The sequence below is a fragment of the Caloenas nicobarica genome, chromosome 2 (assembly GCF_036013445.1).
Source record: "Caloenas nicobarica isolate bCalNic1 chromosome 2, bCalNic1.hap1, whole genome shotgun sequence".
NCBI classification, from domain to species: Eukaryota; Metazoa; Chordata; class Aves; order Columbiformes; family Columbidae; genus Caloenas; species Caloenas nicobarica.
This window is the reverse complement of record NC_088246.1, coordinates 134,162,792-134,223,739: the sequence shown is the minus strand read 5'-3', so window position 1 is coordinate 134,223,739 and position 60,948 is coordinate 134,162,792. Positions and strand designations below refer to the sequence as shown.

At 38.4% G+C, this 60,948-nt stretch overlaps 1 protein-coding gene across 1 annotated transcript; it reads right to left on the bottom strand.

The window, feature by feature from the left end:
• Positions 1-10,653: 10,653 nt before the first annotated feature.
• On the bottom strand, positions 10,654-52,639 carry PKIA (cAMP-dependent protein kinase inhibitor alpha). The gene is made up of 3 exons (XM_065629961.1): positions 52,443-52,639; positions 17,978-18,155; positions 10,654-13,180 (listed from the first exon to the last, which is right to left on the bottom strand). Exons 2-3 carry the CDS (start codon positions 18,126-18,128, stop codon positions 13,101-13,103), a joined length of 231 nt encoding a protein of 76 aa, XP_065486033.1. The 5' UTR covers positions 18,129-18,155; positions 52,443-52,639; the 3' UTR covers positions 10,654-13,100.
• Between the last annotated feature and the right edge of the window lie 8,309 nt (positions 52,640-60,948).

The following is a 60,948-nucleotide window of genomic DNA, read 5'->3' as shown; positions in this document are numbered from 1 at the left end:
GACTGTTGTGGAAATAGGCACTGTTGCTACAACCTTCGATAAAGTGGTGTCCCAGGAAGACTGAATGCTAGACTGCGACACAGTGTACTGTCATGATCATCTGGCCCTTGTCCCATTCCACATTTGCTTGAGATACTTCAAAGAATAAAATGCCCCAAGGTTTCTGTGTCTTTCAACAGGAAAGGGGAAGAGATCTCAACTTCAAGCACAAAGGGACAGAGCATCTAGACCTTGAGCTATATTTAGGTCCCTTATTTAAGGTTTTGAGTTTTGACTCTAAAAGATCAGATGGCAAAAGTGATGAATAGCTGTCTAAAAGAGAAGCAACACAACTTTCTGGAAGAATGAAGATTTTAGGAGGCAGTTCTGGCCTTGGTATTCTCATACTCGGTGGCTGCCGTACACACTAAATGAGCTTAGACAAAAACAATTTCTGCAAGAAAACCCTTCCCCCAAATATTCATTTGGGTTTCTGATGAGGATGTGTGAGTATATCAACTCATGGCTGAAAGATGATAACTGAAAGGGCTAACCTTTTTCATGTGTGACGCTTCAAGGTTATATGCTGCACCTTCACTTCATGTGCAGGGCATTTGTACTTCTTCGTGATGCAGACTGACAGACTGGGTCAGAGAAATCACAGATTTCAAAGCCCAAGCTGTCAAACAACAGCATGAAAGATTTTAAGATAAAATCGCTTACTTTTCCTGTAATGTATCTGCAGAAGGCTTGGTGTCCTATCTTTACTGGAATATAAATGCTAACTTGCCATTACATCTCTACAATGTTCATATGATCAAGCATACAGCTTTGAATTAAATAGTTCATCTATTTGAAAAAAGTCAAAAATAATCTAGAGTAGTTAGATATTATAATAATAGAATCATAGAATCGTTTTGGTTGGAAAAGACCTTTAAGACCATAGAGTCCAACTGTTAACCTAACACTGTCAAGTCCACCTCTAAACTATGTCCCTAAGAAATAATGCTCATGAAAAATGTGTTCTGCTTTTCCTGTTGCTGAAACTGAAAAAATGACTGAATTGCCATATGACTATAGTTGGTAAGTCAAGGGATTTTTGTGCTTGGGGAAATTGTACCATTCTACTCATTATAGATTACAGAGAAATGTAATATATATCTGTATTATCTATATATATCTATATTATTATATCTGTATAAATGTAGTTAGTATATCTCCATATAGCTAATCCATACGATTAGATGCAGATATAGACGTAGATATAAATAAAGATATATAGGTGTAGATAGAGATATTTTATGGATGAACCACATGGTTCAAGAAACAACTAGTAAGAAAGGGAGCTTTCCACTGGTCTGAACTCATTCAGATCTTAAGTTGGAAAGACCTGTTACTCCTGGTTGAGTAGTGGAATAGATTGATTTTCTTGGTGGATATGACTCCATATCATGAAAAAAGCTCATCAGGATCTTTCTGAAACCCTTCCTAAATGTCCTCTGGGATGTAGACAAAACAGTAGAATAACAAAACATGAATTTTAACCTCAAAGTTGTTAACTACACAGTTCATATGTTTCCCTGAAGCTGGATGTTTCCTGTGTAAAAGTGTTTGAAAAGCCTTTTTATTTTATTCAAAAAGGCCAAAATGGGGTGATCTTCAAAGCATTAAAAGTAGACATCTCAGGCTCAAACAAGCAATGTATTCAGTCTTCAGAAAGAGACAAATGTCAGTGTATGTTACATAAACAGCAAAAAAAGGAGATCGGTTTACTAATATGTATGAAACATATTGGTAAATAAGTAATAGATTATATGTAATTATATTGAATTCTATTAAATGTCATGTTCAAGTCCAGACATCACCACTGGTCTAAGTTGTTATGATAGTTCCTCTGTTATATTCACTTCACAGCACTATTCAAATCTTGAAATAGAAAAGAACATGGTAATAAATGGAAAGGAAATAAATTCCAAGGTGACACATACCTCTCTTTTCCTTTTACCACTTAAGTGCAAAGAAATATGATACTATGAAATACAGTAGTGTCATCATGTCCCTTTAAAATAAAATCATTGGCACAACTCCATCCACAGATTTTTCATATATGAAAAAGTTTTCAAGTTTTCATGTAAGAACAATTTTCAAATTCATATCAAAGATCATTGAAGGTTTAAAAGCAGAGACTTGTAGCTGTCTGTTACCACTGAAGGCACTTATTTGTCAGCTCACTTGCATACTTTTATATCCAATAAAAACATAAAAACAGCAGGGAAAAAAAACCCAATTCTAATAAGGAAGATAACAGTAATAAGTTCTAAATGTCTTCTGACTTCACAACACATGAATATCAATCACTTGCAGCAATTGAGAATGGCGCGCACGGAGACACAGACAGAGATGCAGACAGCGAGAGCAGAGCCAGGCAGAGCTGAGCCGAGCTGAGCCGAGCTGAGCTGAGCCTTCTTTAATTAACAGTTCTCAATTTATAGGTTTACAGTTACAAGGCCTGGACCAAGAGGTTAGCCAGGATGTTTTTTTCAATAATTGTTATTAGAAACACACCACACTCATCTTGTGACTGTTTTTAGTCACATTCCCATGCATATCTTGTGGGCAGTTTTCCGACCCACTCATTCACATGCCCAGGCCCAACATTTATATGTCATACATAGTGGGGGCGGTTTTCCAGCCTGAGATATCATTCTTACTGGCCTCACTCCTTACACTCATTAAAAACATACTCCTGTATAACCTGTCCAAGGCCCTTTATATTTTGACTAATTGCTGTAATTTAATCATGTTAGTATTATTTGTCCAGATGATCATGTTAGTATTGATCTTCCTTTATCCTCCAGGTGGCTGGAGCTGCATGTCCTGCCATTCCCACAATCACTGAAGTATTTTAGAGAAATAGAATAACGCTTCAGAGAACAGAGCCTGAATATTTCATGGGAGACAGCAGGGAGGGACCAGAAAGAGGTTGAGAGCTCTTAGGAAGATGTTGACTGGCCTTGCAGGTAGCTGATATGAAAGCAGGTCTGCTGCAGGTCAAACACTGATAAAAATATGATGTGGATGCATTTTGTTACAAGCTTTGCATCAACATAATTGATGGCAAAATCACCATGGTAGAATAAATAGAGTACTTCATCCTTTGAAAGAACAGTGTCTCCAGGGCAATACAGTGACAATACAGTGAGCTGACATTAACATCAGATATTTTACGGCCAAAATTTGGTAGAAGAATGCTATTTAGTAAAGGGTGTGGATTTTTCTGTGAATTAAATATGGCAACGTGTTTTGCTTTGACTTTCATAGGCCAGCAACAAACAAAGGAAGGGAAGTCTGCCTATTTTTTCCAGTCTTTGAATATTCACACATATATATATATATCAGGAAAGTACATAGTTTTCATCAGGGAGATTTATCATTTTTAGCTTTTGAAAACAAGGAAGATTTAGGAAAGACTGTGTTCCTAGACAAAAGTAAAAAAATCCACAATTGATAAGGTTCACAGACGGCTACATACATTTAGTTATACCAGTAACTCCATTGGAGAAAGCTGTGTACATGGCAGAACTGTGTTTGGAAGAGTTAAACAGAAATTTTCATTTTTTTTGAGTGATACAAGCATAACATTTTTGCTATGTTTGGTTGTACCATCTCAAAAGAACTTACCATCACTGCCATAATTCATAATATTAAAATATACTGTGGACCCTGAATTTCGAAAGGATAGATAGGCTACTTTAAAGGGAATGTAATTTCTCTGTTTGGCTTTGCCTCATGCAAAACTGTTTTACAATCTTAAAAAGATTGGTCAAAAAGACTTCATTTTGAAGAAGGAACGTATCATAGATAGTTTAATAAGAAATTTTTTGGTATAAAATGGAACTAGCTGCAGCATTAGGTCACTTTTCAGACATTGAGAAAGAAGGTAGAAACTAGGTTTACTCACAAGAGTTGTGACAGTATTGATTGGGTGTTATCATAAGCAAACATTATGTTGTCAAGGTGAATTGACAGTCCTTTATTTTGGCAAGTATTGCCTTTAGAAAGGCAAGTATTTTAGATTGTGGTCTTTTCCAGAGCTTCTAACACCTGCCAACACTTCTTGAAATGTGGTGGAATTAACACTGCAACAAAGACAGAAACAGTAACATACCATCATGGGTTAAGAGTGATCCCCTAGAGAGCTATTTTGGACTGGAGACAGTAGGCGGCTTCCATCTTCTCAGCTGTATGTATATAAACAGGCACCAGTGTTGGTGAAGGAGGTTCCCTCTGAGACTTTTTGTGTCTGCTCTGGTTTAAGTATTCAAGATTGACATCCTATTTCAGGACTCTTCTGGTCTTTTGTAAAAACATGTTGAAAAGTTGTATTACTTTGAAGAAAGGAAAAACTAAAGCCTAAAGTCAACAACAGGACACAATTTGGCAGGTGAGGTGGAAGACATGGTAGGACTCCAGCTGCTGCATGGTATTGTTAATCTTCAGAAAAGAAGCTTTCTGAGACTTCTGCACTTGTATAGCATAGTAACACATAAGTTTTACCAGCTTTTCCTGGTGTCATGCCTGGGATAAACGATATAGTTTAGGAGCACATTGTGTCCATTTGTATGCTCCAACAAGAAGCCTTTCTGTGAGGAAACGGCAGACAAGCTTGTAAAAAAGATTACCAAATTTAAGTGGTTTCTCATCCACCTTTCTATCTGACCTCTTCCTTTCTGCACGAAGAAGCTGATCTCATGTGTTCCTTGTCTCTTTGAAACATCTTGGGCTACTTATGGTAACAGCCACCAAATCACTTCCTTATTGGTCTCTTAGACATTTAGTTGCTTGGCCCTGATCACGGGATCAGCACCAGGAAACAGAGGTCTGCTTTTTGTTCTTCTGAATTTGCCTTGATGACATTTTTTTTTTATTTTCAGAAATACCAGTTAGTACAAACTTCCCACCAATATCAGGGGAGTATTCTTTGGTTTTGCTATGATGACTTAATTTAAAGCCTATTTGATACACTCAAGGTTCTTAATTTCCTGATAGAAAAGGTCACCGGGAAGGTACAGCGTTCTGACTGTGCTGTCAGAGTGGTGAATCCAGGCTGGAATTCTGTGGGCTGTCCTCTTAGCAATATGAGTTTGTATGAAGACAAGGGAATAATGTCTTCTCCATCTCAGTTCAGCTACTGGAATCAGTTGCACAGCCTATTTTAAAACCCTCATTTTATTTCTAGCTGTTACAGAGACCATATTAATAGGGTATGGATGCAGATCCTGGGAAAGCTCTGAAAAATAACAGGTGTTTTAAGGGATTAAGGACAAAAACCAAGCCTGTAACTCAAGCATGTAGGAGATGCATTTAAAATACTTTGCTCTCATGATTTCTAAAGAATTTCTCAACACCTTAATCATCCCAGATCCACTGTGGCTATTTGGGTCTTCGTTTATATACATCTGCTTAATTTCTGATCCTTCTATTTAAAATACTACCCAGTGCCACCAGGAGGTGTCCGTGTGCCATTTATCCATTACTTTGCGGGGTGTTTGCATTTTTTTGGGGGGGGTGGAGGGAGCCCTCCATAACAACAGCACGATGGTAGCAATTTTTGTAGGATCATCATTATATAGAATTGGTGTTTGCACATCCAAACAAATTAGGATGTTGTGTTTGTGTCCGGAGAGAGTTCTTAATTCTTTCCCCGGATGAGAGGAATTATAGATGAGAAAGACCTGTTAAGTCATCCATCATCTTCCCTTACGGCATGCCCTGTTCTCTGAAGTGTGCTGTATAATATCTTAAGGATATCAGTCTGTTGCTAGGGAAATGATGACTATAATGAGATGTTACACATTCTACATTTTGACTGCATTGCAGGATCAAAGATGAGGCTGTGGAAATGAAGATTTTTTACTGAAACACGTAACTTGTCTGCTATTTGCACTTGTGTATAACTTCGAGGATTAGTAAAAATAGATGAGCGTATACTACAAAAAGCTAAATATCACACAGTATTTTTATATTGCTTATTCCCATTTGGTCTGTGATATTTAATTGGAAAATACCTACTGTATTTTCAGTGTAAATATAGGCAAAATTATGGTACAGATCCATAGTGATCCATAAGACATTACAAATTACGACATCATATTGCACTAAAGCCTAAAGTAGTGCGGTATTTATTACCACATGGATATTCAGAAGCATACATTAGAGTAAATAGTAAATCTGATTTCATTTTAACATCAGATAGGAAGAAGTAATTAATTCACAAAATATGATCAGCCCTGCCTGGCGATACGATGTATGGTTTAGATGTATTCCACAGGGTCTCTTGAAAATCCTGTTCCAATCGAATTAAAATCCAGTGTGTTGCAGCAGTCACAAGTACTATCTGAAGAAGCTGTATTTGAGGGAGGGCAACGTGCAGCAGTGACTCTTTTTTCATAGCTGTACAGTCAGACTGACTATTTCTGTTTTCTATTGCATCTTGCTATCAACGTGTGTTTTGATAAAGTGCATGCCATCCTTGTCAAGGTCAGTAGCCTGAAAAAGATTTCCAAATACAGTGATGTGTTATATGGGTTATGACCCAATTTCTTAGAATGTTGAGTTATAAGTTTGCCCAATCTAACTTAGTAGTCACATTTCGCTGAGGATATGGTTTTCAGGCTACCTGTGTAAAACTGCAATCTTAATCTTCCCCCTCAAATTTACCTGTAGTCTCAGTCTTTATTATAATTTGTCTGTAACTATAACACTATTTCACCAAAAAGCTGGCAAGGTCTCTTCCAAGAGTAGTTATTGGATTTGCACCAGTGACAGCAGTCCCAGGATGTTTCTGATTAGTTCCTGACCCCAATGTCCTGTTCTATTGATAAAGAGAAATATTAAAGCAGCAGATAGATATCATTACTGTACATGAGTTTTTGACTTACACAGTACACAGGCCTACATTTATAGCCAGCTAAATCACTGAACTGAAAAGAATGTGGACAGTAGAAATCATTTTACAGGGAAGTAAGTCAAAAGAACTAGCAGGAAACAGTGAAATACCACTGATAATGAACAATAAAACATTTCCACATCAAAGATATGGCTCATACACTGTCTATAGATACTTGCCATTTGAGATCCCAGGTGATAACAGAACTCTATTAAAGCACGTTTTGCTGACGTGCATATTGCAATACTGAGTTTCTTTGCACAATCACATCTGTGGGGTTTTTTTTAGTGAGAAAAGTGACATACAAATAGAAGCATACTAGTAGCAAAATGGATCCATCACCATGCTACATGGTAAAAAAAAAAAAAAAAATTTCATTTTGCTGCCTTGGGAGCCACCATTTATGTGTTAATACTTAACTGCTTCTGTGTAGCTGTTTGCAATATTCATGTTTGATGAACATAATGAGACTTAATTTACATGCTAATGCAACAAAACGCATGCAGAATAGATCAGCTCACCTGCTAACAAATGCATTATTTCAGCCACACTAGTACTGACTAATGACAGATAGTTTTAATACCCCAACAGTGGTTTGCAGAGCTGCTCGAGGTTTGATCTCCCTACAAATAACTCCCATTCAGCTCTCAGATGATATGTCACTATTTCCTATAAATTACTGCCGAGTTACTTTTAAAAATGTCATCTCTCATCCTTTTGTATGTTAAAAACTAATTTTTCAAGATCAAAAGGTGTTTTTTTTCATGGAAGTAGATTTAAGCATTAACTGGTTAACCATTGATAGGTTTATTACTTAACAAATACAAAACATCATTATCATATGTCTTTGCCAGTTCAAGAAGGCAGTGTGGATTTTTTTTAAACATTTTTGTCTCAGGACATTTTGGGAGCACTCAAGAGGATCTGCCTTGGTCAAGCCTGTGTCAGGCTATCACCTGTTAAACTACACTCATGGATCAGCACCACAGAATTTCTTAATAGCAAATGGGATTAAAAATGTATATTGTTGGCTAACATGCTAAAAGCTTACTAAGCCCTAAACAAACCATCACTAGCATTGGTCTTTTTATAAACACTTGGTTTCAGGGTACTGAAGCATAATGTGTTGCCTGAAAACACTGAGAAATCACTTGTACACACGTGCCATGAGTTGACAACCTGTCCTGTCCTCCATCCTAGAACATCAGCAACTCCAGGCCACAATGTAAGAATCAATGTAAGAGGGTAGAGTGTGAAGTCCTGCTGCTTTCAGAAGACGGGGATGCTTCTTGTCAGCCAGAGTGCACTCTATTTGTGGTTAGCTTTACTCTCTGCTTTTAAGATGTGTTCACAGTTTGCTAACTCACAATTAGATTTATTAGTCACACACAACAATAGGAAATGATTCTGTACTCTGTTATCCTAATTTGACCATTATTTTCTCTCAGATATTGGCAGTACATACATAAATAATAAAATAGCGGAAATGTACCAAACATCCATATTGACCACCTCTGTCCTTATTCTCTCACGTTCAGTACAGTATCCCTGATCATGAGAAAAAAAGCAGGAAAGAACAGAGTTCACCCTGGGTCTGCAGAGAACAGTGAGAACATCACTGCTACTACATTGACTTCTATCATTTTCCTTGACGTTAAAAGTTTTTGCTTTCCAGAGAGTATCCTGTATTCTAAGTTATCTAAGAAATCTCTCATTCACTTTTGTTAAAACCGGGTGATTCTCATTCGTCTCAAGGGTAAGTGCCACAGACTTTTATGCACACTTCTGTTCTAGAGCACTGTTGAAAACGAGAAGTTGGTTCTGAAGTCAAAGTATCACCCAAGTTGAACAATTTCTCTTCTTTTTAGCTAAGACCAATACATCTTGACTGTTCATTAGGTGATGGAGGAAGCTATTTTCTGCATTGGGCTCCACTTGCCTTACTATTAAGAAAATACATCCTCCTTATATTGCTGGCCTATCTTATTGAATTCATGTTTCCTTCCTGGCTCTATTTCTTCTCTCACGCTGAGAACTTTGAAGCAGACGCCTCTCTGTGCATTGATGAAAAAGATGAAGAGATACAACCTTTCCACTGCAAGACTTTAGTCAGTTAAATATACATAAAATCCAATACAGCACTCCATATCCATATATTTCTAGGGTATTAGATTACAGGAGGGAAGCACAGGACAGAAAATAAACCAGCCAGGAAGAGAAGAGCAAAACAAAGAAACCTGTCAGGGCAAAAATGCAGCAAATTAACATAGGAATACTGCTGAGGTAAGGCAGACTTTGTCAAAGCTGAGGTTACATTACTTGTGCTCAGTCTCAACAGAAGCTCTCAGTCTTTTTTTGTAAAAAATTGATGTTTCTGAAACATAAAATATAACCATTAAGCACATCTGGCATTCTTCACTGTTTAGCTGAGGAAGGCATTCATACTATAGAAGTTCTAGCTTAACCACTTTGGTAGTTGCTCCCTCCTGGACACCAGATAATTTCATCATCCATTTGCATGAAATCTAACTCCACAGGATCTGTCACTCATACCACGATACACTTTTTCCTACTTTAAAATTGTGGAAAAAACATGGCAAGGGAAATAGCAGAGATGAGCACGAGGTATACTGACTTTTTTCATATTGAGCTAATAATTGTTGTGTGGAAGGTCGTAATGAGCTTTTGGCTTTAAATGATAGTTTGATGAAATAATGGTATGTGCATGCTTGCTGCTGTCTTTTAATATAAGCTTTTTCAAGCACATGGACAACATTAATGGAAACAAGCAGAAGAAATGCCAATACCTCTGTCCAATTCTAGTTCTGTATTATTTGTGTTTCAAGTAGATGGAGAATCTAAACCTTGCAAGTGCAATGCTTGCGGACATAGACTTTGTTATGGGCAATAAGAACATGAGTACAGTCTAATTTTTAAAGTGACAGGGCTGGCAGGGTGAAGGAAGCACTAAAAACATACAACTAAAGAGACAGTGTAAAAAAAACCCAACCAGCCAAGCAACCAACCCCAAACAAACAAACAAAACCCCCTACAAAACAAACAAAAAACCCCAACCAACCAAACACAAACAAACAAAAAAAACCCCACCACCAAAAAACCCCACCAAACCCAAAACTTAAGGAGTATTCTGTTAAGCCGATAGTCCAGACCTGACTTTGTTGAGTTTATGTAGCTTTTGGGGAGATTTTTCTAAGAAACATTGAAACATTTTACCCATCATGAGCACAATAAAATATGAAGAAGATACTGGAACAGAAGCCAGCGTGGCAGGCTTACAGAAAACAATAACTAGCAAAGGAAAAAATAACTCCAAGTCCAACTCTGCCATCAGTATCCCTGTTATATGATGCAATTATACAGAAATAAAGGTGTGGCTATCCTTGAACTAGCTCTTTTGCAATTGCTTAAATAGCACTCAAAATAATTTAGCACAGACTAACTACACATTTACAGAAAGTGAGGCCTGCTTATAGATGCTACAGAAACACCCCAAATAAAGAGAACGAGCAGAGTTCAAGTGATAAAGCAAGCACTTGTACACTTTTAGGGGATGAGGAACACAAACAGCCTTTTATCCTACTAAAATTAACAGCGCTATTTTCCATCACAAAGAGATATGTTTCAAAAACCAGCAAAGGCCTCCATAATTTTTTTAAAAGCTAAAGAAAACAAGAGGAGAAACAGAATAACAAGCACAAATTAGAGGAAAGGCTGAAATGAATTTTATTTCACAACACAAAAATTAAGAAGGAAAGTGTATTGAAATAAAGGAAAAACACTGAAGGAAAATAAGGAAAACCAACGCTTTACTGTAATTACTTATTCCACTATTACCTTTTCTCATGACATTTTATTCATGTTGTTTCATGGATCATCAATAAAGTAACATTATAAAAAGCCCTAGAATCTTATTTCCTTCTGGTGTTTGTGCTAGATTGACAGTAACTAGTCCATTACAAAGGAGGAACCAGTTCAGCTTGAAGACCTGATGCAAGAGCAAGGAGGGGAAAAATAATTAAAAAAAAAAAAAAAAAATGTGTTAACTTCAAAAGGAACACCAAGTGAAACAGATTAATAAATAATTAGTTTAAGGGTAACAGTATTTTCAAAGCAAATGGACTGTTTCTGTTACCAAGAAGATAGGGTGTTTGACAGCTAGTAAGACAGAGAGGCATTCAGCTTTCAAACCATAGAAGGTGAGAGTTAATATTACACTAATGAGCCACAAGCAGACTGCTGGCCTGTTTTTTATTAACACTAATAAATGAGCTCATAATACTGATCAGAAGTGTTTCGTTTTGTTTTTTCTCCACACATCTCACAAAAGAATTTCAGGTGACAAGTACTATGATACATATAGTAGAAACAAACAGCTGTGGCCACAAAAATGTTTTGTTAACTCATGATTAATATATTTAGGAAGCAATCACACTATTCATTAGTAAAAGTTTACAAACATTAGAAAGTGCATAACATTTGAAACCAACAACAACACAAAAATATATATAATATATATACTATTTATAAAGAAAGTGACATCACCCCCTGTTAATAAAAGAAAACAAACCTTCTGAATTTGTGATTGGTGCTTGTGTGATTGCCATGGTTTACTTGTCAGTCACTCTTTACCTTAGTCACACAGCAGCATGACTGCCCCATTTTGCAGGATTCGGCCTTGTCTGTTGGGGCAGGACAGGGGGAAGGAAATCAGTCAGCATAGCTACTGCAGAATAGGTTATTAATTTGTAGCTGTTTTAAGTAAACCTGTAGATGGACAAGTTATCCTGGTATTTCAATGAAGGTCCAGTTTGGGCTGTCATTTTGGAATAGCTGAAATGGGAAAAGTAAAGTCTTTTGGGTGCTAGATGCCAAGTCTCTCAGTCCCTTCTCCACATCTCAGGGAAAATGCTGCTGTAGCAGCTTCTAGCACTTGGCTGTACCTGGTGCATCAGTAACAGGCTACTGGCTGTGCGAACTCAACAGCCTGATCAACTGAGGCAAAAGTAGGGGACAGAAAAAACAGTCCCCCTGGCTGGATCCAGCCCATGATCCACTAGTTGGACTACCCTGCAATCTAAAACTCATTCCAGAATACGTAATTGGCAATAACCTATGCCAGTTAATCTCCCGTGTGTAAACAAAGGCCTAGCTTCAACAACAGGAACCAGGAAAATCTCTAGCACCACGGAATTTGTTTGAATTTTTACCCATATAAGCTTATAGATGTATTCTTAAAACTACCATAACAATAAAATACTTGGACTAACATTTTAAAAAAATATCTCAGAGAAAGATAAGAAATCGGGAGTAAAATTAGAAAAATAGGGAAGAATAACATAAAAGATTCAATTTGAGTCTCTGATATGCAACTAGCTACAGGCAAGTGGCAAAACTGTACCAAGGACACAAAACACGCCTAAGTATTCACATTAACAAATCGTTTTGAAGGCTCATCTAGTAACAAATTAGAGTGTTGTTGAGTCATTTAGGTTTAGGCATAATCAATTTAGCAGTTGACGTTTTAAATCTATCATGTGCACATCACCACATTATGCAAAAAACCAGCCCTTTCAAAACGCGTGGTAGAAAAATTCACAGTAACAGAAATATTCTTCATAAAGCAGTTGAGAAGGGGCAGTGTGGAGCATCTAAGTCATACAATACAAAAACCATGGTAAATAACAGAGCTGTAAAACAGATGCAAAGTCCTAAAAACAGTGCTTTCTTTACAGTTCTTTTAATGGGTGAACACTTTGGCCAGAGAATTTTAAACTCTGAGGACCACACAAGCCTTTTTTTAAAGATACGCAATTAGATCCTCTGACGTTTCAAAGGCCATTTGCTACAAGATTTACCTGTTCTACTTTCTTAAAGTGTTCCCATCAAGTAGTCGTTATGAAGGGATCCATCTGATGACACTAACCCAAAAAATCAATACAAGTTCAACCATTGCTAATGACAGAGGTAGAGAAAATTCTGTCTTCTGCCACAGCTTGTACCCCCATTTTTAGCATTGTGTTGAGTGGGTTCCAGCAGTGAAGACACATGCACTTTCTTTTCCACCAGCTTGCTCATGGAAACAAATTTGTTCCAGCATGCTCTTGCAGTCTGAAAACATCCAGCAGCTGCTCCAGTCGGTCAAAGTCGGATGTCAGCTTTCTTGCTTTGCTGCCTCCCCTTGGGCCTCCCCAGTTTGCTCACTTGAATTTCGTTGTGCATCTCCTTCTCCTTCTGTAACATACAAGAAAAGGACAAGTGATCCACCATGAAACAAAGAGGTCTTGCTCCCAGAACCCCAACTCTTCATTCACCATGGCCCACAGCGTTCAGTCCACCTGTTTCATTGCAAAGCACAGAACAATCTGAGGAACAGAAACCATCTTACAGTGGCACAATGAGCAGACAACTCATAAAGCCTGTCTAAAGAAGGCTAAGTAGTGCATTGACAATGGCCTATTAGTACCTATATGGAAAGTATTTTATTTCACCTAATGATTAAAGACCTAACAGGTTCAGACAGCTGGAAGCTAAGTGCAAGACAGACAAGTCCCTGAACACTGGACTAATTAGCTATAGGTACAGAATAAGGAATAACTTTAGGCAAGGAATAATGTTAACACGTAAGTTGTCTTGTATTTTGCAAGGATTATGAGTAATTTGCATTGAACTAGTAGTTAAGAGAAGAAAACTCCATGGACTAAGTTGTAAAGAGGTCTAAGTAGGGATAGTAGTGCCTCTCAACTTTAGTCTATAGATCTTTAGAATAAAGACAGGGCTCTCAGTAAAGATAGTTATTGTTTCTCCATTTCAAATCACACTGTACATCCGCAGCTTTATTTCTGCTTATAGAAATTAGCACCATAAACACCCAAGAAATGACATTGCTAATGGGGGAAAAATTATTTGCATTGCAAAGAATATTGCAAAAAGCTCAGACGTGATAGCTGTGTTTTGTGATTCACTGAGTATTTAGGTTGCAAAATGCCTTAGAGGGTATTGGTAATTATCACATTCAACCTGATGAAAAGTTGTATGGAAGGTTGATGACACTATAAAACAATGAAGTTTGTTCTGTTCATTATGGGTTAAGTAATAAATAAAAATCTCTTTTGCAAGGCACTTTCTCAGAAAACTCTTTATTTCTCAGTTTTATCTCCCACATTACAAAGGATTCCATCAGGATGGATCTACATGCAATTATTTCTTATTTGACAGAAATCCCTTTTGCTCAAGTTGTCCAAACACTTTCTAGAAAGCCTCCTACATTTGTTCTGATACTGCAAGAGTCCAGATGAGTGGAATCGTGATTTTTTTATTCCCTTTTTTGCCTGCTTATTACTCCATTTATTTTGACTACAAGGAAGTCTTTAATATTCCCCATACTATCTGGGCAAATTAAGCTTTTCTGAAACAATTCTTATTTAGGAAAAAAAAAAAGAAGAGGAAAAAAACTTTGAAAGGTATTTGTGTTTAAAAGAAAAATAATCTTTGGCACAAAGTCCAAACATTTCACTACCTAGATGTCAAACATAGTGCACCAAGATTCAGAGAAAGAGCGCTAAGGCTCTAATATACCACTTATAAGATTTTCTCAACTCATTGAAAAAACTCACTAGCCTAAATCCATTTAACCTATAATACATTGTCTTGGTACTACAGACTTTCTGCTGGCAGAGCTCTCCTACCAAAGGCCTTAAAATACATTTACGGAAATAATTTTGCTTCTGTGTTCTGAGAATGCAAAAATTACCTGAGCACACTCTTCAACTATTCTTCCTTAAAAACTTGATGGCTATAACCTCCTAAGAGTAAGAATTGTGAATCTTACACAGCATTTTGAAACCAACCAGCAGTATTAAAAAATCCCAACCCGAATAATATGATACCATAAGCCATAATACAGTTGTGTAAGTTGTAAGCTAGTAACAGTTACTAGTTCTGCTAATGTGCAGCTTTTAACTAATTTTTCTTCCTGTAACATTACTGACTCTTTGGTATCTATTAGTGTCCCCAATACTTACATCTAAAACATTTCTACCATGAACTAAAATCACTTTTAATCACAAATTCCTACAATTGGTCTTTCATTCCAGTTCGGTATGGCTTTAATAGCTCATCTATCTCCCTTTTTTGTAGATTATTGGACCATTACAACTTTTACAAGGAAGTTTTCTTTCCACTTTTCTGCACTGAATCTGCATTCTGTGGCATATCCGCAGACGCCTCAAAAAACAGCAGTTTGTTTTAGAGATCAGAGCTGCAGAGACTGGTCCTTGTTCTTCTTTGTACTTTCTCCTTACTACTTTATTTAGCTACAATCACCTGTAAGAAAAAGTGAATATCAAGTTTATTGGAACTGCATTCTTCATCTTGAGAGAGATTTGAGCAGGTGAGCTACCTGCTGATTTCCCTAATAAAGTTTTTCTTTTGCCTTCTGTCTTAAGATTTCTGTTGCAGTTTTCTACTTCTCAGATGTACAGAGTGCTGCTTTTGCTAAATTTAGATAAAATGTGTTGCCAGAGTACTTCGAACTTATACTTTGAAGTCTGGTAAATATGTCCATTCCATAGATACTAGCATGTTGTTAGTTTATTATGGACAAATAACACTGGAACTGTTGTTTTGGAGAGAGAGAGAGACAGAGTATTATAAAGTAATTATATGTATTACACATACTTATGCAGTAAACTCTTGATTATCTGTCATTGGCTCATCAATGAGGGGATTAACCAGCACTCACTTCCAATATCAAATAGTGAATAACAGAAAATAGGTGCTCTTTGAACAAGGTGCCCCTGTCTAGTGCTGTTCAAAGCTGTTCCTGTTCTTTACAGGAAATGTATCTGTAGGCTTTTCAAAGTGAAATATGCTTGGGTAGTTTAATTTGCATATGTTTTATAATAACCTCTTTTTTTTTAAAATCTGTATTACCCTACTCTGCCATTACTCCATACAGTTGAAAGCAAATGTACTTGTACTTTTGCAAGAAAATGCTGTAGTTAAAAAAAAAAAAAAAAAAAAAGAGAGAGTCGAAACTTGATGTCTATATTTGTATAATTAAGTAGTACTTGTCTGACAGGGACCATAAAAGAAATAAGATAAAACCCCAAACACGTGTTTTCTTCTTAATCCTGTCAGGTGCAGTGCATATATGCATCCCGCAAGCACTAGTATATTCTGAAGTGGAATATGGGATGCAAAATAGTTTTTAGCCTCTCTTTGATTTGGAAAGACATGACAGAATAATACACTAATACTCATACTAATTATAATACAATGCATTTTCCAATATTCATGGTTTGGAGGGTTTTATCCAGCACCTAATAACAACAACACAAGAAACAAAAAACCCCACAAAAGTAAGTAAACAAAAAGCCAAATTCATTGTGCCTAATTCAAACTGCATAACCTCCTGAAGAAGTATGCAGGGATTTTTGTGTATCTACCACCTAAGGTAATTTTATGAGCAACTCTGTACACTTTCATGCAACGATTCACCTACCCAAGCTGCAAAAGAGGTGCCCAAGAAAAACTAAGTAGACTCCTGATTTATGTATTAAAAATTAATCTGATAGTTATTGAAACCATTCTTATCACTGCAGAGCATGCATGTACAAAATGCATACCCCAATATGCATTGCAGGCACAAAGTCACATTCTTTTTATAGTTCACGAAAGAACACAGTTCTGGCTTAAAATGACTCCAACAGCTTAACTTAAAAATAGGGATTGTTTATATCTTCTCAATGGACAAGATCAAAGACAATTTTGATAAGTGTAAATTTGAGACTGAAGAAAATTAAAGCAAGAAGGAAGGTTGGCATTATGCCTTTCAAATGCCACCTACTTTATAGTTTTCCAACATTTCATATGTATCCCCACATTAAAATAAATAGACACACCTACACATATACTAATAAAGCTTTTCTTTTTAAATAGGAAAAAAATTAAAGGTCCTGCCCAGATAGAATTGCATGTATCTAGAAGCTATAGGCCCTAAACTGGCAACTGCAGAAGGAATGACTTAGGACACGTTAGTCTGAAAGCCAGAAAAGAATCCTCCCCTCCAAACAGCACTACAGTCACCCAAATGTCACGCTGCCCACATCTGATTGTCCAGCGATGGTATTGCCTCTCAAAATGCTTGCCGTTGTCACCGAGAATAATATGTGCACAAACAGGGCAGCTGCTTATCAACAATTTGTTCTTTGCTGCATTTGTTTTCTTCTGTTGTTATTAAAACAAGCATAAGACTTATTTCCTAAGATTTGAAAAGGGCTTTCAAATATCTGTAAGATCCATTCATTAACCCCCACCCACATAACATGGAAATAATCGCACAGCCATATTACTATTTTTATTTAATACAAGGCCCTTCACCATACACTGTCCTTCCTTCTTCTCAACTGAAGGTGCACAAACAATTAAAAAATTTTTGTAATATTAGAAGTGAAGTAAGATTTAGGATTACATTAGTGCTAGTCACCTTAAAAGAAGGACAAAGTATCAGCAGAAAGGGGAATAAGACAATTTACCGAGAAACAAAGATTCAAATAAAACGACAATGCATTGCGATTGCTCTGTCCTCTTGCAGCTGAAACCAAAATTAACCTTCACAATAATGTCTCAAGCAGACACATGGCTGCTCCTACAGGCTTCAAATCGAAGAGCTTCCGCTAAAGAGTATTGTGAAGGTTGGGTTTTGATAAAGGCTTCCTTGTTTTCTTCCTTATACTCAACTTTCCATAAAATTTATCCCAACATAGATTCCACCACTAGGTACTCACTGCAGAAGGACTTTTCTTTTTTCAGTAGTATGTCGTACTTGCAAATACTCTTGCATGCACCCTTCGCATTTATGAAATCTGGGCCTCATAAAGAACCCCTGCTCATCTTCTGTTGTCCGAAAAAAAATATTTTTGTTGCTGAGGGACAATAGAATAATGCGTGCACAAACCCCATGTTTTGTATACTAGTATTTTAATTTTAGTTTTAAATAAATATAATAAAAGACCAAAATGTACTCACCTGCTTTGTTTATATCAAGTTCTGATAATTTTAAGGCTAGTTCACTAGAGTTCCCACCCGGAGAGGACACAAGTATGTCGTGTAATGCATTTCTTCTACCTGTTCTTCCTGAAGCAATAAAGTCTGCATATGTAGATTCCACATCAGTCATTGCTAACAAATATCCACATAGCAGTACCTGGGTGGGAGAAAAAAGGAACAGCACTTAGAACACCAGAACAGATAACATTATGAAACGGGAATAGAAGAACTAGTGGGTTCTTATTGTGGAGTAGATTGGCTATGCAGTGAGCAAAAAAAGAAGATGCCCCAATCTCAAAATTTGGAGAAACTGGAAAATAAACAGAGTATAAAACAAAAAAGGTGTGTGGATTTTATGCAGTCTGTATTCAACAGTATTTTAAACAACTTCGTTTTTTCATAGTTCATAAAGTGCTAGTGAGTACTTTATAAAAGCAATGACCTCAGCAACATCATTTCTTTACAGAGCTGTCTCTGCTTTTAATATTAGCTGGGAAGTAGGAGGTAGATAGGGGGTGGAAGAAAGTTCTTTTCTGTACAAAATGCAGAGCGTAAGGAGTAAGAAAGTACAAATCAATAATGCCTCTACATGCAGAACACTGTGCTCATATGCAGACACAGCTATGCTTTGTATATTTTCCTTTCTGTTAGTATGGTTAGTTTTGGCGTTGTATACAGACCTCTTCAGATTTAATTGATCTATTTTGGTGTGGTATTTGCACCAAAGTGAATGCATTACCATCAAGTCACTGAAATGAGTGGAAATATGCTAACAGAACAAGCAGAATAGCTAAACTGTAATGCAGAGACTAGAAAACAATGCTCTCCAAGCTAGATATAAACTCAGAATTTCTTTTCATTAGAAAATAATTATTTCTCATGTTATTATGGAATAATGTGATGATGTGTATTAATGTAAGATCTGCCCAAGACACAAGGAAACTCACATTTCAACCTCTGCAAGAGAAATTTTCATCCCTTCTGGAGTATCTGCTGTAACTGCTATAGGTCTAACCTGTCAGGATTTTTCTTTCTTTTTCTTCATTTACAGAATTCTAATCAGACACTGGGGGTAGGGGCATAATGGCAACACTGCACAGTTGCATACAGTGAGAAAGCTTTAGCTATTCTTGCTAAAGTAGCTGAAATGTCACATTTGCATAGCATACAAATCTTTTTAATCAGTTCCTACTGCAGTTGCTGGACACTAAAGAAGCCCCTGAAGTCATCACAAACACTAACGCCACTAAAAGATTCAGCTTCCTCTATTTAAATAAAAAGAAAAAACCTCATTTTTTAAATAAACTTTTTATTTAAAAATAGATACATAAAAACCAGCCAACCCCTTCCGCACCCTCAACTCTGAATAACTTCACAAATGCTGTCCATTCTTCATTCTAGTTCTTACCTCCCCAGCTTCAGTCAGCTGTATGAGGGTGTGCATATGATGTGTCTGAGAAGCCAAGAAAAGGGTTCTGCACCATATTTTATTTAGTCTAAATATAACAATAACAAGTATTATTGCAAGACTGACTGACTACAAAAAAAAAAAAAGAAAAAAGATCATTGCTATCAGGCTTTGGTGTCCATGACAAATGCTGAATGGCTGACAGGGTAAGTTTGCTCCTATGAACAACCACTACAAAACAAGAAACTGCTAAAAAAAGCCAAACCAAACCAAAACAACAACAACCACTCCCAAACAAAAAAACCCTAGAAAGCACAAAACCCAACGGACAAACAAAAAACAAACCAAACAAAACTCCAAACAACAAAACCTACCAATAAACACCTAGGGAATGGAAAGAGGTCAGCATTGATGGAAAGCCTGCCTGACACACATAAAATAGTGTAGTGTTTCTCAAATAATGTTTTCATAAGCATGAGCAAGATATTAATTTATTTTATTGTAGAGAAAATACCACAGAAAAAAATTTGCTACTTTGGAAGCTGCATATCAGTACATCAGGAATAGAGTAAGTAGAGAAGACTATGACTGAGGTAGAAAAAGCTAAAGGGCGGCTGTAAGGTTGGCAAAAGGAGCAGTGTTGTACTCCATCAGCAACTCCCTGGACTGTACAAACTGCACTCCACAGAATACTTTTCTGGAAGATTATATTCTTCTTGAAACATTCCATAAAACATGTAGGGCACCAGGGTAAATCTCAAGCTTATTTAAGTTTATCTATGAAACAAGCTATAAAGCCATACAAAAATGTACTTGTAGAGAACTTTATTTTAAAGGTTCATTTTCTATAGGCTCAATATGGTATTACTTAAAACATTCTGATCAAAAAAGAATGTTACCAAACATACATTTATTAACACTTCCAAGTTTTCCTGTCTGTTTCTTCTTCTAAATGTCAAATGCCATTCTGTTTTGTATTGGCATTATCTTGAGACATTACTGCATAAATACGGAACTCCACTGACATCACCCGAGAGCTCTGCTTCCAATGAATGGCTCAGTGCCCAGCAGCCTGCAATTATTCACTGCACCAGTCATTAAGGAATTACCATTCATTCCAAAACCCCTTTTTTTCTTTCAGTCTCTGTGAAAGGAATGGAATTTGCTAATAATTCTGTGAAACATAATTTGAATATCCTAACTACTTATATTAACAGATACTCCAGCATTAAAGATTGTGGCCACAGTCCCACTAGTTTTAGGTGTTGTGGTGGTTTTTTTTTTTTAAGTTGCAAAACCAATACTCTGTTACATGGTATTGAAGTGAAACATGAGGGCTGCAAACCTCACTGCTTCTGCCAATTGGAGCAGTAAACTAAAGAAAGCCGTCCTGTGAGCATAAAAACTACTGAAACCTGCTGTCATGGGGTGGGATGTCCTGGTAACTGTTAAGATACTGTCCCATCTAAAGTCTGCCGCAGCTGTGCTTTGTCTTCCCTCCATATAGTCACTTGGCCTGATAATGGGTTAGAGTTTGCAATACAGCCCTGGGAATTTTCATTGGGCATCTTTAATTTCCTCAGTTTCTTAGTTTCATAAAACTTCTAGAAATGTGAGTCTCTTAGACTTCTGTCTCTTTCCCCTCCCAAATCCTTCATCCCAAAGAAAGTTGTTCTGAAAATCAGCTGAAAGCACTTAAAGAATGATGGAGGATGAGGAAGGTAGATTGGCATAGTTGCTATCTTGGATTTTAGTCAGTGTAACAAGACATCTCTGTATTATTAATGAATATTCTGGGTAACGTATACCGCTAACCTACGAAAGGCCTACTTCTAGATCCCATGCAAGCGAAGACATTTTACAGGTAAGCATCACAAGGAGTAGAATTAGTATCCAGAGAATGCAGGAGGAGAAAAGAAGGATGACAAGAATGGTATAATTTGATAGGTACAGAAAGAATCAGTATTTGTGTATTCAGAAAGTTCCCCGAATACCACTTGATCTCCACAATCCAATTTCTGTGTTAAATTTTCCATCTCCATGCTATATATAATAAATCTTATCTCCCAATTTTCTGAAGGTAACTGCCAAATTTCTACAACTGTTTTCCTTCATCTACGTACTTCAGATGTATTGAAAGAACTCTTAAAAAAAACCCCTAAAAAGTTAGTGATGGCTTCACGAACAAAATCTCAATTTCACTGCACTCCATAATCATTCAGTGAAATTAAGTGTTACACAGCAACATTGTTCTCAGGAATCTGGAAGTGAAAGTACAGAAATTATGTGGCACACTAGCATGAATTAAAAGCCAGTCTATAGAGTTTATGGGCTAGAAGTACCTGGGTTGTCGAATTTAGCCTGTTTAAGGGACTAGCTACCTAAAAGAAGCCCAAACTCATTTAAGTACCTTCACTAATTGGTGTTTATTATTTTTTTAAAAGGAAGACAGTATAAGGACAGGCACTTGACACGTTGTTTGGCTATGAGATTTGGCATATGTTGCTGGCTAGCACAGGAGAGCTGCCATTTTCTTAGAAAACCTGAAGTGTAAGACTAAGATGTACGATCCTTCAATGTTTACTTCCCCTCTTTCTCCATATACGCTTAATGATGGCATTGAATAAGGGATTTTCAAATAAAACTCTCCCAGGCTTTGGCTGCTAAATGTTGTATCATGATCAGCATGTTATTTAAATATAATTATCTATATTCAGCTTTCATAAGGGAACAAAAAAAAAAAAAGAAGAGAACTTGTCATTTAATAGCATGTCTGTTTTAGAGAAGGTGTATAATTATGCTTTTAAAATAAATTTGGGTTCCAAATCTGGCCTTAGCTTAGAGACAGAGCTCTTTCTAGTGAGGAGATAAATCTATTCCACAGCAACCTGTACCTACATTCCCACCTCTTGCATGGTCTGCTATGTTGAAAGCAGAAAGGGAGGAACAATTTAACAAAAATATACTTCTTCCACAAGAGATTATATCTGTTGTGCTATACAACAGCACTCCTTGTCCACAGACACAGATAAGCAAGAAATAGCATTAACTCCTGAAAGCCAATGAAAGGAAATATAAATGTCCACGCCGGCTAGTGAGCTGGACACTATTTTAATCTGCACTTTGAAAATCCCATATGTAGTTTTATCTGTATGTTGTTTCTGAAGTGACCAGCTCTATAAAATAGTAAGGTCACTTACCTTTTGACAGGTAACATATTTTACTGTTAACATAGTATATGGAGTACTCTTAGTAGTACTAAGAAGATCTTAATGGAAATTAGTGGGCAATTCATCTAGTTAAACAATGAAACAGAACAAAGAAAATGACCACCCAAGATCTGTTTTTAAACAGAAAAAAAAAATTAAGAAGCTATCTTAAACCTGCATGAAAAAAGCACTATGAAGTTTGGTATCCTTCAGCTCATAACCTATACAAAGAGATCATTCACTAAGATAGTTAATAGGTCTTCCTTCTGCATTATCTACGTTATGTTTTATCTAAAGAGATCTACAGAACTAAAACTCAAATAGTTAAATTCTTACTATGTCCTTGCTCAGGCAAATTTCATTATGCCTGTGACCATAAGGATTTAGTCTCTCATCTACTACTTAATTTCAGTTCACAAACATTACTTCAGAGACCTTGGTTCTTCAAAAGGATACAGTACAGAAGTTGTCATTCTCACAGACAACTATTGAGGTTATTGGAAGTAACTATAAATAACAATAAATGTTCTGATATTTTGCAAGTAACACCTTATGCAGGAAACAAATCACACGATTTAAGTATCCACATGGGGAATCCATGTTAGGGAATGGAAGAGGGGGAGCTACCATCTACCATCACTACTTAAAGAGAATCACAACCTAAAGGGAATACTTTAGCATTTCTGTATCTTCCAAACCTTGCCCTTAATTCAGGATTCACGCTATAAGCAAGTTTGTTCTCTCAGACACTCTGTCCAGTGCCTGCCTACACAGCCAGTCCTTTAAAGGTATCAATCAACACAATTCTCATGAGTAAACAGTAGGGTCTCTGATGTCTATTTTTTAGAGAACTTGTTATAAGCACTGTAGTTGATATTTTTCTAACAGCCACATCTCCTCCATTCACTGCTATATACAACAGCATGTATATGGCTTTATGGGGAAAAAAAAGAACAAATCACTGAACAGTCACGATCAGTAGCCTGCAAACATTTTGGCCCAAACTGCTGTGAGCCGCTGTAATCCTTGTAGACAACTTTCAACTGAAGAAAATTATAGGTTTAGCCAACTTTCAGCTGGAGGTCTGATAGCAAAATAGTTCCGTGAAGCACCTACAGATCAGTATGAGCTTTCTAAACAGTGTTATAAAGGCAGTAATGTGGAAGCCATTCAGCCATTCATGTCTATCAAACAGATTTCCAATTTTTTGGCAGAAGCTTAATGCTATGGAAGGGGCTAAGAATGAGATTCATTGGAATAGTTTTAAAGCCTGTGTACACCTATGTAGGTAGGTACCTATATGAGGTGATTCGTCTGATCCATATTAAGCATTTGTCTTAGAATGAATGCAAGTGGCACCTTCAATGTGCTTATCTCTTTCTACTGAACGGGAAAAAAAGTCTAGAAGGTAAGCAGAGATCTTTATGATATGTGCATTAAATTAGGTGACATTAATCCTACTCTAGATGGCCAAAAAGGATTCTGGTCCATTGAATTTGTAAATTCGGCATATATAAAACCTCTATCCACATAAAACCTATTTCCCTCAATATCTCTTTTGTTTTCCCCCCCTGCAGGTATATATCTTCTTAAATATTACTTTACTAGTACTAATGCTTTTTGAGGTCAAAGCATAGAAAGAATTCATTCTCATTAAAAAAAAAAAATCAAACAAGAAATAGCATAGATACATTATGCAGTACATTTTTGTGTACTTTTCCAGTTAAATGGGAACAAGCTGTGTTTTTTAAGAGCGAGCTCCATGGTGCAAGGCAACCTCCATTCATTTATAAGGGCTGAAATACTCAGCTGAACTATAGATTTGAACGACTAAACAATTTATTAATATTTTACTTGCTGCAATTCCTAACAGCAAACTATGAAACCAACATGAAGACTCATTATTTGTAGCTAGTTACAAGCCAGGAAACGTAGACCACCTCTTCCGTATTAATATATGCCCAATCTGATAAAAATGCGTAACTTCGTTATGCTATGGTAAAAACTAATGTGAGCCTTGCTCTTCACTGTTTTAAAATGTCAGTAAATGTAATGGTTAGCAAGAAGGTATTAGCTAGCACTGCCAAATCTTTCACGTGCTGGGCTGGGAGAATGTGATGGAATTACAGAACCACAATATCAGCATAAATAATCGGATTTCAGGTGGGGAGATATCATCCAAAAAGGTACTTTGTCTGAGGACAAGACCAGGAAGAAAAAAAGCAGATGGAGATGGGAAGAAGCTGCAGCTACCTCAGAGAACTCAGAGTTTAGTTAGAGAAACCAGGTAAGGCTGTACAACCAGAAAGACAGCTTGGATTGTGGTGGACTCCTCCAGCTGCCCCACCAAGAGGTACCCAGTGGGCTAACTTGACTCAAGGGCTTCACACAGGGTCACTGATTTCAATGAGGAGTTTGGCTCACTGAAAAGGTACTTTATGGGAGGGGGGAAAAGCCTCAGACACCTTACAATAGAAAGATAACCTGATCAGGTGCTTAACGATATTTTAATACTAATTCTTTGTATGGCATCTTTGTATTTACTAGTCCCTAAAAACTGCTTTTAACATTGTGGAGCCTATTTACTAAGAAAACAGGTATCACTTTCCTCCTTCCGGAAGATTCCATTTTAAATATTTTAATTGTCCATCATTGGAACACAGAGTGTTTCTACCACTTGCTGCTGAACCAGGATCTAACACAATTATGGTGCATACTTTGTTTCCAGGCAACACTCATCTCATTACAATACCCATTTTCCTTTGAAACTGCAGTGCATGAGGTTGCCGTAGAAGACCTCCTTTCTTCTTATCTCACTGCAAGAGATCTGGCTAAATAGTGTTCTCTCTCCTATTACACTGCTCTCGTTCCCAAGTTAACTAAAGTTTGCATTTTGTGATGTTCTGCCTTCTGACAATTTGACTGATGTGTTTACAGCATCTGCAAGAGCAGTTAGTAGGTAACAAAAGCATTTCAAAGGGGAAGAATACAGTTAGAACAGCAAAAAGAAAATGTCTAGATAACAGTATCATGACAGCATTTAAAACTTAGGCTATACATTATCCTGTGTGGACAGGAGGATGCACTACCATTTTCACAGCGTTTCTTCTAGACTTTTTAGCTAGGATTCTTCAATGTTTCAATACATTGTATACTTCAGCTATCAAGTATTCAAAGCATTTAAATGCTCCACAGTTTAGCTATCCTTAAATTCTTCCTTCATATTTAAAAACCAACCTTCTGCCTTCAAGACAATTTCCTCAAATCTTTAAGATATTGTAAGCTACTAGACAGATGCAACATTTGTTGTATTACATATCTTTTCAGCAGTTTCTGGTGGAATAGCTCAACTGTCTGCATGTGACTAGCTTTTAAAAATCATGCAGTCGTGACTCATCATGAAAGTATGTGCTGCAGCATCCAGAACAGAAGAGCTTGAGCTTTTTACTGATTCTTCTTGGGCAGTGGCAAAACCAGTACTGGAATGAAGGAATTTGCATTTTTTGGTAACAAGATAATCTGGAACTGCATGTTACCAAATATTAAATACTGTTTCCTACATTTGCTTTTAATAAAATCAATTATCTCTTGCAAAAACAAAAGATGCTGTAGTATAATATGCTTCTGTTAAGACCTCACATTTCACATGCAAGCTTCAGGTTTGCCAAGAATACAGCAAATGCCACAATATTTTTCATGATTTGCAAAGATAAATACCACTGGGCCAGCCTGGAGACCTGTGAACATGAGATAAGCAGCTTTTTAATAATGTATTTTAAACTCTTTGTGCCACAATACATTAATCAGTATTTCATTCATGGTATACTTGGTCAAGTTTTGGGGTCATCAATAATAAATTAACTTTTCCATGCAAATTTTTTCCCATTGCAGGCATTTAACATCTACTTTACATTTGAATTAGTTCACCCAGCTACCAGATACTCTACCTTTCTTTTAATTACTGTCAAGAAGCAACAAAAAAGGCGCAAAACCTGAAATGCTGTCAGCCAAATTGTAACTTAAAAGCAGTTCAATTTATTGTACCTTACATGATAAATTCACACTTCATATTGCATATCATTTCACTTTGGTTTCTCTTAGTCTCAGCATTACATTTTTCAAGGTTTCTATCATTTTTGCATTCTCTTCCCTTGTGTACAGTAACTGCTTGAGAGTCTAAGGACTGCCTGGCTCTGTTGCTATGCAACAGCATAGCCTACTTAGGGCTTCCTGAAATAATAATCTCAAATGTGCTTTTTTTAGACTTGTTTCCAGCAGGAATACTTCACTGTTTCTTTATAATGGACCACTGATATTACCACAATATTAGATAGCGGTCACCTGGGAAGTTTTGGTAGCTACCCAAGATGACAAAAAACAATGTTACTGCTTGCAAAATCCAGGACATACCTCCTGCATTAGCACAGGGAGGTAAATATCTCAAATACTGCTACATGCTTGCCAGATATGCTCCAGGTATGAGACCTGTATATTTACAATGAAAAAATTCATCTTAATTGTTCTTAAAATTAATCTGAATTGTTCTTTGTCTTCCTCTATTTCATTCAAGGGGAAAAAAGGTCTCTATTTAATGTTGAATATGCCTGCCACCAGTCAGAAAAAAATACACCCTGTTTATATGAAGTTTATTATAAATTTAATCAGCTCAACAGTAGGAACATACATGCAAATATTCCATGTTGCAATTCATTATAAAATAAGTTGATGTCAGAACTCTTTAGGACAAGATTCCACATTTTTAAAATCATATTACAGATGCCAGGAACTCGGGTTGCTTTTGGAGGTACCTTGGAGCAGCCCTTGAGAAACTGTTCTGTGAAACATTCAATCTGTCCAGCCTCAAAAAGCATTTTTCTTGGTACAAACTTCTAGTGCTGCTGAAAGGGTGGGCCAATATATTTTGTTTTCTTATTGCTGGCTTATTTGGGAATCATAAGTTACTTAATTTCTGTACCAACATGTAGAGCAATATAAACACAGGGCTCTTGTTAAAGCATCAGTCAGCTCTAGAGGGCCAAATGTCTTATGATGCACCAGGCAGAGGGATCAAAGGAAGGAGGTCTAATAGTACAAAAGAGATTTTAATGAAAGGAAATATTTTACTTCATATTCTTTTCTTTTCCTTGTCCACCTTAGCATGCTCAGGAACAGTTGTCTATGGAGAACTGTGTTAGTTCAGAATTGAGGTAGAGAGAAAAAGGATGTTTCCTAGATCCAGAGAAAACAGGAAGAAGGTTTAAGTTAAGGCCCTTGCAGGGGCAAGTCCACCAGCAGTCTTTTGAAAGAAGAAGGGGAAGAGAGCAGCAATTTAATATTGTTTGCAAGATCCTAAGTCTTAAAGGTGATTTTTTCTTAAGAAGAGTAGACTGTGGTAGGCACAGGAATGGGCTTCTCAAAAACAAACACGAGGTGGTATAAAGGGGTAATTTTCCATATCCATATGTGTAGCCACATACATGCGTAGTAGCCATGCTATCCAAGAATACAATTCAGCACCGCTTAGTAGGTGTGACTCTCCCAGAATGATGCATTTCAAGTCTCTATTCTTTCAAACCACATAAAAAGCACAGCTCAAACTCAAATCAGTATCAACACTGTTTTGAAAGCAAAGAGGTCAAGACCTGAAGAGCTGCAACATTTGGAAAGTTGTCCTTTATGATAAGCAAACAGTCTGAAACCTGAAACTGAAGCATGATCAGCTGGAGGAGACGAGAGCATTAGTAGGGAAATCTTTCATAATGAGGAAATCCTTTAGTATGTTCAGTTTGCATTCTACTCTTTGCAGTATTTATAGGCATTTAAGACAGGCCAAATAATTTCCAACACAAAAATACAAAAAGAAAGCCCTCACATTTGCCATAAGTTTGAAGGCAGGAACCTTACTGACCTCTTTTGCATGTCCACGTTTAAAAAAGAATCTAATTAAGCAAAGAGGAAAAAAGCAAAACAAACAACCTTCTTCCTGAATAATCCTTTGTGACCCTAGAATAATTTTGAACACTTGGGATTGAAAAATCTGTGCTTTCTAAAGCTGTCCTTAACAATGCTGACAACTCTCCATGTGCTGGTACCAGATGGAGGCTAAAAAATGGCTTGCATGTACTAATATTTCATTAGCAATTGTACTGCATTACACAATCTGTCCATGACGCTCAGATTTAAGATGCATTTCTAGATGCAAACCCAGGTACTCTGATGAATATAACACCCAACAGCAATTAAGGAAGACAGGGGCAGTGCAAACCATAGCTACTTAAAATCAGCGCTCGCTACAGCTTTGAATTTGAGGGCCAAATATTGCTTTTATTCCCAATTTCAAGCCAAACTAAAGCTCGAGTACTTAATTCTTAAGGCCCTAATGTCTCAATTCTTAATCTAAAAGAAGAAAGGGCCAAATGGAGGAAGATAGTACAGCAGACAATTTACAAGAGGGGGTGAAAGAAGCATATAAACACAGTAGAAATTCCTTGACTCTCACAGAGGACATTGATTTCCGCCAACCATAACAAATTGCACAATCGCTTTAAGAGATGGCCTATTAAAAAAGCATACAGTGACATTTTATGCTCATGCCAAGAAGAGTTATTCAACCAAACTGACACATATTTTCTGCAGCTCAAGCTCTTAATTCTAGCTCACAATTCTCCTTTTCACAGCAGTTGCTGAGTGCTAAGAAATGTTAGAAAAGCCTAAGAAGAATTTGAACATACATTTCTTCCTACATGGATAAAACCAAAAAAATACAACAAAGTGAATGCCGTGTTTTCTGGATATGTGCATAAATACACAGGTATGAGCAGAAACGGAAGAAACAGAAACCTTTACAAACCCTTACGAAGAGTGCCTGAGAGGAATTCATGTTGTCAAGACTACGTAAGTACTTCCATACTAGACTTGAATAACTTACCTAACCCTTCAGAGGCCATGTAAGCACAGAATCCCCTTTTTTTTTTTTCTACCTGCTGATGTATTGTGGATAATGAAAGGAAGTACCAGTTGTCTGCTTACAGGAAGAATGCACATATGGGCAGAATATTTCCCAAGACTTCCAGTTCTGAAATCCTGGCAAAGCGAAAAACCTCTCAAGAATAAGAATCACCCACAGATGTTTCTGAATACCATTTTTTCCATAAAATTCAAGCTGCAAGTATAACCTCAAAAACAAGGTAACTATACACATGATTTTGCTCCAAATCTAAAGCAACAGAAAAACAAATATATCTCATAGTCACTATCGAAGTGCCTTGTTCAAGTAAAAACTAAACTTCAGAAATAAAGACAATAAAATAATTAAGTAACTGAGGACCAACGAAAAGACATATAAGCAGATCATGGTAAGAAAGTGCATAAAAATAAACCCAAGTGGACTCTAAGACCGAGCAGGAAGAAACAATCGACATTAAGTTCCTCCTGGCAAAAAAGACAAAATAACCTCCTTTATAACTATTATTCCTCCTAGCAAAGATCTTGGGATACTGACAGCCAGTTGTAAGCTTCCACCCCATCCCAATAAAAAATGTCTACCTTTGAACCTAGATGAAAGTGAGAATGACCATAATGCTAGAGAAAATTAGTAGATACCATGAAGGTTTCCTATACGACAGCTTTGAGTGTTCAGGGAACTTTGAAAATCACCTCATCTACCCATGTAAATATACACAGGTATACCTGCTGAGATGAGTACCATTAAATACTTGCTCCATCTGCATAACTACTTGCATCTAGACATCCTCACAAGTAGAGTTTGTGAGCTTAGCAGGTTTTGTATAAGCTGTACAAAAACTGCCTCATATTCCAAATGTTTGTCTATTTTAAAAAATTATCTTTTGGTATATAAAATAATTAGCTTCAAAGAATCACCTGTAATGGGTCAACCTTGGCTGGCTGCCAGATGCCCACCCAGCCGCTCTCACACTAGCCCTGAGCAGGACAGGTAGAGAAAATAAGATGAAGAAGCCAGTGGGTCAAGATAAAGACAAGCAGATCTGTTACCTATTACCAGTGCTGGCAAAACAGATACAACTTTGGGGAAATTAATTTACTGCCAATTAAATTATGTTTGGATTGTGAGAAATAAAAACAAGTTAAAACAACACCTTCCCTCCATCCCCCTCTTCTTCTCAGGCTCCGCTTCACTCCTTCGGCTTCCATCCTCCAGATGAGGAATGGGAGGTTGCAATCAGGCCAGTCTGTAACAGCTCCTCTCTGCTGCTCCTTCCTCCTCTCACTTTTCCCCTGCTCCAGCACTGGTCCTTCCCATGGGCTCTTCACAGAGGCTCCAGCACAGGCTCTCCCCAGGCTGTGGTTCTTTTCAGGAAGCCACCAGACAGCCCCGCTGTGGCACATAGTGCCAGGCAAACAACTGCTCCATGGTGGTCATCTCTGCAGGCTGCAGGGGAACCTCTGCCCAAGTTCCTGGAGCACCTCTTCCTCTTGTTCCTCCATCAACCTCTGTGTTCCCCCTGCTGTTTCTCATTCTTTGGTTCCTCCTCCTCTATCTGTGTGGTGGTTTTTGTCCCCTTTCTTAAATATGAGGTGCCTCCGTCCTGGCTGAGGGGCTCAGCCATGCCCTGCAGTGGGTCCACGGGGTGGGCTGGAACCAGCTGTGTCTGGCACCCCCACCTCTCCTCACAGAGGTCCTTGCAGCCACCCCATTGTCAATACCTGGGCACCTACACCAATAAAAATCATATTCATCACAAGATACTAAGTGGATATAAGCGGCCATGAGAAGCACTTATTATGCCTTCCTGTGTCTCACTTAAACTTCACTAATTGCCAACACTGCCGTTCTGTCACTTTCTTTCACGAAAGTCTGGGGAAATCACAGGCATGCAATGATCCCATCCCTTACACATCCCTGATATCTCCCAGCTAATAAGAGGCAGGCTCTTTCCAAGCAAAGGCCACGTAGCAAGTATGCTAATATCATGAGGGACAGATCATGAGGCACCATTCTCTGCTTGCCAGTCTTTACCATCACAGACCAGGAAAATATCGGTGCTCTCAAAGATCACGATCACTGTAGCCGTGACTTTTACAGACACCAGAAGCAATGTGATTTTGATCAAGACTGAAGCTCTTGTTTTACGTGAGAGAGAACAAGGAATCTTTTCTCGGTTACTTTAAATAACTTAAACATGAGATTAGCTTTGACATTTTTAGGTTTCTATACCAAGAAAGGTAGAGGAGTATATATCAGCTTTTCAAGACTATAGGCTTCTTCCAAGAAAGCAATCACTGTAGAAACAAAATTAGAAGTTTTTTTCCAAGATTACCCCATATTACTCAGTTGAATTAATGCCTCTCAGAAGAAGTGCCAAGGATGCAAGCATATTGCAAGAGGTGACATGTTTGTTTGTGGGTTTACTCTATGTATTGATTAGCTTGTTTAAAAAGTAAATACTCCACAAGAACAATAGGTAAAAAGACAACATTTGCCCATATTCAAATAACATATCAAGTTTGGGTGAATGAGCACAGTATGTAAAAACCAGTATTTTCAGTTTCCGGTGACCAATATGAGATACTACAAAGGACCTCATGTTTCAGAAATTAGTAAGAACCAACCTTTTCTAAAAGTATCTTGGGCTAAGTAGTAAAATCAACTAGCAAACCCAAGCCTCTTATCCCTTCTAAAAATTTGACTTAGTGTAATGTTCAAGTGTAGGACACCACTCACGAATTTCAAAGATATAGTACAAATGTCAAGACCTGAAGTTGATAAAAAGCACTTTGAATTCAGCAGAGTCAGAAATTCACCTCTACTGTAAAAAACATTAAGGGAAGAAAGGGGTAAGGGAGAGAAGGCAAAGACATTTTTCTCTCTACTACTAAGGAATTAATGTCCACATTACCTAATGTGACTGTTTACACTGGATTCAAAGCTTCACTGAACATGTGCTTCATAGGCAACCTTTAGGTAAGTCAATTTTTACTTTGAGTAAAAATAATCCCCTACAGGGATTATTCAAATATTAATACTCAAATATTAAAATCAATGAAAAATTTAAATATTTAATTCTATTATTATTATTAATTATAAATTTTAAAAACTTTAAACATACAAAACACTTAAAGAAAAAAAAATCTGGAAGGTTAACTGAAATACAAAACCATTTCCCCAGAGCTGACCTTTGGATGAAGACTCACACACTCCAAGCACTTCACTTCTTTATGAGGCACTGCTGCATCCACATGTCTTAACATGTGTCCCCTCCTTTCCACAGAGCTATTTTGCATGATGTCATTACTGGAATAACACATTTGTATCCAGACAGCAGTGATCTACATGCACCAAGACAGTTTTTTGGGATCACTAGAAATCTTTTAGCCATTTGACTTATATGCAAAACGAGATGAACTTATCTATAAAGTCAAAGGGAATTTGGCTATTTGCCTGAAACTCCACATCACATCACGTAATGCAATGATTCTTAAGTCCATTTAAGCTATTTTAGAGTAAATTATTCTTCTGCTTGGCATACCTCAGTATACTACCAAAGCTAATAGGTTCAACAGAAAGTAAAAATAAACTTAATCAAATTTTTCCCATTAAAAAATAAATACAGAAGAATTTTTTTCTTTTCTTAAAAAACATACAACTGGACTGCAGAGAGTGTGTAAAGCTGAGCAGGTTCTCCGAGTCTGACAACTGAAACAGGACATTACTTGAAAACAGGATTGAAATGAAGAGCTATGTCATCCTCATGACAAAAACAGTAGCACAGAATAAAAGCAGACACCACGTTCACCTTAGGAATACAAGCAGAAAGAAGGGGCGTTGTTTATTTAAAAACTCGAACAAACAAAACCACCAAAACAAACAAACCAACCCCAAGCCAAACCACCCATACTCCCAAGAAAAACACCACCTCACCTCTCCCACTCAGACACAACATGAAACAAATGTTTCTTACTCAATTAAGCTTATTTGAAACATTTTCAGTCAACTTTCCAGTTAAATGATAACTTGAAGAAAAAAAGAAACAAAACCAAAAAGACCACCACACACAGAAAAACCGCAGATAAGCTAAAAAACCAAACCACCACCTCTAATTTGATTAAATACAGAGGGTGATTACATTACTAACAAAGGCAAACTGATTTAGTTTGATTATTAGGCATGTAATCAAATACTCTAGTGAGCTCTAATGTTACCGCAAAGCTTTTATGAAGCTGCATAGTGTTATGTGTCTCAGATATTACAACAGTAACACAACAGAGCTAAGTCTTACAACTCAGACAATTTTTGCTCTATTCAGCTTCACATTGTTTTTTCTTCTGCATTCTTCCTATTAATCTTTGGCACTCTAAAACAACAATAACAGGGCCAAGGAGTTCCAGAAACAGAACCATGCCTGGTACTAGATAAGGAAAAGGTTCGTTCTTCAAAACAAAAGGCTGATGAAATACATCTAGAAGAATAAGTAGCTTTAAGTCAGCTCACATGCTTCATAAGGAAAATTACTTTCAGTATGCTATTATAAGGCTGAATATTTTTTTCCTCAAAACACACAGATGAAAACATGCTATGTTGCAAGGCTATTTCTATTTGCTGTGAAGATGTCTTGAAAATATTGTGTTGATCATGGTTAACACCAAACAGATCCACATTGAATTTAGTAGCTATAATCCTATGCTGGTTTTGTTATAAGAAAGCAATAATTCTAATAGGTAAAAGCAAAGTATAAACTCAAATAGTGCAGGATGATTAGACAAAAAACCCTGTGCTCTATATGAAGTGATGACTTCATGTTATCACACTAGGAACATAACCTGCAAACATACCTTCTTTTCTGATTCCCAGAAAAAAAGGTGTTTTCTCCTTCCAGAACAAGTATTTTTCACTACCTTTCCTTAAGAAACCTGTGCAGAAGGACTTTGGCACTTGCTGAAAGTGAATACACATCAGGAAAGGAAGCTACAAGGTCTCCTAGAACAGAGTTGGTAACATCCACAAAAAAGAACAAACAAACAAAACAACCACCACAACACCACCACCACAAACAAACACACACAGAAAACAAACAAACCAAACCAGTACAAAATCATGACCTTCTACACTCTTTGCTTAATTTCTGTTGTTTCTTGTCCCACACCAGTGCAGTTTGAATGATATACAGTTATTTATTTAAATTAATTTACTTCCCAGGGTTGGTTTCGATTTCACAGATTTCAGCACGTGATGAAGCTTTTCCTGAATATCTTCTAGGTGGGTGGATTTGATAGGAGGATAAATTTAGTTTGCAACGCCAGTTGTCACACGTCACCAGAGTGTGGTAATTAAACAATGACAAATTCATTAACAAATATGAAATTGCTTATTGGTTTACATCTCATTGTCCTAGTGAGAATTTCACTTTGTGTGGCAGCTTTAAGGGAAACAGAAGCAATCTCTTCACTAAGAACAATGTGGTCATGTCTCACAGGTTACAGAGAATACCAGCTTGCCATAGCTCTGTTCCTCAAGTAGAAGTTTGAGAACCATATCATCTTGGCAACTGAGTATTGTTCTACTGCATTTGGATACTTTCTGTGGGGCAAGTCTCTTGCATGATCTTAGATCAGCTTATTCCTGTGAAATAAGCATTGAGTGACTGAAAAGCTTGTCTTGTGCATAACACCTAGAGCTAGAATGACTTCCAGAACTGCTCATAAATTTTACTGCACAGTCAATTAAATACAACAAATATAATTTAAGGAGCATGATCCAGAAGTGGAGTCTTCCTGGTTTTTAGCATATAAATCACAGACTACAGACTCAGGCATTCTCTTGTCTGCAAAACAGCACAGAACCAGAAAGCAAGCAATTGTGCTTATACACAATAAACCAGTTTCAACACACCTTTTATACTGGTGGTTCTGTCCTCTCCTTGGATATTGGTTCAGGTTCCTCAGTTGAGGTTGAGGACAGTCTGGAGTCCAGATCTCCTCCCTCTTTGACATGAGGCTATTATATGTTAGAGAAGCAATTAGATTCTCTTCTATATCTCCACACAGAAGGTATTAAGTTAAACTCAGATCCTGAGTCAGGACTCATAGGTCTGTATAGGCAAACCCAGTATATCAACAGATCCCTCTGAATCGTAGAAAAACTTTGGCTGTAAGGGACATCTGGAGGCCATCAAGTTCTTGTTGCTCAAAGCTAAGCTAACTTCAAACTTCAGTCTGGTTGCTCAGAGACTCCAGATGAATTTTGAGTATCTCTAAGGATGGAGGCTCCCCAGGCATGTTGGACAACGCGTACCAGTACTAAACCATTCTTTCAACGAAAGATCTCTCTTTCATGTAGTTAGAATTTCTCTCATTACAACTTGTGACCATCGCCACCTACCCTTTTGCTGTACACCTCCAAAAAAAGCCTACATCATCTCTACCACCCCTCCTTGAGTAGTGCAGTTAATTCTCCTTGTAGCATCTTCTCCTCACTGAACAAACTTAGTTCCCTCAGCCCCTGCTCATAGATCATGTGTTCCAGCCTCATAATGGTTTTGGTAGCCTCCACTAAGCTTGAGTTGGTGTGTCAATATCCATTTTGTACCCAGTGGTCCAATGACAGCAATGGCCCACTGCTGCCTCATTCTTAGTGAGTTCAAGATCAGAGAGTCCTAGTTACCAGATCACAAACAGTCTTAGGTGAGAGACAGATGGTATGCACATAGAAAGAGAAAGACTCTGGCAAGCTGTTCGAGATGCTCCTAGTTTTTAAATAAAATAGGAAAGATTACAGTCTTGAATTCAGTTTTCTAAAAGGTACATGTATTAATAGTTCCTGGATATTTTCTTGGCTCAGGAGCCCAGTCTCATTAAAAGCACCGTAGAAGCAAAGGGTACTGGTTGACAGAAACATTGTTTAATCCATGATTAGCGAGTTTAAGAAATTGCCGCTGTCACCATGTCATAGGTGAAATACAGCTCTCAACTTATATGCACATTTGAGCCTTGGCAAGATGATTCCCAGGCATTAGTTTGGCCTACAGTAGACTTGCTTGTTCCTGATATATAATACGAATAACTAGATATTTTCCCTTTAATCACATATCTGCATAGAGTTTATAAAAATCAGAATTTAGCCCTTTACTTGCTGGAGGATAACAGCTCAGGTTTAGACTCAAGTTGATATTCCTTTGTGTTCTGGTACAGTTCAAAACACTAACACCACAGACCAAAGCCATTAATCTACAAATGATTGATCTACAACACTAATCCCCAAAGCATGAGAATTCTAATTCTTTGCACGGCAATCTGTCTTCTCAGCTTGTGGTCTCAGGCAGAGACTACCTACATATCTGCTCACAGGCCTAAAACTTAAGCAGACTGCCTGCACGAACCAGGTACTGAAAGATCCAACTGTGAGATGAAGACAGTATGTTTTAAATCACAGCCTGTGTAATTAGGCACAGTAAAGGCCACCTTCTCTTCTGGAGAAAGACCTGTTAATTACTTTGCTGTCTGCCTTTTGCTGCTGTTTCTTGTCCTAAAGGACAAGCTGCCCTTTACCTCTTTCTCTTCCCCCACTCAGTCTATTCCCCCTTTGGAAAAGAGGACCAATATCTACTCCTTCCCTCTCCAGATACCAATATTCAATTAGAAACATGCCTCCTGATATTTTTTTAAGCCCAAAACACTGCTACAGATTGAGTAACCATTAGGATTTGATTAATTAAGGTTGCAAAAAGTAGCAGTATAATCTGATACAAAATTAATGCAAAGCATTCTCAGGACACCAGCTTTAATTAACTTTACTGGAGAATTTTCACTGGTTGAATTCTCATCAGATTTGGCCCATAAAGCCAGAAATATTTAATTTCTCAAGAGAAGATGAAGTTTTTGCATATTTAACTCCTAAATTTGCAAGAACATACATTCTTTGGCCTTGAGCTTGATGATAGCTGAAAGAGAAACACTGCTATGTATTTTGCTACTAACACATACACATATTCTACCTAATAAAGTCTTACACATATATCTGATCTACAAGCTGGGTAGCATACTACAGGAGGCAGAATGACGATCACCATTATAAACTGGCACACTAGAGAAGGCCTTAGGAATACATAGGGCAAGTAGGCATTGAAATATGATCTTAAAAAATTATTCTACTGCTTCAAAAATTCATTTTAAATTAAAAAAGCAGTAAGAAATTCCATTTGTTAGCAGTCTCTAGAAAAAATGACATCATAATGCATTTTTGCAGTGAGGTTTCCTCATTAGTATATTGCAATCATGAAAGCCTTTGAGTGAGTTTGCTTTTCAACTATGAATTTGTAAAAGAAGCTAGGGAAAAAAAAAGGCAGTAGATGTATAGTATGAAGCAATCACTCAGACATACGGTCCAGAGCACAGAGCTGACATTCATATCTGTCCTTCGAGAGAAAACAAAAAGGGGAGGCATACAATAACAGTGAGCTGGAATTGCTAGAGGCTGAAGACAAAGGATTCTACAAAGGTAACTCTTATGCAAAGGTCTGGCCACAGCACTGAAAACCAAGTAATTTATAAATTAAAGGGGTTTTTGTTGTTTTGTTGTTGTTTTATATTTTTACAAGCTGCTTCTCAGAGACTCATCAAATGATTTTATTCATAATTGGTGACCTTTTTCACATTTCTTCATCTTGTGTTTCTCATACCATTTTCATTAATTAATGTTAGCATCCTCTGACTGCAACTTATACAAGAGGTCCTCTTCATGCTACTAGATAACACAAATATTGCACAGCTGGCAGTCTTCTGTTTTCACAGCAGTCAAGCCTTCATTATATCTACTATACAAAAAGTAAGGAAAATGTGACATTAAGTCCCCCTCTTGACTTTTAGGCAACATGCTGATGTCTGAAAGAATCTTACGCTGTTGTAGATGGAACAAGGAGCTGTAATGGAGAACAATCTGTACCAAAGTTCAAAATGCAAAAAGACAAATAAAAAGTTCACATTGTCCAGTACAAACAAAGTAGAAAGAACCAACACACACAATGCAATCACAAGGAATTAATGAGGTATAACACATTTAAAAGGCAAACAAAGTGATGAGTCATATGGAAAGAAACAAAAATGCCCAGTTTCAGTTTCAACAGTTTCATAGTTTTCCAGCAAGAAAGTGATCATTTTGGTGGATTTAATACATAAATTTGCAATGAACATGAAGACATATGCATTACATATAATAAGCCAAAAAAAAAGTACTAGTCATACAGGTCTTTAATATGGCCTCCAAGAACTCACAATCCTCTTTATACTGTCCTTGATTTCATTTAACAAATACGCTTATTGAGCCTTATGAAGAGCTAATTTAGGGTACTGTTGACAAATTTGCTATATTCAAACAATCTGACTACCAACATTTCTGAACAAGTAAACATAATTTTCATTTCTTTGCTTTCAAAGTTCTATTTCAATATAAAGATTGAAAATTTCTATGTCAAGGTAAGTTATTGATAGAAAAACAAAATTTTCCATTGGTAAAAATATGAAGGCTGTATGAAATCATGTAGATCTCCAGATATGCAACCCGATCTAGTTGAAGATGTCCCTGTGCATTGCAGGGGGATTGGACTAGCTGACCTTTGAAAGTCCCTCCCAGCCCAAACTATTCTATGATTCTATCTTTACAGGTCTTTGGAGCACTTCTGAATTATCTTTTTACTTTCTACTGGAGGAAAAACTCCCCCCTTGCTTATCTTTGTTGGTGTGGGGGGAGGTCAGGGAAGAAAGAGAAAGGTAAAGGAACAACTACAAACATTGTGGACCATTGCAGAGACTGAGCAAGAAAGGGAAAACCAGATATTCTTCATCACATAGATACTCATTGGTATTTTCTGAGCAGATAAGCCTCTAGTAACTACTCCATTTTTTAGAAATCTTTTCACAGCGAACCTAGAAGCAGCTGCTTACAGTCTGGGCCAGTACTGATTGAACCACCACCACAAATTTGTTGGGAAGGCATTCATCACACCTATATGACAGGTATAAAAAAGTTCCAGTGGGCAAGACATAGGTATGAACTTAACACATCATACATTCTGCTGTAACCATCTACCACTGTGTTGCCTGGCATCTGGAACTAAACAGCAAACCTAGCAGGTAACATACAAGAGGTATTTGAGTTGGTAGACATGAAACAACATTAACTTCAGTTTTCACCGAGTAAAATACACTATTAAGCCTATTTCCTTTAGCCAAACTTGTAACCTCCAAAATATATAAAGCCAATGTGTCAGGGTCACTTTAAAATGACCTTTTTTTCATTAACTATCAGTGATTTGCATTAATTATAATCCTGTCCTTCAAAGCCATAAATGAAAAGGATACATAGCTTTTTCTGCTGTTTTGCCTGGGATTCACATCAGATCAACAGACCTTCATAACCAAGTCATTGTACTTATCCTTTTTTATAAAAAAGACTATATTATTTTTCTTTTGACTCCTGTAATTTCCTTGCTATTCCAAAATACTCAAGTGAAGAGTACAGGACCATCAAAGAAGGAATGGTGAGCAGTTTAATTTGAATTTGGGTGGCACCGCTGGGTTTTTTTGAGCCAGTTGTACCCAGTAATGTGGGACAAAAAAATTCCACTTTTTTTTGGTAGCTTATAGAAATACAATAACAGAAACAGACTGTCAACTTGGTTACAGATGTCATTAGAAGATGAGAAGGATGCCATAGAAGTTTCACAGAAATAAACGGACTTCAGATGCTTGTAGAAAAGTCTCCCTTGGAGATAAAAAAAAAAAAAAAAACAAACACCAAACTTTCTTGCCTATGACTTCTCCTAAGAAGCTTGAGGAAGGAGTAAAAATTATTTCAGTTATTATATGAAGTATCTTGTCAGAAAGGCACTTCAAATAGTGAAGACTATAAATGACAAGTTGGTAAACTACTTTCTTTCTGAAATGGATTGTTTGAAGTAAAGCCATTTTAGCTCCCTCAACGCACCTGGCAGGATGTTTGAATGTTGAGACAGGCCTCACATGTAAGTAGGTACTTTTCCTTCTGCTTCAGATAGATGAGAAACCACCAAGCACATCATATTCCAAGCAATTGTGGAAATAGAAATTACTTGCCAAAACAGGTATTTCCATCCGAAAGCTTGGGGTAAGCCATATTGTCTGGTAGATCCTGCTGGAGAGGCTCCAGCAAATAGAGGGGCTGAAATACTGCTCAGTGCAGGTAGTAGAGTAGTTTCTATCATTTTGAGATGAGAAGAAACTCCAAAAAAAGCTTGACTGTAGAAAAAGCAGCAAAACATGCCAGTCAGTGAGACCAAAAAAGAGATCCCAGTTACTTTAAAGCTGCCTGTTTCACGAGTACTTTGTAGACTTTTCACGATTAAATGTCAGGATGAGACCTAGGCATTCCCATTCTGTGCATCACCATTCCAGTTTCCATGGAAAGGGCGTGTTTCTGTGCACAGTCCAAGTAGGTGCGCTGTGGATGACCCAAGTGCAGATGGTGCAGCACACAACTTGGCGTTTTTAGAGCTTATTCCAGTGTTGGTTTATTTCTCTTGTGTTCAGAGACAAAAGGATTTTCAGAGGATGACGAAGGATCCTTCAGAAGTAACTGATTATTGTCAGACATAGTTGTGTGCAGACTTCCCAGGTGAAACCAAGCAAATGACTACAAAACCCAGAATGTGTTTTCATTAAGTTCTACGTGAAGCTCTTGGAGCAGTCAGTAAACAGGGAGAGACACAAAATGACCTATGTTCTGCTTTGGTTAGGTTTTGAACAATAAACCACTTGAATGAAGAAGACTTGAATTAAACTTGTAAATACCCAGCCCTTTCAGTTAACAGACAAGCCAGCATTCAGCAAGGCCTTGCATGCAATCTTCTTTATTTATAGAAGCACAAGGATACTGATTTCATCTGTGTCTCACTCTCAGATGTCATCCATGTCACCTCAAATAACCAACACTTCTGATCAAATATGTCTAAAACCACACTCAAGAGTACGAGAGAATAAACCCTTTTCACAGACAGCTGATTATGGGGAGGTACATAACAGCCACTTTAACAATTTTTCTTTATCCTTAATGGGCTTCTTTTCTATCTCTCTTTATACTTGATCACTTGTAAACCGAAGACCTCTGATTCAATACTTTCAGTAGCTGCAAGGATTTAAAGAGTCTTCTCTTCTGATTCCCATTTTACATGTTAACTTGCCACAATTAATGCCTCTTTCTTTAGCTTGCTTTTAGCTTTCAAAGGCCGCTCCGGCATGGAATAAACCCCTTATGCTTTGCTATTTAATCCTACTGAATCTTCATGCTTCCATGAATACTTTTTCATTTAGTGATATACCAGCTGGGTTGAGTATGAACAGCCTCCATGCCAAGCATAACATTTTAGCTTTAAATGAGCTAGCTAGCTGGAGAGAAAAATAGGAACCTAAAAGAAAAACAAAACAAAAAACCAAACACAGAAGCCTTTGTTCCTTAGTTTGTAAGAAGTCTTTATGCCCAAACTATAAGATAGAAGCACCTGACTACCACCCAAATACATACACATGCTGAAAAAAAGAGGAAAAGTTCAGAGTAGTGATCACAGCTACCTTTACTTTTGGTTACTTGAATTTTGCTATTACTTATATTTATAAAAGGAACTACTTCTTCCCTCCCTCATACTGGTCTCACACTCATGAGTTCCACAGAGAAGGCACTTTGTGTGGAGGAGCGAAAAAACTCACCCACTGCTCAAACTGACATATCAACATCAGTATGCATGTACAAATAAGTTAAGTCCTATACTTATCCAGAAAGACCCTCACTAGATTCACCCTCCCATTCTTCTGGTGACAGTTAACTCCTGCTTATGCTAACCTTTACAACCTGTCCACATCTATGTCCTTACTTTCACAAGAACCTCTTGAGAGAGACTAACCTTGGTAAAAATAATAGCCTAGCATTCTGGCCACTGTTATCAGAATGTTAATTACCTTTATAAATTAACACTATATGGGGATAATCAATAAAACTCAGGTGTTAAACTACGACTTCTCTTGGATTTTCACATCACAAACCAAACACATGTAGAGAGTGAAACTACTGAAAGCCTCTACAAATGTTACTGTGAAATCCATGATACTCCAAATTATTTCTGTATATCTGCCTTCATTGACAAGGCCTTCAAATGTGCTCAGAGAATAAAAATGAATTAGAACTTTTCCCTGGAATTACTGGTCTCTGAGCAGAACAGGAATACTTCAGAAAGGGGGATGGGAAGCTGAAATTTCTTCAATAGAATGAATGGCAGATATGATTAAGTAAGCATTCAAGGAGAGTGTCACAGAAGGAACATCAGTTGAAAAACAGATGTCACAGGATGCATAGAAAGCGTCCACTGTTTTCATCAGTTTGAACTGAGAAAAGCCAGACAAATTAGCTGAAAATATGGCCTGCCTCAACAGCAACCACATAAAGGGAAAGTCAGGTAAACTAGAAGGCTGCTAATAGGAGAATTTATTTTCTAAACAACATTCAAATTACCTACTGGGAAATGGCACCTAATTCTCACCAATTCCCAGACCAAGCTTTGGGCTTGTTCAGGAGAACAAGTTGACACAAGCCAAAAATGTACCAAAATCCTTGGCAGCAGTTGAAGAGTTATATATGAAACTGTTCTAGTACTCAGAAGTATTCGCAGACACTGTTTAACTTAAAGCAAAGATTGCAACTCTGATCTTGCTGATACCCATTCCATACAAACAAAAAACCCCTCAAAAACCCCATACTTGACAACAAAATTAACATAAGAATAGAATTATGAGAGAAGATACTGAAGAGCAGCCCTGTGAGGAGAGTGTAATGAATCACTACTAAGCGCAGAGACATGGGCAACTGACCCTCTCAGGAGCTGGAGAGAAGAACTTACTTTCCCAAAGCATCCCTAGACACCAAAATGAGGTGCTCAGGTGCTGCCTAAGGCTCAAAGAACACACGACATTCAGTAATGATGTTCAGTAATTGGCTCAGATCACACAGCCTGGAAAGCAGGGGAAACTTGGACATTTTTTGGCACTTTTTCCCTCCCACTGCAGGACGAAATGAATGCAACATACCACCACAGGAAGATAAGCAGTCATCTGGATGACAGCCCTAGAACAGTGATAAAATTTTCTTCTTTCTAGAATTTTGCCTCGTAGTTTGCTTAAGAAATCACATGCATTTGTTTAAGGTATGCAATCTTTTAGTCTCCAAGTAAATGAGAGGGTAGTTAATAACACATATTTACAAAATGCTATGCTACCAAGACAGACTCAACTATAAACTCAAAAGTTTTACTTACTGACAAAATTCACTAAAAAAAACCCCCAAAACCAAAAAAACCCCAAACCAAACCGACAAAAACCCCAAACCAACAACAACAACAAAAAACCTCACAAAAACCAACCCTCCCCTCCCCGCCCGAAAAAACCCAACCAACCAACCAAATGTACAAAACAAGTATCAGCGCCTCACTTAGCCAGACCAAGAAGGCTAGAGGAGGACAGAAGAACAGTAAACTTAGAGAAAATACATTTGCATAGTGTGTTGTCCCAGTAAAAACACTGCTTGAGAAGCAGAGCTGCAGCCTGTAATGGATGAATGGCCTTTAAAAATCGCTTCTATGAAGCACAAAAGTGATAGGAAAGAGAATTTTCTGCTTGGAAGGAAATGACTGCTGCAGCACGCTGAACCATGCTATCAGAAATCAGTACCTTTTTTCTGGAGATTAGCATAAATAACTCTCTGATCTGCAGTCTTATCAGCTATACAACTGTGGGAAAACAATGTTTAAATAACAGCTTTCATCCCTTACTTGCAAATTCTGTCAATGAAAATGGAAGTGCTGTAAAGTCTTTTGAGGTCTTCCATGATAAAAGGTGCTATATAAATAATGCATTTCCCCAGTATCTGAGAAAAGAGCCATAACAGAACCGCTTCTTCTTGCTCTTTGGTCTATACAGCAATTGTGTAGACGTGCAGAGTGTAGAATTGAAAAGTATCTTCTTCTAGAGTGACAATTAGCTAATGCATTATACCATACAAAATATCTTCATGCAATTCCTTTCTTATGTGCTAATGAAATCATTCCCCATTATTAGCTTTCAATATATTAAAAGCCTATTGTTACACAAACATCCAATGAATAATAAAGTATCAGTGAGGAAGTGATGTTACATGCTTAAATTTCTTATACAGTATCTGTGTTCCTTCGGGTGCATGGCTATCATGCTCATCTTCTATAAATACCCGTTCAAACTTTATTTGTTCTGGAGATGTTCTCTGCATGTGTTGGGGATGGGTGAATACTTTGCACCTGTTTTTCACCATTTATATCAGTGGGTTTGCTTTTCTAAAATTCAAGAGAATATTGCCGTTGCCTCAGTCAGGCCCTAGTAGTACCACATTAGGTATAGATACAAAAATTACCATCCAAAAGGACACATAGCAGTGGTGGGATTATTTTTTCTCGTTGTCACTCAGAGTGAATGACACTGGCACTATACAATTCTTTACTACCTTATAATATTATAGCTGCCATTCAACAGATCAACGTGTGAACTCCCTGCAGGCAAATAAATACAATTTAAAAAAAAAAACTTTTCAGCAAGGCATCTTAGCTATTCAGGACAACTTAGAGGACTCCCTGTTCAGGATAAATATTCTGCTTGGAAAAGGTTTTGCTGTTTGTCTAAGAACTGAATGTAAACATTAGTAGCCTGTATATAAACAAATATACGATAAGATGGGCTTACTTCACTGACAAAAAGCTGTGGTTTCCCTAGGCTTTTAAGGCATGCTGTAATCAATTTTGATAAGCTATCTCTCTTTCTCAAGTCATACATGTTCTATATTCATGCTTACTCCATTCATATCTCTTATGCTTTGACTCCATGAGACCTTACAAATAACAGTTACTTAAAACGCAGTCTATTTTTAGTTTGGTTTTTTGTTTGTTTTTTAAAAATGAAGTGTTTCACATTATGCCTGCCTTTTAGAGTCCGAAATCTTTTCACATGCTCCAATTCTTATATGCATTAATGAATTCTATTCTCTCTCATTGTCTGCTTGCCATGTCTGAGCTCACAAACATTAGCCCAAATCGGTAAAGCTGCCATCATTCCGCTATTTTAAAACAAGAGTAACACAAAACAGAGGAAGGGTTTGTGGCCGAATCTTTCTTGCTCTATAGGGCAACAACACTACCATTTGTTCTTTCTTACATTGAAAATATACATTTCTGATATCAAGCTATCAACTTTTATGCCTTCTGCCAGTTCCTTCCAGTCATATAAACATATTATTGAACTGATCCTAAAATGAAAGTTAACCTAACAGGGACACAAGAAATCAGCCCAAATGAAACATGTAGTTAGTAAGTGGAAAAAAGTATGCATAGTAAAAACTCTAGGAAAGGAATGGAACACAAATAGAAATTATCATGCTACTAAACAGGGTTTCTAAATTGTGACCATTGCACTTGCAGGAAGTATATTAAAAAGTGATAAAGAATGAATCAGATATGGAACAGTCTATACACGTAGAGAGAATAAAAAGACCAAGACAACACTGTTTTTGAGGAAAAAGAGAATGTGATAGGTATGTGAAATCATGACTCATGAGAAACTGAAATGGAAACAATTGTTCAACATTTCTCACATCATTACAGTTAAGAGGGCCTCCAATTACATCATTAGGCAACAAATTTTAAGGCAAAACAAAGAGACTTTATTTCTTTACACTCCACATCCACTGAAACATGTAACTGCCAAAAGATACTGTGGAGGCTGAGAACATAAATCAGACCAACCAAGCACATTCAGTGAGGACACGATGCCCCCTGCGATTAAATGTAATACTGCAAACATTATTTATGGTCCCAGAACTCTTAATCAATGCTGAGCACCAAACAGTGGAAGACTGTATCAAAAGAAGATTACTCAATTTAATTTATGCATTACTTCTGTAAGCATCCTTTGCTGGAATTTTGCCAGTGGTCTTATTTTAATAGCAGTTTTATATTCTTACAGGCTACAACAATAATGATGTGCCACACAGCTTTTCTGAACTAGAAGAGGTTTTTGTCCATCCTATACAGTTGAACAGGCATCTGACAGTCACCGTTCTAGAATGAACAAGTATTTTTTAATTTACTAGCTATACTAAACGCAAGCAATCAATGCCATCTGCCATGCACCACAGGAAAAAAAGTGTCCATATATATTTCATTTAAAAAAGGACACTTTCTAGCAGTTCCTAAGAGCTTTTGCTAAACACAAATAAGGCATCTTTAATTCCATTTCTTGTTATGTATTTTTTTGCAGCACATAACAGCCTTTTTTTGGAATTCACTAGCAACATGCAGATATCAGGAATTCTTCTGTGTCTAAAGCAAGCACTTTGGAGTGCTTGAAAGTAGCACAGTCTGTTTATCCTGATTGTCCTTTTAAATTTACATCTGAGTGAAGTGAGGATGATAGTGAACTGCCACTTAAAATCAATAATTTTTCTTCTGCCACTTGTGGATAGATAATTTTAAAGTAGGAATACATTTTTATTTTCTACTTTGACCAAGTCTGGAAAAAAACCCACAATCTAGAGAGTTACAGACAAAAAATATTAGGTAGAACTCTAGAAATTCTTTGAAAGTAAAATTGAGAATCAAAGTCACTCATTAAATTAAACAAAGAAAACAGAGAATTGATGGGAAATTTGTTTACCTAAATCTAGTTTAGAGCTGACTTTTCCATGGGGAAAAAAGACATACCAGGAGACGCTCTTGATCAAGGCTCAAGTTCTGCCATTATTTACTTTCCCTTGCTTTGAAGTGTGAAAAATCTGCTTTTGAGCCTTAAGGAGTTCACACCAGCTGAGCTCAAGACTTCTGAGTGCAGAGAATCTCTGCACTCATACTTTTTGCAGTTCTTCGGGTTGATCAGCTATCTAAACAGCAGCAGTTATTTTCATAGAACACCTTGTGCAGGATTCACTGACAGCTTTCTCATTAAGCATCATAGCTTTGACTTTTCTATGAAGTTTACTTCTCTCCTACCTACAACAAACAAGTTGAGTAGACATGCTGAACAGGAACCAATTTAAGGCTGCTGCTGAAGTAATAATATCCTTTACCAATATGATCCACGGTATTTTAAGTGAGGTTTAACATGTACTATAAACAGTATCATGGAAGGACCATTAATAAGCATCTGTGCTATTTTAAAACAACAGGTGGTGAGATAGTTTCACCACAGTTATGTGCTCACCATATGTGTAAGTGGAAATTCTGTAGGAGGTAGAAGGCAAATGAGTGAATAGTTAGCAAATAGATATATATTATATAATGTATATATAATTATAAAGATCTATTAAGATGTATATGATCTCATTAAAGCTGCAGCACATTTTACAGGCTAGCTAACAGCTGCTGAGATAACTTTGATGTACCTTTCGGTCTTTTGGAATAGTTGCTAGAACAAAGAAGTGACAAAAGAAGTAGTCAAAGTATGAGAAATTAAAACTGTATGTTGGAATTAGACCTATTTGCCTATCACATCTGATGAATCACTGGGACTATAGTGCAGAAGGGGATGCATAACTGTGCAAAGAACAGCCAGTTGCTTTGAAGTACTTCTGAACACAGGGCAGGTTAAATTGCCTATGAGTCCTGTAAAGCCAAAGAACAGCAATGTAACCAATGTTTAAATTTGTTTTAATAAAGGTTAGAAAACAGAACAAATTCTACTAGCCAGAACTACACCCTGGCTGACATAGAAATTCTTCCACTGCAGCTCATCTGCAGAGTTCATGTTTTATACTTTGTTCACGCATGGAGGAGGTCAGAGATACACTAGAATCATTTTACCACTGCAGAAATGCGACCAGCTCAGAAATGCAGCTTATCTCCAGTATGATAGGGAGGACAAAAAATACTATCATATCTTATTGGTTCTACTATGAGAATTAAAGGAAGAAAACCAAAATTATTTGATCTGGCATTTGGCTGGGAGATTTGCACCAGCTCTTCTATGAGAGAGTCCATTTTGTGTTACTTTCTCCTCTGATATGTCTACGTTTAAAGACAAGGATATATACTGGAAGCATACAGTTTTTGTTCAATCAGATCTTTTCTTTTATAATGTTGTTCGAATAGTGTCATTTTTTAAGAGCATACACTATGAAGACTTTCTTGAAACTAGTCCCTCAATGCATCCCGAAACTAATACATATAAATGGATTCATGCTTGTGTAGCTGTCACATGCAGTCCTCTTTAAGAGAAAGGCTTAAATCAGCACGCTTTTGCAAGAAACATACATGAACGCTGCACTTCTATCTCCATATTCCAGATATTAAACTCAGGGGCTCATTACCTGGGTTGTGAAGTGCTAAGGTCTAATTCAAGATACGAAGATACTTAATGCCTGTCTTATTTCCACCACTAATATATTATAAATGGATAAAACTCCTAGTGCTTGTTTGCAATTGCTACGTTTGCAATTGACTGGCCACTCATACAAAGATCTTCTATTCACAATAATGTCCAACATGAAATCCATTTGCATAGTAGGAGATAAACTTTAAGTTTATGCCTGGCATTTACTTCTCAGGTAGAAAATTTTTCTCACCTAGAAATGTTAGCTACTGCACATAAAGGGTAAGCATTTGGAAAGTGTCAATACATTTATTCTTCAGAAGAAAAAATGGTATAACTACTGTTAAAATACTCTTGATTTTTTGCACATGCCAAAGTACATAGCCTTAGATTCATTGTATAATATCTGTCCACTCACAGCCTGCTCAAACCTTCCTTTAAGGAATTCTTGATTTGGGGAAAATAATCCAACTCAATACCTAGTAACAACATAACTGAAAAATTACATGCTTGCTCTGGAATGTGGTTATTTCAGTTAGTTCAAACAGAATTTAAGAACATCAGCTTAAAACATTCTCATAATAATAGAAAATATATTAACTGAACTGTTTAATTTCAGCTCTTGGAAAAGATCACAAGTGAAATAAAACCTCTGCAATTTCAAGTGCATTCAAGGTTACTAGGTTTTCCAGTTTGTTCTCCTAAGGAAAGAAGCCTTATGCAAACACACTCATCTGGCCCCTACTCATAAATTTGGTCAAAGGAACTTGCCGGTTCAAAGGCTGACTGTGGCCTAGAAATCTCAAAAATAATTAAGCTCTTACAAATTTGAAGAACTAACCCAGATGAAGAGTTCCAAAATAGCAGACCCTCTGAGGAAAAGGCAGCTAAATCTCAGCTGCTACCCAGTCTGTCTGGCATCAACCAGCTGGCCAACTAGGCTGCTCTTCCAGTCAGTGGGGCTGCTGCCCCAGATTAATCACCATAAAGATGCTTTTCTTTGCTTGCTAGAGGTATGGAAGTTACTGTAACAGGAAGAGGATTCTGGAACAGAAGTCTGTAGGAAGCAGATTTACATCAGTTACACCATTGAACTAAATTCACACTGATAATTAGATACACATATTTTCTATGCACACGTGCACATGCACTCTTGCGTTCTACATGATTACACAATCTGTCTTTGGAGTACACATAAGATGAAAACAAAAGCAATTCAAGGTTTCAGTGTCAAAGCAATCAGATGTACACTCACATCTATGATCGTGCATGGCTCCTGGTCAACTACTCCACCACACTGTTTTAAAAGAAGTTAACTAACAGTCTTTTGAAATGTTATTTAGCTTTGCCAGGAAGCACAAAGAGCTAAATTTACTATGCTAACAATGTGTCAACCTTAATGAGTATTCATACTACCCTGTTTTTGCAACAACAGAATGGGAGACCATTACTTAATGCTCTCTTCAGTGAAGGAATTTACTTTATACAGAATGGGCAGGCTAATATAAGGAGTATCTGAACTCGGCTACATGGTTTCCTGCAATTAGAGGAGAAATCAGCAAATGACTACAACATTGCAAACCCTGAAACAGCCAGCAATGCTCTTTTCTAGAAAGGGAAAAAACAATAGAGATGTCATAACTCAGACTCCCAAGTGTTTTACAGGAACAAAGTAAATGTTTGGTAAAGAGAGATACAGGCTTGATGGAATGAGAATTTTTTTTCTCGCTTGAAATGAATACATTGGATATGCCACAGAATGCCTAAAAGGAACAAGTTTATATGGAGTCATCGTTAATGACTGTTCTTCAAAGCAAAGATTTGTCTGTTGAACTGATGTCTGACACCGCAATTTGCCAGTCACCCTGTTTCAGCCTTGTGAAGCCTCAATTGTCTTTGATACACATTTCCCATCTCTGTAGCCATTGTTTGCCTTCTGCGTACCCAGCAACAGTACTGAGGCAAATACATGTATTTAAACATCTTCCCAGACATAACAACAACAGACCAAGCCACTGCCTGTTACCCCCCTAAGTATTACTTCTTTCACTCTAGCACCATGACCAGAGGCTTCAACCACAACTGGGGATCCCACAACTGTGTGAGCTGCTCTGTGAATACACAGGGTAACAGGATCTTTTAAGATGAACATAGAAGTAAATAGTCATTGAATAAAATAACCTTCAGCTTCCAATATCCTGTTTCCTTATTTTTTTTTTTCCTCAAGGACAGATGAACGTTCTCTCCTTTTCTTCCCAGAGGCACAATCATTGTTTTCACTTCCAAACCAAACCATGTAGAGCCATTAACCACTACTATCTGCAGATAGTGCTCATTCTAATGACTTGCCCCTGCACACCAACCCCAGCCTCCTGTATTGACATGCCTGCTTTAGAGCAGTCTTTTTTAGAGCCAAACAAAGAAAAAAAAGCCCCTCCAAATCACCAACATATCAGACAGGTATGTAGGCCAGGCAGATTTTCCCTCTCTATTCAATGCCAAAAGACCATTCATCAAACGTTAAGACCTGCGTATGTACCGCAAACGATGTGCAATGTCAATGGCCAAGCTACAATGCTGCATGTGCTTTTGTTTTTCCACTTCTACAGGTGACATGATGGAAGAGCAACTCACTAATTCTTCCATTTAGCAAACAAAGGCATTCGAATTTTGCTGCTATTTTGTTTGTCCCAAACCTTGGCCTAGATGATAGAAATGGAAAGCAAACAAACAAAACAACACAGAAGTCCCCGAAAAAGTCAACGGAATCCATTTTGGCAAAAGGGCTGGTTCTCCAACTTCTACACTCCCTTTAGTTTCCTGTGAAGCAGCTTCCAAATCCAAGAACGTAAATGAGACGACATCCTTTTTGCTTCTGTTCCCCTGAAATCTTCCTGCCCTAAGATGTCTTCCGCGCCACTCGAGGAACGCACACGGGGCCGGGGCGCGCAGAGCCCGGCCGGAGCGCAGCCCCGCACCTGTCGCACAGCCCCGCACCCCTGCCCGCCTCCGCGCCCGTCCCGCGCTGCGCCACGCACAAAACGCCCCCTCCCCGGGATCGGACAAGGGTGAGGGGAGCAGCCCGGGCTGCTGAGCAGAGAGCTGGCACCGAGCCAGCGCACATCCTGGCAATGAAAGATAAAATGCAACACTGTGGCGCTTCTGAGAGGGCAGCCCGTCTGCTGTTGGAGGGAGCCAGGGGAGAAAGAAGGAGAAGGACGCCGGCTGCCCAAGCGCAGCTCCAGGCGCTTCCTGCGCGCACGCAGCACGGCAGCTGTTTCCCGGGCCGCCGGGCCGGCCTTCCCCGCGCTGGCAGCGGGCAGGCAGCGGCCGCGGCAGTGGGTGAGCCGAGGCGGGCGGTTCGCAGCGGCAGCGCCGTGGCTCCCCAGCCGGGCAGCGCCGCAGCGCTCGCTGCCCGCCCCCGCGCACGCCGCCGGCAGCTCCCGCTCACCTTTCCAGCGACCGGCTCAGCGCATCTTCCTCCCTCCCGCAGCGGCTGCTCGTCGCGGCCTGGAGCCCCTGGGCTCGGCGGAGCGCGGTGCCCGGCGCTGCCCCTCCCTCAGCCGGTAGCAGCTCCCGCTGTCACTTCACCCCCACATCCCGCCGCCGGCAGCGGCGGCAGCTGCTGCTCCTAAATTCACGGCGCTCCGGCGGCATGAAGTCATCCTCCCCGCCCCCTGCCCGGGCCGCCGCACTCCGCTCCCGCCGCGGAGGGGGAGACGGCCCCTCCGCCCGAGGCCCTGGCGCCCCACCCGCCCCCCAGGGGCTGGCACTCCCGCGGTGCTACACGCACCCTACTGCCTGGGAGGCTGCGAGAGGCGGCACGGTGCCCCGGCGGCGCGGCTGCCGGCCGAGGGTCCCTCCCCGGGCACGGCGGCAGGATGGGCCGCTCCGCCCCGCGCCAGCCCTCCCCGCGGGAGTCCCCTCCGCGCGCCGTGGGGGGCGCGGCGCTCCCGCCCAACGGCCGGTGGCGCGCGGCCCGCTCCAACCGCCACCCCCGTGTCCGGCGCTGCGGCCTCCCCGCCGTGCCCGACCCGGTCGTACCGGGCTAAGCGGCGAGGAACGGGGGAGGGCAGGCTCCTGCAGGGCTGGAGGCAAGAGAGAGCTTCCCCCCGGGAGAGCTTTGTGTGTGTGCGCGTCTCTGTTTTGAAGGAAAATACGCTGTAATCCGTGCGCTTGTGTGTGGGCGCCCAGCTCTCCTCCTCGCCTCTCGGCCTCAGGGCGCGCAAGCGCTGCGCAGCCTGTGCCCCTGAAAATGCAGCTGTTTCTGGGGTGGGAGTTTCTTTGCCAGTGGATCTTGCTCTGTGCCTGACAGGGGAAAGCAGAGGAAAGGCACTGCGTTCAAGGTCACCAGCACACGCTTCTCCCTTACCAAGGGCGTCCTGGTATTTTTAAGATCCACCAGTAGGCAGCATGTCTATTTTTGTTACTTACAGAGTGCTGTGCACGTACTGGGTAACTGGCATGCTCATAAAGAAGGCTGGATTCCTGTCACAGTTTACAATCCCACAAACCCATCCCATGTGCAGGGCAAGCACAGCTATGTCGCTGCATAAATAACACCAGGCAGTCCCGTTCAGACAGACACGCATCGCCAAATCATCGTAGTCTGAGAGAGCTTCGTACTTCACAAGCAAGACAGGGTTGTGTCTGGTGAAGAAAAGTCCTGCTGGACAAGCTCCGAGGAAAACACGAATGTGTGCACGCAGGTGTTTCCAAGGTGCTGTGACTGCTCTGTTCACTGGGTAGCCAAGCGCTGCCCCAGCAAGGTTTTGGAGTAGACGCAAGTTGGAAATGCTGATGTTTTCCATGGTGTTGAGGTCTGAAGTTACAAGAGCTGCTTCAGGGGCCTGGGTATAGATAGGAAGGTTGTCTGTAGTAGCAAAGGAAAGCAGAAAAGGGGAGAGGAACCTCATTAAGCTGAGGATCTTAACCTCTGTGTCTCAGATGAAAGATAAAAACCCTGAGCCTGAATTCCCTTTCGGAAATTCATTGTGTTTATTTTTATGGCGCTTATGGTAAGGCTTTTAACTGTGCCAGTGTCTTTGATTTGATTCCCTGTACCCGTGCAGTCCTACAGTTGCAGTAGTTTTGGGCTGCTCTTGTTTACTCCCTGCCTTGAACCTCTTCTATCGATTGGCATTGCAGACCTGAATGTGCAGCACTGGCAGCATTTCAACAGTGATATTTAATCTCTGTTTACAGTGTGTTAGGTTAGGTGATTAAAGGCTCATCTCCACATACACAGAGGAGCCCAGAGGCACGTGGGCAGGCGGGGGAGCCCAAATAACTGGGTCAGAGAACAGGAGCCCCTGCCCAGGCCCTCTCAGGGCTGTCCCAGGGGAGCCTCAGCCCCAGCAGTCTACCAAAAAGCTCTATGCATCGCCTCACAGGTTGAGGGAATTACTGCCTAGGGATACAGGACACCTCGTGGGATGCATTATAGGAAGAGCATTTTGGGATGGTACAGGTTTATTATGAGACGTTTAGGGCAAGAACCAAATGTGAGGAAAGGAAGGGATCAAGGTGGTATGGAAATGAGCAAGTGTGGGAAAATAGTGGGATGAGGAGGTAAATAGGGCTAGTCCCGTGTGAACAGGCTGCTAGTCGATATGTTTGTCTGGCTGTTCCCTGTGCCTGATCTGTGCAGTCTCTCCTGTTTTCACACTAAACTCTATTTCTAGCTCTTTTACTGGGTGAGAGGACTCCCTGTTCTCTGTGTGTGTACAGGGTGTAAGTGCCAGCAGCAAAAGTCACACCTTGGGTCACAGCAACCCATGCCAGAGCGGAGGACGGGATTACATCATTCATGCCATCTGTGTTTGTTTGAAGGTTTGTGTCTATGCTGATGTGTGTGGTTGGCCATGTGCATATTTTTTTATATATATATATATATATATATTTGTGTACACGTGCTTAGTGTGTGTGTCTATTAGGAATGTGTGCTCAGACTTGTTACTTACTAGACTTGGGAAAAGGGAGACACAGCAGCCTCTCTTCTGTTGGGCTACATGGTTCAGCAGCTCCTAACACAATCCTCTAAATCAACAGTGTGCTAGAAAATCCTTGATCTGTGCAAAAGTAAGAATTATTATTATATAATTATTATTATTTCTTTGTTAGCAGTAAATTCCAGAATCAACAGAAGTAAATGCTCCTATCCCAAGAGTATTAATTAGTACTATTCAATACACATAATTACAAAAAAAGGGAAGGGCACATGAGTGAGACATCTATAGAATTTTATTTTAGGATGGAAACATATAGGTGTGTGTCATTTAGCAACATTCAGAAAACCTGTTCTACTCAAATAATATAATCTTCTATTTAGTAATAATGGATAGAATCAGTTTAAAAGAAATGTAAGTATAAATATAAATTGATTGGTGTCTAAGCATTTCAGCTATAAAAGGGTACACTGTAGAGAAAATAGAAGGAACTGGTTAGTGAAATCAGTTGAACAGCTGAATATGGGGAAAGCTTGTAAGTTTCTGTATTAAGTGAGAAGAACAATGTACAAGGAAGAACTCCAGACTTAACTGCAAAGGGAGTGACTTCAAACAAGACATTAGAAGTAGGCTGCCAACCAGCATATGAAGAGAAAGTTGTATCTTAGAGGTTAGAAATAGCAAGAGTGAGGTGAGATTTGCCAACATTCAGATTAAATTAGATTGTGAAAAGAAATAATAAATAGTAAAAGGTGCATCACATACAAAGGTGTAAAGAAATCCTGAAATGATGAAGTTGAGCTCTTTTTTTAGTGAGGAAGGGATGAAAAACCTAGGCTCTCTATCTCAAACTGAGTACTTTGTTTTCCTGATAATTGCTGTCTGGAGTAAAGGAAAAACAAGGAAGGTGAACGAATGAATGAATGAATGAATGAATGTGTACAAATTGATGTTACAGTTTTCATAGTGACAAGAGAGTGTGTTCAAGTCAGAGGAGTAAATCTCCATCTAAATGTAATGGAAAAACATGGCATAAAATCTTTAAAAAATGTTTGTAAGTCAAAAGTGGTACCCTGTTCCTGGAGACTGTCAGTACTAGTATTTAAGAAATTAGAAGAGACATAGAAAATTTCAATTACATGAACTAGTTGGTGGTAGCATGCAACACTGAAATTCACGCAGAATCACAGAATGGCTGGGGTTGGAAGGGACCTCTGGAGACCATCTAGTCCAACCCACCTGCTAAAGCATGTTCACCTAGAGCAGGTTGCACAGGAATGTGTCCAGGTGGGTTTGAATGTCTCCAGAGAAGGAGACTCCCCAGCCTCTCTGGGCAGCCTGTTCCAGTGCTCTGGCACCCCCAAAGTAAAGAAGTTTCTCCTCATGTTTATATGGAATCTCCTATGCTTCAGTCTGTGCCTGTTACCCCTCATCCTATCGCTGAGCACCACTGGAAGGAGTCTGGTCCCATCCTCTTGACACCCACCCTTGAGATATTCGTGAGCATTGATAAGATCCCCTCTCAGCCTTCTCCAGGCTGAACAGACCCAGCTCTCTCAGTCTCTCCTCATAAGAAAGGTGCTCTAGGCCCCTAATCATCTTCGTAGCCCTCCGCTGGACTCCTTCCAGTAATTCCTTACTATGGAACCCATTTGATAAACTGCAGAATATAGGGATATGGGTAAGGTAGATATAGTGTATTTGTAAGCAACTAGGAATATGAAAATGGCAAAAAGTTTCCTGTTAAGACAAGACGTTGTTCTGGACAAAAGTTAGGGGTAGCATTTCAAAAAGAGTAATCTTGGATTTGATGTTATTTAGCATTTTCAGTAGTGGTCTTGGCAAGTAAGTACAAATGAATTAAATTTTGATAAGAAAGACTATCTTGATAAGAAAGACAGGATGCTTGGAATAACATGCTAACCAGATGAGGAGTAAAATCACAGAACTGGGATGAAGTTTTAATGGAAAAACCAAACCAAACCACTATACCTTAGAGACTCATCAGCTGGGAATCACAAACGAAAAGAAATAAAAATTCAGAACTATTAGATGATCATAGGATAACTCTGAGCTAGCCATGACATGAGTTTTGAGAAAGGAAAATGTATTTTTATCACATATCGTCTGAGGCTACTGTAGATATGGAATTTTGTTGATCTGGCTGTATCTCTGCTTACCTATTGGAGTTTGTTGCAGCGGCACTTCTCAGTAGAAAGTGTGTTACAATTAACAAATAGCTTTACGGAAAGCTATTTCTTCTTTGGGATTAACCAGTGACTTGGAAACATTTAGATCAAGTAGCCAAATAGTAATCATGTGGCCAGCCATACACTAGTTTGAAAAATAAGAACAAATGGCAAGAATCAAGTCCATCCATGGAATAATTTGTAGGAAGTGTGTAAACAGGATTTAGATTAAATGATTTCGGCTCCCATAAATAAAATTATGCACAAAATAAACATTACTATAGGCTTCCTACTAATGTTTCAATTACCTTACTCTTTCTTTCTTTATTCTTTTATTACCTTTATAGCTTGTTATGTATAGATATGCCTTTAAGTAAATTAAGTAAATGAACACATTTTGTTCAATTGCTTGTATTTTTGAGGTGTAATGTGTATGGCAGAAATAGTGACTCAAAGTACTGTAATGATGAAGAAGAACGTTGCAAGAGAAACTGCAATGTCAGGAATACCCAAATAGACTTTCTTATAAGTAAAACCATCATCAAGAAAATATTTTTAAAGTAGTGATATGTATCTGCAATCTTTTACAAACCATTTGGGAGGGAATAATTTTCTAAGTAAATTCTGATAATTACTTGAGGACTATAAAAATAATATGAATTTAAAAGCAAACAAGTCATGCTACGTTCAGTGTATTAGTTTCTAATCTTCAGAACAGGAATGTTCAAGTAATATGATATGGTTGTAAACAGTTTAGAATAACCAAACTCTGGATGCAGGTGCCTCTGCCAGTGTTTCTCAGTATCATCCTCTTAATGCTGGTTGCATATTTTCTTAAACTAGGATACTCAAGTTTTCAAGGCAGAGACTGTCAATGTTTCAGTTTGTACAACATTGTTAGACACTTGCAAAATGCACTGATGATAATTTATGACACTTGTGTCTCTACTATGATGTTTTGATTTTTATGCACAAGTCCCAGTTCTGCGTTAAGTTACGATTTGTTTCAGCTGAAGGTAATGGAAGTTGTGTGTGTTCAGGGGTACAGCCTGGCCCTTAGTCTCCTGACGTCAATAGGAACAGATGTGTTCTCCTTTTTTCCCCTTGGGGCTTTCAGCACTGTTGTAGTACAAAGGAGTCTGATTTTCTTAATGCTTTAATAGCAACCTGCTTGAGTTTTCTCATTTTCCATGATCAGCTTCATTGCTTGCTTATACATTTGCTAAACTTTGTAGGAATAAAGTCCCATAGTAGCATTTTTCTGTGCTTAAAAATACATTATTAACATTTTAATATAAAGCATCCTTCCAAGTGGGAAAAATAGCTTATAAGAACATAATGCTCTTATAATGCATATGCCATAAGTGGAGAAATTAAGATTGTAATAGCATTCTCAATTCTGGCATTAGACATATTTTCTGAGTGCTTGACTTGTCAACCTTAGATTTTTCACACTTTCATATGTAGTATATGGAATCTGTTCTTTTTAAAGAAAAAGAAATACTGTCATATGATAATTCTGATACCTAGATAGGTCTTCAGTATGTTTACTTATGTTAATGGGTATCTAGTGACCTAGTGAAAGTTGTCCCTGCCCATGGCAGGGGGGGTGAACTAGATCTTCATTCCAACCCAAACCATTCTATGAATCAATGATATTAAAATGAGATGTAGTACCTTGCCTCTTGATCCCACAGCTATTTGTCAACAGTGGAAAAGCAAAAATTGAGGAATCCTGGCATATGTTGTTCATGTCCTCTTCTAACTCCTCCTTTTCATGCTCCTGGATCTTCAGCCTAATTCCCATCTTCAGGTTGCTCATACCAGTCCCCACAGATGTTAGTTATTCTTCATTATTTCTGCAAGTATTTGGCATAACTCCTCTCTAGATGGTGGGATTTTCCACTTTCTAATAATATATGGTTGAACAAAGAAATTAGAGGCTTTGTATTTCAGTCCCAATTCCTCATCACTTCACAACTTCCAAGTGTCATTTTGGCTTTTCACCATATCCCTTCAGCTCTTTCTGAAAAGCCTGAGCTGATGTACTCCTTTTAGCAGAACCCTTTCCTTGTTCATGTCTCCTTTGCATTTGAAATTTGCGTCTTCCTCTTCCATGCAGTCTAGTACCAGATAGATAGAGTTGGCTGTCAGAGAACAAAAGAGGTGAAAACTTCAGGTTTCAAGAGCTGGTACCAGGTAAGTAGTTAATGAAAAGTCCTACTGACTGCTCTGGAGTGTGCTATGTAAGCATGGGAGCTTAGAAGTGGTTGTTGCTAAAACTGTCCAGTTCTCTCTGAGCACATATAGTTTTCAGACTTTTAAGGATTTGGATATGTTTGAATCTGAGTGATTAGTTCAGTTCCTCGTACAAGGCATGTGGATTAAAGAAAGCTCATCAGATTTATTTTTATTCTGTTCAGAGTTACCCTGACAATTTTTTGGAAAAAAAAAATCTTATGACACTGAAGTACATTTTGAAGCTTGCACAATTCTGAAATTCATAGGTCAGATAGTTAAAACTGGTAAAGTTATAATCAAGAGTAAAAGAGTCCAGTGTAAAGTGGTGAGTAGCGCCTATAATAATTAAGCTATTTTCAGTATATATCTGTGTGCAGTGTCCACATTTCTTTTTCAGTTTGATGTCTTTCTGTCTTATTAAGACTCCCAGGAGTTCAGCCTGCAGTCATATTTAGCATTTAATGTACAGTCTATATTTCTTTGATTGTCATTGATACAGATTTAAAATTTTGTGAAGTTTTAATCCTGAATTTCTTTCAGATTTCTTCCCTTACACCTGTTTGTTTTAGTGGAGGAACCCACTAAGACTGGAGTGAGTCCAGGTGCTTATTGTTATGTAGAAGCCTTTAAAAAGAGGTTTGTCCAAAAGACTCTCCACTCCAATGTTCATTTTGCAATGCAGCAGAGAGCATCTTGCAACACAGGTAAGACCTTTAATTAAAAAAAAAAACAGAAACCAAAACAAAAACTACCAAAACTTGCGGTACACAACAGGGAAGAGAGAAGCAAAAATCCTGAGAGCTGCCAAAACCTGGTTTCTTTGCAGATGCAGAGAATTTGACAGCAAAAATGTGCCACAATGATCTCGTATGATCAAGGTTATCATTCACTGCTAAAACAGTTAAAACCAGCCAAGAAACATGAGAACCCTGCCTGTCTGACCAGAGGAAATACATCTTTTCCTAATCCCAAATAATGAGTCAGGTTATGGCAGATCTCTCAGTGACACGCCAGCACCTCTAAAACTTTGTCTAAAGCAATTTCTAAAACTGAAGAATGCCTGTTTTGACTCTGTGTATTAGCTTTTCTTCCTGTCTCCCTTTCTGTATCCCTTTCTGTTGAGTATTCTTGAGAAATAAATATTCAGAATTAAAAAAAAATCAATTTTGGATGGTGGCTATTCTTAGTTTTCCAAATAACAGAAGCTTGTGGGTTGCTTGTATTTTTTTAAATGTTGGTGAGTAGGTGGCAGTTAAACATATGCAGTTCTCCTGGTTTTCAAGGCATTTGCAGTTCTCAGTTGTTTCTTTGGGTACCATCTACTGAAACTTTCATTTAGGTCTCTGCTCCTGCCTGTTCCCATACAAGTGTAATTCTTCCTGACTTTAGTGTGGTCAGGACAACACTGGACATTTGGAATTTGAGCTGGTTGATCATCATCCTTAGTAATATTTTTGCATTGGTTAAGACCTGCCAGTTTCCTGAGAAATCTTTTCATTGTTGTACAGCTGTGTATATTTCATGAATTTTTTTTCCCATCAGACTCAAAGAAGCAAATTCATTACTGATAAGTCCTATG

What these genes read in the sequence shown, in the direction of transcription:
- PKIA (XM_065629961.1), bottom strand. Translation starts at nt 18,128, where the DNA reads ATGACTGATGTGGAATCTACATATGCAGACTTTATTGCTTCAGGAAGA. An exon ending in ACTTGATATAAACAAAGCAG is followed by an intron (nt 13,181 to 17,977) that starts GTGAGTACATTT and finishes TGTATGTTACAG; the next exon opens with AAGGAGAAGGAGATGCACAA.